Genomic DNA, 72,089 nt, shown 5'->3' on the forward strand with positions numbered 1-72,089 from the left:
TGAGTAAAGCCCAAATCCTGGGGAGAAGAGACTGGACTTTTGAGGTGGGTAGTGCCCTCAAAGGAATAAAAGCCCCCGTTTCCCGAGAAGTGACAAGTTCTGTTCAGAAGCTAAGGCTCTCCCTAGGAAAGCAGGAGGATCTTGAGTCTGAACCCAGGCTCAGTAGAAGTCTACCGAGTGGGATTAGATGCAGCAGGTGGCTGCTCCTTTTTCACAAGGAACAGACTTGGAGGGTCTGCCGCCCTCAGCACCAGGCCCTGGGGCTTGGCAGGATGCTTTCAGCCCCCCCGGGAGCAGCAGTCACTTTGGCCATCACTCATCCAAGGGCCTGTGTCCTTTGTTGGTCCTGGACAGTTTGGACAGGAAGCTTTGCTTTCCCAGAGGGAGCTGGCGGGCTCCCTCAGGATCATCTACAACACACAGGCTTGGGGGTGGGTGGCCCTGAAGTGTGACCACACTGCTGAGGGGGCTGAAGTTTTCATAATTTTAAAAGTAGGAGTTTCTTTAACTAAAGAGAGATATTCTTTATACTTTGTAATCAGTTAGGAAGGCAGGATCGGTCGAGGTCTTCCTGCGTCTGTTTATTCCCCATATTTATTTGAATTTTCACTTTTACATTGCAGGTAAACTAAAAGATCTTGGGAACTTGGTTCTTCGACCTTTTGGACTGTCCACCGAAAATTTCCAGATCAAACAGGATTCCTCTACCGGTTCCTACTCCATCAATTTTGTTCAAAATCCAAATAATAACAGATAACAAAGTTAACAGTAGCTTTTAAAGCTGGCTTGGAGATTGTGTGCTGCTCGCTCTTAGCAAGGGGGAAGGCCCTGCCAATATCTAACTTTTAAAAGCATCTTATCTCAAAGACAGGCTATCTGCTAGGGCCCAGTGCTCCCTTCTGCCTCTTGTTTTATGATCCGGGTGAAATGCACTTCTGATGTAATAAGCCTAATTTGATTTCCATTTCAAGATGGTGTCTATGCAGCTGTTACCTTTGATTCTGGCTGACCTTTGCTTTGTCCGGGCAGAAGCCTGCTCGTGAAAGCTCACCTCCCTGAGCTATACACACAAGTCCAGCCAGAGTCTCCTGGCCTGAGCCACGTTCGGAGACTACCCAGACGTGATTCATGAGGTTCCTGCCTGCTGTCCCCTCTCCCTGATTACTCACACTGCCCAGGCCACCGGGCATGGGCTCCGGCATCCCCTGGTTTCCTCTGTGGTAATAAACGCTTTCTGTGACGGTCTGAGCTGGCTTGTGAATTTTGTCCCCATAATGACAGCTAAAGCGAAAGGCTTCTCTGGCTTTGGGAGCAGCATTGCTGAGTGTTACCAGAGGCCACAGATCTGCCCAGAGCCTTATTAGTTGCCACCTTAAGATGATCATGAAGAACTGACCGTTCTGCCACATACTAGAATGCAGAATCCACCTCACACAGTGTCTTGGGCCCCTTCAGGTTTGTGCAGATAATTTTTGAAGTCAGTGTTTTTCTCCAAGCACCAGTCTTAACAGTTTCTACTTAAAACAGCTTCATTTGAAAAGGGTGAATCCCAGTCCAAACCGGGTTCTTTTAGGCTACACAAACCCAGAGGTTTCAAAGGTAGGTTTGGGGTTTGATTCCTGGTCATAGTGATTGTTGGTGAAAAGCTTTGAGTTCTGGTTTGAGTGTCCGAGGCAGTGTGTTGCAAGTTTCATCTCAGAACTGCAGTGCACATGTAATTCTGTGAGTGGCGGTGCAGAGGTCCTGCCCCGTGTCCAGGCGTGCTGCAGCTCTGATCTGGTCCTCAGAGCCCCTCAGAGTGCGCTGCTCGGTCACAGAATGAGGTGCAGTGTTAACTCTGTGATACGCTAAGCCTGTCTTCCAGATTTCGGAATGGAATTAACAAGGGGAAAGAGAGAGGGAGAGTGCATGGTTACTTTTGCTTTGCTGCCTTTATGGTAAATCTGGCATCTCACGTTCCCAAAAACGTGTGTGTGAGAAATCAGGGCGATTGTATAGGAACCTTGGCCGTACATGGCCACCTGTGGTCCAGCACTCGGGGTCATGGCGTCCTGTGCAGCGATTGTGCCAGAGCAGCGAATGTCACCTCAGGACCCCTTCACACCCCAGAACGTTTAGAGAGTGTTTTGGGTTATGTGGATTGTATCCATTGATGTTTACCAGATGAGAAATTAAAACTGAGCAGTCTGTTACTCAGTTAATTCCTTTAAAAATAACAAATAACATTTCTTGTTAATATATATTTTTTTTTAAAAAAACTTTTTAGAAAAACCGCTTCCAAAACAAAAACATTTCAGTAAGAAGAATGACATCATTTACATGTTTGTAAATCTCTTTCACGTGCAGCTTGATAGAGACTAGCAAGAGTCTCAGATCTCCTCCTGTTGTCACAGGATCTTGTCATATAGCCTGGAAAACCCCGCTCCACACACCCACGATGGCATGACAGTGAGAAAAGCAGATGACCTACCGGTTAACATTAACGAAAATAGCTTTGACTCCTTGGAAACCTGAAAGGATCTCAGGAACTCCTGGGAAGCCTCTGGGCACCTTTTTTTCCCCTTTAATGTAATCTCTGCACCCAACATGGTGCTCGAACTTCCAACCCCAAGATTAAGAGTCAACATGCTCTACCAACTGAGCCAGTCAGGCACCCCTCAGACCACATTTTGAGAGCTGCTTTGCCAGATTATGACTTTGGCTCAACAGCTGAGACTCAGCCAAGGTCAGGGCTGAGAGTCCTGAGCACCTGTCTGAATCTCCAGGGAGTGAGGAAATAGACATGTTTTCCTGGATATAACCTTCCTTAAGATGTCATTGCCGCAGGCTCTAGATGTTTTGCTTTTTTTTTTTCCCCCCAAAGAGAGCATGAGGAGGAGCGGGGGAGGGGGTGGGGGGAGGGAGAGAGAGAGGAAATCCCAAGCAGGCTCCACACTTTCAGCGCAGAGCCAAACGCAGGGCTTGAACTCACAAACCCTGAGATCATGACCTGAACCAAAATCAAGAGCCAGACACTCAACTGACTGAGCTACCCAGGAGCCCCTAAAGGTTTTGGTTCTTAGACCTTCCCCCACACTTCCTCTCCTTTCTCCACTACCTCCACCACACTGAAATCTCATTGTGGGCCAAGTAATCAATCTGGAAAGGAAAGACAGGGAATTTAACTAGGTGTGAATTTTTTAATGTTTATTTTTGAGAGAGTGTGAGCAGGGGATGGACAGAGAGGGGGATACCCAGAATCCGAAGCAGGCTCTAGGCTCCAAGCTGTCATCACAGAGCCCAGCATGAGGCTCAAACCCACAAAACATGAGATCATGACCTGAGTCAAAGTCAGAGGCTCAACCAACCAGCTGAGCCACCCACACACCCCTAAGTGAAATTTCTTAAACTAAGGAGTGTTTTTTTTTTTTTTTAATCAACCACAGTTATTTCTCTATTTACAAATCTGGAAGAAGAAATAGATTCAAACCTTTTGAAAATGTTTGACATTAGAATGAATGGAATAGAGTCGAAGCATTTGATATCGTATATGTTCTTATTCCAACAATATTGTGATGGATCAAATAATTTTGGATCTCCTTCAAGAATTTCCTTGAAGACTATTAAGATATATTTTATGTAAATAATATGATCTGCTATTCCCTATCTGCCTCCATGAGCTCCTGGAAGGTAAGGGCCATGTTTATTTTTTTAATAGCACCAACACCTACTGCTCTACGAAAAACCCAGTAAATTAGCATTCTGCAAGAAGTGCTCTCAGTGTGAATAACCCACACTATCCAGAAGTCTCCAGATTCTGTACCCTTTGATTAGTACCTGATTTTTTTAAATGTCTCCTTTGCTAACCATTATCCGGTATCTCAAGGTAAGTAGGAACTAGTCATTTTCCTCAAAATGTTAATTAAGACCCAGCAAGTGATTTAAATGTTAGCTTAGAAGGTTAGTGTGCTATTTTTCACATTCCAAAGAATGTGGTGGGAGGCAATGAAAGACAATAGCTTGGTTTCACCTAGTCAAGACCAGTGGATTGATCCAGGACTTCGCTGTGTATTGCCCAGAATGGCCTTACCCTACAGTTACCCGGCCCAGTTAACTTTCTATGGTAGTATTTTTATTTGGTAGGTGTGCGGTTCTGGCTGATTTAGATGGCTCAGCTCAGGTTTCCCAGCAGTGAATCCATGCCGTGGAGCCCATCTCATGTGGCCATGTAAAATGCCCTGAGATGAGCATTCAGTGTGGCTTGTAAGCATATGTCTCATCTGTAAATTTTTATTTTTGCATCTTAGATATTTGTAAGGATTCGTCTTAAGACTTTCAAAAATCACCTTGTTCTCTAGTTTCAGCCTCCCACCTTCTCCCAGATCACATTTCCACTGAGTCTTGTGTTCCATTTCCACACTGTGTCTTAACCACCCCTCCAGCTTTGATATGAGTGACTTTTCTGTTCACTGGAGCCTCCTAGAGGAGGCTCACCCAGGAAACTGGGACTATGCCTACAGCAAAGTCCTGCTCATCCGGAGCGTTTTCTGTGAGGTGTGCACTGTGGGTCAGTTCCTTTTCCTCATGCCATGGACCTCAGTTATGGATAAATTCTATTCCTTTATTTTTTGGTTTAATGTTTTATTTTTTGTGAGACAGAGCACGAGCAGGGGAGGGGCAGAGATCTGAGCTGTCAGGGCAGAGCCCAATGCAGGGCTCGAACCCACGGATGTGAGATCCCATGACCTGAACCAAAGTTGGACGCTCAACCAACTGAGCCACCTAAGTGCCCCAGTTAAATTCTATTCTTAAGATGCAGCCTCTTTTTCTAAGAACTCTGACTTTCCATATAGGATTCCCTTCCATCAGAAATACTGCCCCTAGGGTCTCTTCCCTGCATCCTTCTGCCCCTTGTCTCACCCCCCAGAAAGCCATATCTTATTACAGGTTACTGTGCTTGTAGGAATAGAGAACATTACACCATGCGGAGATGTGGAGGCTGGGAAGTGGCCGAGCCTACTAGCTCATGACCTGAACATCGTGGCACTGGGCCTACATTTGAACTTCAGTAAAATGACAAGACCTCACACATTGGACCTTCAGAATTAACTCAGGTATAGTCAAAGGCATGAATGTTTGTTCAGTCTTAAATGATGAAAGTCCTTTTTCTTGCAACATTTTGTCTTTAAAGTAGGGAACTGCTTTTGGAAATGTTGGGCCTGGTGATTATTTCTGGTGCTGTAGGTCACGGAGCTGGCCTCCACGCCTATTGGAAATGTAATTGAATTACATTTCACACAGCTCTCAAGCTGGAATCCAGACTGATTTAGGAAGACCAGACAGAGGGAGGTATTTTACTGACTGAATAGACTGTCGTGGGCTAGAGACCTGGCAGCAGGTGTTAAATGTAAACCTGATTGGAAGATGTATTTGCAAGGGTTGTCTGATCCGAAGCGCTAACCAGACCTGCAAAGCCTGTCTTTTACAACCTGTTTAGCAAAAGTTGGAATGTCAAAGGGGAAGATCAAGGAGGATGGAACAGCTGTGCAAGCGAATGGCTGCTTTAATATCCCTAAGAAAGATCTTTAAAAGGCAAGGTCCAGTAACCCTCTAAGACCAGAGTGCCAATCTGAGAAGCCTCTTAGGACAGGAAAAATCAGTGATTTAAGCCTCTGTCCCTTTTCCTGTTATCCAAGCTTTCCCTTAAGCTTGCTGTTGCCCTACATGGCAGCATAGAGCTATGGGAGCTCAGTCTTCGGGGTGCAGCCCGGGGGTCACTGCCAGCCTGGCTATTGCTTGTTCTGTGTGTTTGTGTTGCCGTGATCACTTCCTGCCGTGATCTAGCCTTTCCCTTCATCCTCACCTTATTTCTGAAGGCATTGAACTCTTCCTCTAATATTTCTGTTGGGGTGTACTGTGTGCTTGCTACACACCCCCAAACTCTAGTAAAATCTTGGAGCGCTTTGAGATGTGTATGCTCCTTTTCACCCTGCCCCCCTCTGTACTTCGATAGTAACAAGCTTAGTCCTTCTGTCACCTGCATTTCCTTGAAAAGAGGAAGTATGTGCACATTGTACCAGAAGTGGCTAGGAAATCTGTTTCTATAGGAAACTGTACGGTTAAAAGCTGTACAGAAAAAGGTGATCATTTCCACTTGCTTCCTGCTATCTGTGAAAAGCTGCCCTGAGTCCACACTAGACCGAGGCCATTAGTGCTCCTGAAAATAAGCAATGGACTACTTGCTACCAGGCAGCCCAAGAGGTGGGGCTAAAATAACCCTAGAGAATCGGAACAGTTCCTTCAAACTCTTCAAAGGGCGGGGAAGTCGAGAAAGTAGTAACGTTGGTTTATAAAAACTAGTGAGCATGGCCCTCATATTTCAGAGCATTAAACATTTCAGTCCTCCTGGCTACAAGCTGGTAATTGTTGAAGCTAGGGGTGGATACACGGGGTTTCTTAGTTATGCTAGTCTACTTTACAAATGTTTGGAATATTCTGTAACAAGAATAACAGTCCTCTGATTTTCCAGCTCTCTGAGGTCTGCAAACTAGGAATAAACTCCATCATATAGGAGTTAAGCTCTATCAGCCAGAACTAGAAATACGACTCCTTACTTTCGTTTTGCTTTCACTCAGGAGACAACTTTGGAAGCTCACCCTTCCCTCAGCTAAAGCACGGTATGGCCTTCTGTCCCACTGCTGAGAAAGCACCTAGCTAACCACTCGTAGCCATGATTCATTCCCAGCTCTTAGAGCTCTGGCTCACTGAAAAATGCAGCCCGACAGATGGGAATTCCTGTCTGGCCCTGGGGCTTCTAAGCCGTCAGGCATCATGGCAGATGTGAAGGGAAATGACTCAAAAGCCTCTTCAGGAAGTCCTTAGTTCCAGAGGTGAGGAGCTAGATCTGAAGATACTGGACCCTTGTCCCTCTGTGGGATGCTGTGTCGGGGGGCTGTCTACATCAGGCACCCCACCTGGACACCCATGAGGCAGCCACCTAATGCCACCTGAGCACCCAAGTGCCCTCCAATCCCCCAAACGTAACAAGTCAGAAATCCACAGATGGTGAAGTCTTGAGGCGGATGAAAGACACAAGTCCTCAGGGAGGCCAGGAATGGGAAGCAAGGGAATGGAGTGAAGTGGGGAGAACAGTGTTTACATTTCAAAGAATGTAGGCTTTGGTGGACGCCCTCTGGTACTTGGTCTGAAGTACACAACATTGTTTCATAGGATAGTTTGACTACCCCAAAATAGAATATGCTACTTGCAACTTTTCTTCATGAAGTTAACTGGAAGAAAAAGTCAGGTAATTTCCTGAGACTGTGATACTGATGAGATCCTGCCGTTGGCAGAGCTGGCATCGCAGGCCGAGAGTAACTGCCTTAGAGCAGCTTCGTTTAAACTTGTGAAGGACCCCCCCCCCGCCCCGCCCCGCCCCATCCCTGTCTTGCACAAGGTTGCTTTGTGTCTTACTGAAGCCCTGGATGTGCTTTTCTGTAACAGTGACACAGCAGGGACTCCTTTACCTTGAGGTACTTCAGTTCGCTGATATGGTTCACCTGCACAGGTCTGAGCTGTCCACTCAGGAATTAGGCACTGAACTTAGAAGCACAAGATTATAGACTAGGTCACTCAACAACAACAACAAAAAAATTCCAGAAGAAAGGGAAAAATAGTGGGTGAGAGGGAGGGCGGCAAACCATGAGAGACTCTTGAATGCCGAGAACAAACAGGGCAGATGCGGTGGGGGGAGGGGAAGGTGGGTGATGGGCATGGGGGTGATGGGAATGGAGGAGGGCACTTGTGGGGATGAGCACTGGGTGTTATATGGAAACCAACTTGACAATAAACTGTTAAAAAAATTCCATCTTCCATGGCTTTGGCCAGTGTGGCTAATTTTTTTTTTAATGTTTTATTTATTTTTGAGAGAGAGTGTGAGCAGGGGAGGGTCAGAGAAAGAGGCAGACACAGAATCCGAAGCAGGTTCCAGGCTCTGAGCTGGCTGTCAGCACAGAGCCCGACGCGGGGCTCAAACCCATGAACCGTGAGATCATGACCAGAGCTGAAGTCGGATGCTTAGCCCACTGAGCCACCCAGGTGCCCCCCAAAACTATTAAGTACAGTGACCTGGAGCTTGGGTTTGGCCAGCTCGCTCTTCTTCTGGCACAGTATTACTCACTTCTACTCTTTTGTTCCAGGTTCATTACCTTCTTGATAATAGAGCAAAGGAGTTTAGGCCATGAAATTTCATCGTGAATAAGCAAAGATGTGGCAGGATGTTCATCACTAGAGCAAGGTATGCCTAAAGAAACGCAGTGTGCTCTATTCAAAGCATTGAGGGAAGAAGCATTACTTGCAGGAGAAATGCGTTATTAGGTATAAAAGCAGGAAAATAGCTTAATTTTACCTGTAGTGCATATTTGCAGTGACATACCCAGCATGTCTGGGGAGGTACCGGTACATTCCATAAAGGATTCCAGGGCATGAATCCAAACTTACATTTCCTTATATGAAGAGAGCACCAGAAAGATCCTGAGTTGTATCCATGGGTTTCATCACTCATCCCCTCCTGTGTTAGGAGGTGGGTCTGTAAACATACTGACATATGTATATAACATGATCAGGAATGTGGTGGGGTGGGGTGGGTGTCATGTGGAGGCCCTCCAGATAATGTGTGCATGAGTTTACCTTGGTTCTCTCTAGTTCCATTTCCATTAGTAGGAAACTTCAGGGCGATAAAAGATATAAACAGAGCCATACTCCAGTGACCTCCTCTTTACACTTCTATAAACTGAAATGGGAGAATGTTTGAGATTAAAGATTTCACATATACTCTGGAATAACAGGCAGCCTTCTAAAGGATTGCTTATCTCAAATGGGGTGGGGGGGTGCTCAGGGGGCAAAACACACTAACCTAAGTTTTTGGGTCAGTCTGAAAAATGTCAGCTGTCTGGTAGGCTTTAAAAAGCTAATTTTTTCCTGATGAGTGTTTCTGGTCAAATACATCGGACATGCTGGGCTTTTATTTATTTTTTAAGTTTATTTATTTTGAGAGCCATCACAAGTGGGGGAGGGTCAGAAAGAAATAGAGACTGAATCCCATGTGGGGCCCAAACCCACAAACCGTGAGATCATGACCTGAGCCGAGATCAACAGTTAGATGCTTAACCAACTGCGCCACCCAGGTACCCCAGACATCCTGGGCTTTTAAAGAGGCAACCATTTATCCATAATGGCAGGACTTATTAAAATTGAACCTACGAACAGATATTTAATTACATCCAACTCTGAAGGGTTGTATATTTGTTTCCATCAGAAAAGAAAACCATATGTATACTCCTGAAAAACAGTATTACACTATATGTTAACTAACTAGGATTTAAATAAAAATTTGAAGAAAAACAGTTATGTCTATGTACAGGGTCCTGATTAAACTATTCACCCTCTATCCTTTAGTCGTAGAGGGCCCCATAAAATCTACCAATGATTAAAAACTTACAGGCTGCTTGCCTAAGGAGGCAGTGTTACTTAAAACAGCTCCCTAAAGAACAACAGTGGTACAGTGGTTGAATCTTAATAGTTAAGAAAATAATAAGCTTTCAAACCTAACTCCTAAAAAGTAAACAAAAGTTTTTAAATAACTAAATTTTAAAAAATCAAGACTTTATTGGATAAATGTTACACAACATTCTTTAACATTGAAGTTTTAGCATACTTTAGATGAGAAACGGTTTTTATCATTCAAGTCTACAAAATGAAATAGGCTTGTGAAGATTTGAAAAACAGACAAAGGTAGCATGAAGCAAAGCTTAAATATTAAGCAACTAAAGCAATGATAAGTGAAATAGCAACATGGTATGTCTAGATTTTAAATACCACCAAATTTCATGTATTTAAAAATGCCTTTGAGAATTTTATCATGAGAAAAAATACTTAAAAGAATTGGGAGAGATCAGGTTTTGCCTTTGTATTATTTCTTGGTTATTTCCATCACTCTGCACAAAGAATTCTAAAGCTTAATTACAAATCCTTATTATACAATCCACCGTGGCTTGGAGTTCTCTGATTCTTGAAGTGAGCCTGAAAGGTACTGCTGGTGTTCAATATCTGAACAAGATGGACCCAAGCCTAAGCCCTAGGGCCGTGAAGAGGGTGCCACAGAAGTAAACGTAATCTTTAGAACTCCCTGCTGCTAGTTCCTGAGCTTTTCAGATTGGATGTATAATGACTTCGTGAAGAATTTTCCAAAATGACTTTAGAATGTGCTCCAAACTTACTTGCAGTGTAATTAAAATTTGTATTAAGCCCCTTAAAAGACTGTCCACCTTTTCTTGAGTTGTAAAACAAGCCCTAGTCAGCTCTATTAAATGTTTTCCAACTTGTACCCAGAACCTTTTCTTAATCCTGAGTGTGGGGTTAAGTAATTCCAAACCTATACAAGTAAGATTATGGAAAGTTTTAACACTTGAGCCAAATGTTCAGTTATGTTGCTTCAAATGAATTTTGTATTTTATTTTTTGGCATTTTTTCCCCTTTTTTGTATTAAGTAATCAATATGGATTATCTTTCTGGTTTAAAAAATAAATCAGTATTGCCACTAAAAAACTTCAGTATTATTAAAAGTACGGCACCATCAAATATAAAATGCCTTAAAAATGTAGTACTAATAGGTCCATCTGATTTTTCTCATGAATGTTTCCCCCATTCATTAAAAAGAAAAACTTTTTCATAATATGTGTTTTCCAAAGACCAAAACAACAGTATGGTCTCCATTAGTAAGAATTCATGTTCCGTTCATGAAAGCTCATTATGGGTCTGTTCCTGCTGCTTGTTCCCAGGGTCAAGTCCCACCTGACACCTGGGAGAATGAATATCTCGCACTTAGAAGGAAGGGCTCTCCATGAGGTCCACATCACAAGTCAGGGGGAAAGCCTTTCCACCTCAGGAGAATTCAGAACTAGCTCTTAGAGTACACAGTTTCACTCTAAGAGCAACACTAGCCTATCCACTTTGAGTCAGAATTTAAAAGGTAAGAATGCCGGTATGAAAATGTGCACAAAATGTTAAATACTGGTGGCAAATAAATACATCTTAATATGTTCTAACAAGCAAACGTATATTCAAGATAATACAGCCCTGCTTTATTAAAGAAAGAAAAGGTCCAACATCTCTCTGCGGGGTGGAGTGGGGCACTTTGCCATCCATTTAGTAGGATGTTAGATCATCTTTTCTGCTGTTTCCACCGGCACCTGAAGGAAACCTTGGCCTCACCTCGGCGTATGTGACTATTGCTGTTTCACAGGAGATCCATTTTAGAAATGCCTTTGCTCATAGCTGAACTGATTAACAAAACCTGGAGAAAGCACAAAGTTTTAGCTTAAAAAATAATTCAGCTTCTCTGTCATCATCCCTTGCGTTTTTAGGCCCGTCCACACTGTACGAAGAAGAACTTCACATTCAAAAAAAAGTTACGGTCAGTGATTCTTCATACATAAAATTCAAGTGAGTTCCTTGTGTGTTTCATATCACTTTTCTCCTCCTCTCATGCATAACTTATTGCAATAGTTTATTTTTTATAAAACATTCCCCTAATGCCTTGTCTTCGGTTTAATATAGCACACTTTGCAAGTGCCCCTTTATAGACGGTTTTAACCACTGCCTTAACATTTACTTCTTAGTGCAGCTTTAAAAAATCTGAATCTCCAATTTCATTCAGTCCTGATGCTCTGATGTTCTGTGTGGTTGTGGTACAGGTCCATGAAACCAGCAGCCTGCTAATGTCTTTGTGCTGAAATACAGTAAAGAAAGAGAAGGTAGTTAAGCACACGTAAATATGAGAAAAATTATGTCCTTGTTGTTTAAATTCAGCCCTGCATAGATTATAGGATCACACTTTTTGTTTTAAATCAGCTAAACTTAACCAATATTTGAGAAAACAAGTTACATCCACTTTAAACCAGAAGTATTTGTTTTATTTCCGAGGTACAACTGGCCAAATTCCAACACAAAACTTGTCACACCTTCACACAATCTGCACTTGAATATATTTTTAAAAATAGTTGATGAATATTTGCCTAATAAAGGGGAAATTTTAGCTTTGTTCTTTATGCTGTCACTTCACCTGAAACAGTACTCAACTTTGAGTCCTCCGCTGCTGTGACCACCACTGTGAAGCACCAGAGGCCTTCCTCTAGCACAGGGTGCCTACAGATTTGAGCAGATTCCTATAAAAAACCAAGCTATGTGCAAGTCAGCTGCAGAGCATACTGTCCACACATGTACAAAGAGCAAAAAAGAAGGGTGGAGGGCACCTTCCCAGAGGTACACACAGCACATCAGAAGGCATCAAGAGTGCCATTTCTCTACTCAAAGATCGCTTATGTACACTCGTTAGACACGGTAGTGTCCCTTATCACACCAGGTCATGAGCAGAGGCTCTCTTGACCACACCTCCAACAAAAAGCAACCTAAGCAAAAACATTTATAAAGGGCAAGGCTTATAAAAATGACTGCCAGGAAGCAGACCAGAATTTCTGCCCAACATTATCAACTTCCCTTTGATACCAAGTGGTAAGAACCCCATTGAAACCCTATAATCCCTGCTTAATGCCCCTCAAGCCTGGTAGACTAAGTACCAATAAGAACTTCAATTCCAAAAGAGGTGATGGTGGAGAGAATGATGACTTTTTGGTCAAATGTACTCTTAAACCAAAAGCCTATGGTGTTTTCAGTGGAATAATAACGGACAAAACAAATACAGAATGCAAAAAAAGGAAAGAAAAACCACCCCCATCCTTCCCAGTGTTTAACTTCCGAATATTTCAAAGTAGGTGTCTTTCCCATTCTTTGATAGACCTCTTGATCTTACGTTAAGCTTCCCAGTGTTGCCTCACTGACTTACTAGATCAAGGCCTATAAAATAAACTTATAGGACATTCTATCATGCTTTTTTGGCAAGCAACGAAAATGGCTTCTACACTGCACACATCAGAATGGGAGGTGAATGTAGTCTTCGCTTCTAAAGAAACAGAATGATTAACACTTTCAGAATTGACATTGAGCTAAGAAAAGTTCATTTGTTAAAACTAATAATACTATTTAGACCCACACAGAACTCTGGAAGTAAACTGAAAGAGGAAAAAAAAAAGTAAACAGCCAATCCCACATAAAATTCCATTTCCTTCTATTTATGACTAATATTTGGCTTCAACTTTAGTGAGGCCCAATCAGGTTGAAAGGAAAGCCAAGGATTGAAGCAGGTCTCATTATTCCTATGAGAGGTACAGAAAACTAAAACACTTTTTCCTCAAGAAATCACCATAAGGGTAGCTAGCATCCCTACAATCCAGGTAAGAGTCCAAAATATCCCAACTTGCAAATGACAGGTTGTCTACAATGATACACCCCAGTCACAGCTCACCACCAGCTGCCAACATGAGAGGGTTAAATAGCCTTAATTCAAGGAAGCAAAAAGAGATCGTAATTCAGAAGCAGTACATCAGAAATCCTTAAACCTGTCCAGCTGAAGAAGAGTCCTAAATAAGCCTTTAAGGCATTAGTTATCCAAGAAAGTTTCAATAAATGTACATAAAAAGATTACAGCCACATTTCAGGATTATCTTTTGCCCCCCTCTGAGTTTTTACTTTCTTGTGTAAATGATAATGGTTTTGAGGTTAGTTCATTAAGAATATATATATGTTCATATGTGGACATATATATTCTTATATATAGACACATTAAGAATGACTAAGAAGTTAAATGAATATAAAAGTGACAAAGAAAGACTGAGATAGTGAAAAGATAGAGAAATCCACTATATGACTTTCCACGAAGACTCTGTTGCTAGTTGACATAATTCTACAATCCAATACCCAACTTTTACCACCCTAGGAGAAACTCCTTTTGTGGGAGCTCACAAGAGCTGGCTCTACTTCTTTAGCACAGCAAGTAATACCAATTTAAAGTTATTTTCATTCAGTAAAACGGTCACCTCTATGAGATACACCCAGCTACCAAGGTCAATGAAAACTAAGGAAAAAGAACTAATGAACTAATGTCTAGCCTAATCTACTTTAGAATGATCGAGTGATGACATGATGCCCTCTTCACTTTGTGGCAGGGCTTAACACAGACAGACCTGCCCGTTTCACTGTTAACTTCAATGCTCCCAGTCTGAATCCACAGTGGTCTGTCAGACACTGTAAGGGAGCAGCAGGACTCGTCACTGTCTGATGTAATAGCTGCCATTTGTTGAGACCTATGGTAGAAAAAACCAAGTTAACAAAAATAGAGCAGTCATTTGAGTTCTTTTAAATCCACTTTACAAAAAAAATTTAAAAATAAGACCAAAATTCAGTTGAATTTTCATAACAAATGTATTCTGGATAATTTGCTGACTTCACAGGAAGTGAAGCTTGGATACTAAAAGAAAACAAGACTTGAGGTGTGTACACACCAGCCTTGGCCAGGAGAGGGCACACTCCAGCTCAAGTCAATTCAGCAGCAAAACGCCTTGGGGCGCACACACTAAGATGCTGCCCTAGAATGCTAAATCACGTGTGCTGTTCCTGCGAAAAAATTTCTTCTAGCCTGCCACTAACCTCGGGTTGTAGTAGTCCTGATCGGCGAGGGCTGAAGCTGTCATCCTAGTCCATGTTAACTTCATTAATGTGCTCAAAGACCCTACTTTGCACAATGACCAAAAGTTACCTGAATCCTTTCTCCTTTTAATGCAAATAATCACTTATGCATACTACTCAGGACCTGACATTCCTGTGTGAGTTAATACCTGCTTAAGAGAAGTTTGACAAGATAAGCTTTCTCCCTTGGGCTTTCAGAACAGAGATTTCAAATACTAAGAATAATTCAAATGAAGGATTGGTATTTCTAAGCCTTATTTTTTAACATATTTGCTTGCCTACTTACTTCCCTATTTTAAGTATAAACAATTCATCACATCCAGAGAGTCAACTCTGAGATCACTGATTTAGATGATTTTCAGTCCTTATAATAAAACAGTGATTTTTAGAATGCTAAGGTACATCAGAAACGGTAACATATAATCAAAACTTTTTTAAAAAGCTTCCTTATATTGAAAAGGAGAAATCTCATACACCTAATCTTTAATTACTTCTGAATTTTAACTCAAAGAGAACACTTTTTTTTAAATGAGATTTAATAAGGTTATGCACCCTCTTGTTCATGGGAAAACAAATACACTATTTAAGTATGTTTTATATATTATTAATTGTAATCCAACAGCCATCACAGAAGAAAAAAGTAATCTGAGTGCACAAAAAAATTAACTTTGAAACTCTCCCTCCATAAGTAAAACTTGTGAGGTTTCAACAATCCTTCTAAATCTAAATTTCTCTTCCTAGTTAAGAGAGTCAAGAAGCTCCATCAAAAAATGATCTTTTGCTGTGCATTTGCCCCTCCAAGCCCCTGAAACACCACACAAAATATCAACACACCAGTCCACAGAACCTGGCTCACAAGTCTTTTGCGCTAATTTTTGAGTTTTCCCTCAGTGCTTTTAGGGCCTTGGGTTTTCTTTAGAAACGAACTGCACATACAGGATCCATCAGAAAGAGCCGCGAAGCCCTGGCAGTGATGCAACAAACGGAGGGATGCCCTCACGAAAGGCAGCAGTTTCACTGGAAATTACTTATTTTGTCCTCTAAGAGAAAGCTTATGGGCAACGATGGCAACTATTCCTGGAAGGCAGAACTATCAATGTGCAGATCAGAATGGGGGGATGTCATGGAAGAAGGAAGTACAGACCATGCTCTTAGGGCAAAGTTCAGCATTAAAAACTAAAGAAAGATTATATACATGTACCTGTTATCTTGCTGAACACTCAATATAAATTTTCCTTAATACAGTGTAATATCAGGGCGCCTGGGTGGCTTAGTTGGTTAAGTGTCTTGATCTCAGCTCAGGTCATGATCTCATGGTTCGTGAGAGAGATCAAGCCCCACTTGGGCTCTATGCTCACAGCACAGAGCCTGCTTAGGATTCTCTCTCTCCCTGTCTCTGTTCCTCCCCTGCTGATATATTCTCTCTCTCCCCCCCCCCAACCCCCCCCCCAAAAATACAGTGTAGTATCGTGCAACATGAACAAACAGGAAAGGCACAGTGCCTCATTTTACAGTAGACATTCTGGTTTTCTAGCCTTGGTGCTGTTTTTCTAACCAGTTATAACAGGATTTTAGACAAACTGCACATAGTTCTTCCTAGCATACCAGGACTCACACTAAGTTGCCACTCCCAGCCAGATTCCCTGCTAAAAACCAAACTGGGGCAGAAGGCGGGGAGGGGGAATCATAGGTTTGTAATCAACAGCATCTCAATATTGAGCCATGGGTAAAGATGACTACCTTCTGGAAAATATGGCCACAACACACGATCAAGGCCTTGGAATGCATGGTATTTCCCTCCTAAAAAGTGGAAACTATCTACTCAATCATACGAGTAGCAATAAAAAATAAAAAGGAATGTTCAAATTAATATCCACCTTTTTACCGTTTGGCAAAAAAATATTAAAATATCACAGTCCTAAGGGAATACGGCATTTGAGCAAATCAGCTAATTGACACATTTAAAAGCTGTCAGGCAAAGCTCTGTGGTTCTGATGCCTTTATAAAACTCTCTTAGGAGGACCTCTACTCACTCCACTGTGCCCCCACCAGCGCAGCTACTTCCTAGACGTCTTTGAAATGATTTGGGATGTGCCAGGCTTCTGAGATGGTGATTGGTTGTTAGTATATAACTGTCGGAAATAGACAGTTACTTTTCCTCATCCATTCACAAGCAGCATCGTTTCTCCTTTGTCAGGCCCTGTGCTTGGCATAAAGGAGAGCAGAAGTGGGAGAGGAACAGACTGGAATTTATACACTATGTAAATGAATGAAGGGAGAGCTGAAATGCAAGGTTAATACAGTTCTCCCTTCGCTATAAAGCACCTTTGCCCCCCACGTTGGGACTAGTTCAGCCTACTTCTAGTTATTTATGGATGACCATGCTTTGATTGTTGAAATCTCAGCTAAGAACACCATAGTTCTAACACTTTATTAATGAGCGTATGTTGCACAAAGCTAATTTCAAAAGCCACAAGAAATGAGATTTCTATGCCATACACAGAAAGCGGTGTTGTGGCAACGACATCAAGTTCTTTCTATAGGTCTTTTTTTTTTTTTTTTTTTTTAATTTATTTCTAGGAGAGAGAGAGACAGTGTGAGCAGGGGAGGGTCAGAGAGAGAGGGAGACACAGACTCCGAAACAGGCTCCAGGCTCTGAGCTGGCAGTCAGCACAGAGTCCGACGCGGGGCTCGAACCCACGAACCGCGAGATCATGACCTAAGCGAAAGTCGGACGCCCAACCGACTAAGCCACCCAGGCGCCCCTCTTTCTATAGGTCTTGTGCCAGGTACTTTATGGCTTTACATTTTCACAACTACCTTAGGAGGAGGTACTGTAATTCTCCCCATAACACAGAGGAGGATAATGAAGTAGCCTAAGATCACACAGCTAGCTTTTTTTTTTTTTTTTTAATGTTCTGTTTATTTCTGAGAGAGAGAGAGAAAGAGAGAGAGAGAGACAGCATGAGCTGGGGAGGGTCAGAGAGAGAGGGAGACACAGAATCCGAAGACAAGCTCCATGCTCTGAGCTGTCAGCACAGACCCTGACGCGGGGCTCGAACCCACGAACCGTGAGATCATGACCTAAGCTGCAGTCGGACGCTTAACCGACTGAGCCACTCAGGCGCCCCCACACGACTAGCTTTTAAAGGACAAATCCAAGGCTCCCGTTGAATCTAGGACAAAATCTGGCTCAAGAGCCTGTACCTGCAACCACATTCCTGAGAAGTGAGAAAGAATGCTCCTTGGCTCGGGTGTCTGCCTGCCTCAGTCGGGAGCGTGAAACTCTTGATCTCAGGGTTGTGAGTTCAAACCCCATGTTGGGTGTGGAGACTACTAAAAAATAAAATCTTAAAAAAAAAAAAAAAAAAAAAAGACTCTTTGCTCAATAAAAGCCCGGTATGGAGCACTGCTGGTCACAGTCAAGTTATATATTTGCAAGTATCCATTTCTATATTTTACATTCAACAGGATAACCCTCAGATTCTTATAAAACATTCTCCCCAGGCAAGCAAAAAAGTGTTTTACTAAGAAAAATTATATCCCTTCTAGACTTTTTCAGTAACTTTTAAGTGAATCTTTGTGCTATAATGAGTACATGTATATAATGATATACATTATAATTACAAGTGTTTTAGTTTATTTATTTTTGAGAGAAAGAGAGAATGAGCAGGGGAAGGGGAGAGAAAGGGGGACAGAGGATTTGAAACAGGTTCTGTGCTGACAGCACAAACCGTGAGATCATGACCTGAGCCGAAGTCAGACACTTAACAGACTAAGCCACCCAGGTGACCCAAATGTTTTTAGTTTAAATGAAAAGGGGGAAAGTGTGATAATTAACAGCATAATGCTTTAGCTATGGCATATGTGGTTTTCCTTCTAGATACAGGCACTAGGATAGAAAAAAATTATGAGTTTTAAATCATAACTTCTGGTTAAGACTTAAGATTTCTAAGGTAATAAAAAGCAGCTACCTGTCACATTCTTATGATTATAAGGAAAATTCCATATATAAATTATGGATAGGTCTTCAACTTATTTTTAACGAGGCCTTATACAAATGTCAGTAATTTAAAGAAAAAAACTTTAATTCATATTTAAACCAAGTTTTAAGACTAGGAATTTTTTAACTGGTCTGTTTTCAACACCAGAGTTTTAAGAAATTGCTTTATAAACAAAAGTGTCCAATAGTAGAAAGCCTATAAATTAGACAACATATACTACAAGCCATCTAACTTATTCAGCTGGAAATAAGACTGACTCAGAAATTCAGTATTTTGTTGAGTCCTTGTAATTTTTGAGTCTATGGTTTCTTTTCCTTTATACCTCCCTGTAACCAATCTTAACCTGTACAATAACACAGAAATCTGTAAGAAAAATTCAAGTTCAACAATTGCTTTTTTCAGAAATTAGATCCATTAAAATTTGACTCAGTCCATCCCAAAATGAACTTAAAGGCAGGATAAAAAACTGCTTTACTTCAGCATTTCCTACCAGAGTGTGGTACACAAAATGATCTTAGAATTTTAATAGTATGTACGTCAAGGAGTAGGTGTTTTTCATTAACTGTATTGACATCAAAAGCGTAAAAGTAACAGTACACAAATTTGAAAATATGGCAAAAGTATGATGGTATGTAAATAATTTAAGTTTTGGAAGCTAATTAATTCCATTAGTAAAACAATTTCAGTGGCTTCCATGTTCATAAAATTGTCCAAAACAACTGTTTTTGTCACTGGGAGGGAATGGTTTTAACTTAAAACTTACCTTAAGTGATTTTAATGGGCAAATTCAGTCACACTAACTCATCTAAAAATTTTACCACGAGGCAGGTACAGCTCTTAAACATGGGGCACCATTAGCACTAACCAGGACTCCAGGCTGATGAGGAAGGAATCTTGGAAGCCAGGCATAAGGTGCATGTTCCAATCACAGTGCTGGACCAAGAAAAACACTCCTGTGACTTAATTTCCAGCTTCTAGAACAGTATCAGTCCAGACGTAAAAGATTTCTATCAAAATCCAAATTCAAATGGAAAGGTGGTGATGGGTACACAATGCAAATGTACTTAATGACACAGAGCTGTACACTTTTTTTAAAAAATGGCTAAAATGATAAATTTTATGTGAGGTGTACTTAATTTTTAAAATACAAAAAAAAAAACCTAACAAATTACAGTGTTCTGTTAATCTGAGGGAAGAAAATAATTTCCACCTAGTCACAAGGGAAGGGAGAAAATCCTGGACTCTGCACGTGTCTTGAGTAAAGACTAAACAAGAGGTGAGCGGTTTCTCCTCTGGGTGCCACCACCCCACAGGAGACACACTCAGACATCCTGGGAAACTAACCCTACAGACAGCATCCTTATCACTAGGACTTTAAACCTTCTATCCCTTTATTCAGAACAGCACAACAGGGCATACTAATTGCTAAAGCTTTTTTTTTTTTTTTAATTCTATGCACTCTGTATGTGCATAGAACCCATACTGTAAGTATACAAAAATTGTGAATATGGAATATGAAAGGCCTCTTAGCTCAGTCAGAACCAGCTAAAAGTAACTAATTCAGCTTAGCTGTCTTATTTTCTCCTGGCAATTGGCATGGCACCAGCTGCTTTTTGTTCTACTTCTGAATTCCCTGTATCCGGCATTTCAGTTAGAGACCATCTTAACAGCCACCATACTAATACAATCCCAAAGCAAAGGCTAACTTTAGCCCCAACTTAGGGTCTTCATTCTGGCAAATCCCCTATTGGAGGCCTTCACTGGGCCCAAATCCAAACAATATCCTGAGGCAAAACATTATCAAGTTTTCTAGATATTTGCCAGTCCCTTCTCTGCTAGGAGCACTAAACAAAAATGAACCAATAGAGCACAAACCATAGGCAGATTCACAATTTAAAAGGAAAAATCTAATTTTAGATCCAAATTATAGATTTCTTAAGGTACAGGCATACCTCGTTTTATTGTGCTTCACTTTACTACGCTTCGCAGATACTGCTTTTTTTACAAATTGAAGGTTCAAGACTTCAGTGGAGGAAGTGACTGCAGATGTGGCAGAAATAGCAAGAGAACTAGGATTAGAAGTGGAGCCTGAAGATGGGACTGAGTTGCTGCAATCTCGTGATAAAACTTTAACAGATGAGGAGTTGCTTCTTATGGATGAGCAAAGATAAGTGTTTCTTGAGATGGAATCTACTCCTGGTGAAGACGCTGTGAAGAGTGTGGACACGACAATAAGATTTAGACTATGACATCAACGTAGCTGATAAACGGACTTTGAGAAGACTGACTGCAGTTTTGAAAGTTCTTCTGTGGGTAAAATGCCATCTAACAGCAACATCACATGCCACAAAGAAATAAATCGTTCATGAAAAGCAGAGTTGATCTATGCAGCAAACATCACTATTGTCTTATTTTAAGAAATTGCCACAGCCCCCCCACCTTCAGCAACCACCACCCTGATCGGTCAGCAGCCATCCACATCAAAGCCAGACCCTCCACACCAGGAACAAGATTACAACCCACTGAAAGCTCAGATGGTTAGCATTTTTTGGCAATATAGCTATTTTTAAATTTATACACATTATTTTTAAGACACAATGCTACTGCACACTTAACAGCCTACAATATATCAGAATTAACTTGTATATGCACTTAGAAACCAAAAAATTCATGACTTTATTGGGTGGTGTGAACCAAACCCACAGTATCTGAGGTAGGCCTGTTTTCTAATTCCCAACTCAGTTATTCTATATAAAGGACTTGTCTATGTATGTAAAGGAATGCAAATGTGTATCGTTCATTCACCATAACCAATATTAAGTATGACCTGTTCAAAATAGGGGTGCAACTCATTATTTTGTAAATCAGAAACTCAAACCCACTAATTAAGATGCACATCTAGTTGATTTGGGTAGCACTTTCATATTCCTTGCCTTCTGTCAGTCTTTGTATCTATACTCTTATCTATTCTACTTAGTACTATTACTTATAGATTTTCCCTTCTTCAAAAGCACATAGAATATACATGTCCATCAAGTCATGCAAGTGGGCTCCACACTAATGAATTCTACTTTCCTTATCTTGCTGATCTCTGGTTCCACATATAAATGAGTCCAAAAGATACCCTTTCAGATGAACACTCAGCTGTTTAGTTCTGGGAAACTGGAGAAAAATACTCTGATGCTTTAAATTTCTGAGTAATTCTAGAAATAGACATCTTTTGCTGTTATACATCTTATTTTTATTTGGTAATCCTTTATTCTAGCCACTTTTTTTAGACCACTGAAAGGTGATTTGGCCTAAGCCTAGTTTTCTCTCTGCCAGGAGAAAAAACCACATATGGTTATCTCCATACAGAAAGTAAATGCCTCCTTCTTGACCACTTTAAAGAAAAATGTAAAAGGAAAATGGCCACAAGTATCCAATTCAACTCCATCTCTATCTGCAGTAAATATTGGATAAATTAAGCTGTTTAAGAAATTTCTATTTGGCATAATGCATAGAGAAAATGAATCACTATGCTGTACACCTGAAACTAATGTAACATTGTGTGTCAACCATACTCAAAGCTTTTTTAAAATTTCCATTTGAATAAAACACTAATATGCAACTGTTGGGTTAGTGTTTAGAATAAACAGATTTTAAGATTAAGCAGTTCTTTAAAGTTTCTTCTCCTAAGGAAACTTCAGATGAAATGTGCCACAGTTTAAAACAGAGGGACTATATGGCAAGATAGAAATCATGCATATTAGTGATTATGTTTCAACCTTTCCCTCAGTGGTATGGACTACATAAAATTGAATGTTATTTTACTCAACAATTAGGACTTTGTTATTCTTTTTCTCCATGGCTTCTGAAATAAATCAAATTTGGTTTATGCAACCAGAGCACATTTGCCAAAGCATCTGACTATTAGCAATAATCACGGTCAAACCCACTGTGTTAAGATAAAACTCACCTGGATCATTACATGAAGCCTTGGAATTACATATTTTAGGTGACTTTTTGCTCTGCCTTGTTTAAATCTTTCTGAACCTTAGATTTCAAACTTTCAAAAATATCTGAGTGAACAAGTTCATTAATCTGAAACAAATACCCAAAAAATCTTTTAAGATAATTCCTTAAAACTCCTCAATCACACTGTGAACATCTTTCAACCTGTTATAATCAAAGAATTTTAAATAGTATAGTTGTTTCTGTTTGCAGGAAAGAATATGTTCTATTCAAGTGCAACATTGTTTTTATCAATTGTGTGTTTATTATAATCAAAAAGCATTGACTGAGTTCCCCAGAAGAAATTCTACTTGCTTTTGCAGAAATCAGTGCATAAATCATAGAAGTCCATAATCTTAAGGAAGCTGACAGAAGATTATGGATTTTAATCTCCATTAATTCCATAGGTAACTAAGATTTCAAATTGGATTACTTAGAATTACACAAAAAGCTGCTCTATTTATAATTTTCAATTTTCCATGTCAAATTGATACTGCATCAAATTTAAAGGTAAGTTCGACACTAAAAAATATGAAAGCAACTTGAAAAATCTTGGGATAAAGTTGCCTCCAACAGGCAATCGGATCTATTTTTCACTAACAATAAAAAGCTAAAAATAGAAAATAAGTTAAATCTGAGGGACAGATGGACCATGTAGAAAAATCGTGATCTAAATTACTAGCCCCAAAAGCAAGGATACCTGAGGCAGAAGACCAGGCAGAAGAGAGACTGGTTATAATTACAAGAACCATGTGATGAAATATTAAGGCTAAAAATGAGGAAAATTAAACCCACACATTTATGAGAAATTGGAGGGAAGAGTGTCTCAAATCTAGAAGCACATCAGACCTATATGCTGTAAAACTTCATTTAAGAATATGTGGATTAATCACTTACTTGAATTTCATCTATCCTCAGATATTTTCTCTGATAGGACAAATACAAAAATAAAAGTTTAATTTCTTTCATCTCCTCTACATACTATTACAAAGAATAATTTTCTACCATCTTGAAATTTTTCAAAGCTTTTTGAGAAACACACACAAATAATTTGGATTTAGTCGATTTTATTTACAGCTTTTTTTTTTTTTTTACATTTCAGAGCATTACACAATTACATTTTCTCATTTTCTGACCTGCAAACAGATACCTTAAATGGAAATATTTTTTAAAAATTATCAAATTAGGTACATCCAAAATGCAACAATTACACATATGACAATTAATTCACAAAGTGTAATTTACCAAGACGTATCCTAAGAATTTAGGAACAGCCAGTCAGGAGAAATCTGACCAAATATAGCGATCAACTATTTACACATCCAAAGACAAACCTACCTAAACTCCCAAACCAGAAATTTGAAAGTTTTTGTTAAATCCCCATTGAACAAAAGAGTGACGATTCAAAAACCTATTAGCCTTGAAAATCTTAACCCCAAATACTGGGCTTTCTCCCCAGTCTGCAACTGAATAGCAAGCATCTCAGTTTGTCAAACACCTAAGTATCAAACTCTTGTGCCACTGTGCACATAGAAAGGCTAAGTATTCATTAATTAAAAACAAGTAGTTATTAAATATCCACACTATTTACCCCCCCCAGCTCACCAGCCCTTCCTGCAATCCCAAATATGCAACCTGTGTCACACAGTGACAGGCTATATTTTATATATATATATATGTATACATATATATGTATGTATGTGTGCATGCATATACACACATATGTACATGTGTGTATATATATAAATATACACACATACACACAGTACTAGGTACAAATGGCAATTAACAGTCCCTGCAAAAATTCATTTTCAGTTGAGGCTATGGCTCCTATGCCTTGTGATGGTTTGACTTCAAAACTGAAAAATACTGCTGAAATCTTACTTCCTTAAGACAAATTCTGATTGCTTGTTCAATTTTAGCTTCTCAGTCTAAAAATGGCTATAAGTTAAGTATAAAAACATCAGCCAACCATACAATTTCTCCCTCCGATTTGGCCAAGCTATTTCGTAGAAGTGACTCCTAACTAGACTAGAAAATCTGTGGCGCCTTCCAACGGTTCTTGCCTACCTTACTGTCCATGTTCACGTTTCAAACTGTGTCAACAGAGCCCGCACTTCAGGGGTCAGCTGCTTGGCAGCCTTAGCCGCCTCTGTGATAGCCTTGCGATACAGGCCCTTTCTCTTCTTATTAAAGCGTGACTGGAAGTTTTCTAAAAAGGGGGAGAGTTGCGAAAGAGCAAGAAAAGAGGTTGTTGGAGACCCAAACCATGAAATACGGGCCTCCTGTCGAACTAAAAGCCCGTTATCTTTGCGGCTCACAGTTATAGTAAGAATACGGGCTGGCCACCAAGGGAAGCCATAGATCTTGGCCCAAACAATGTCCCCTACACATATGGTCCTGCCATCTGGTGTGACGCATTTAGAGACGTTTTTGGAAAAAACTTTCATTTTCAAGGAATTACTGAGCTTTTTCTCTTCCTTTGAAGAGTTGGAAGTGGAGGAGGTGGAAGGTGCATGCATACTGCCTGGAGGAAAATCAAAGCTTTCAGAAGAACTACACTCAGAGTTGGAGGATTTCAAATCATCTGTGCTATCAATGCTACACACTGAAGCACTGGAAGAGTCAGATTTCTTTTGATTTAGGGTCATGTAAACAGAGATATTGCTTTTGCTGCCCTTTTTGCCCAGTGTCTGTGGTTCATCCTGCTCACCAGGCACAAGCACTTCATTTGTGTCCTGAACCTCACTGCTGGCCTCTTCGGGGCCTTTTGAGGGACTCTGATTTTCTGAAGGGGCCTCACCTGCTGAGCGGGTAGAGGTGCAGCGAGACTGGGGCTTGGATGCCATCTTGCCACTCCGCATTTTCTCAAGTCCTGTCTTCAAAGAAGAGTCATTCTCCTCATTCCTGTACCTCTGTGGTTTTAAACGAACCCGGGGTGGAAGGGAACCTGAGCTGGGACTCTGATATCGACGTGTGAAATGGACTTTTGAATGTGCATTTTTGGATGTAGAGGTTTCACTTTGCTTCTTTTGTGCCTTTTCTTTGGCAATTTTCAACACTTCCCGAGCTTTTGCATGATCCATGTTCTTACTCTGGAGCACTTTTTTAGTACTTAACTGAGCTTTTGATGTGTTTGCCTGAGCAGAAACTTTGACTACTCTGCCTCTGCTGTGAGCAATATTGGAAACCTTAACCACAGCATTTCTTCTCTGGCTTTCATTTTGGTTTTTCCCATCCACTTTATGGTCAGTTTTCAGTTTTTTGTTCACAGTAGTTACACTTTCATTTTTCCGTTTCTTATCTTCGTATTTAGAAGAGTCACTTGCACTACTACCTTTTCTAATTTCCTTTTTTTCAGCAACAACACTGTTTTTACATTTGTCACACAGGACTTGCCTGGGTCGTAGTTTAATAGCATTCATTATTGAAGTAGGTTCTTCCCTGTACATTTTTCGTTTGGGTCGCTTAATTTTCCGAGGAGGTGGCTGAGGTATTGACTGGTTATAGGTGTCCCTGATAAACAAAGGGGGAGGGTAAGGTGCTCCTTCATGGAAGAGAGGTGGTGGTTTGCAAGTCCACAGGCTTTCCGCCAAGCTCGGTTCGGGAGGTGAGACAGGAGAAGGGTCATCGGGGACAGCACCATTCACTTCACGCTTGACTTCTGTCCCTCCCTGGAATGTATTACTTTGGAGCTGCATGGCTTCAGGTTTATCCTTATATTCTCTTTTGGGAAATACTGTCACAGGGATCCCATGGGGCCCAAACCTTGGAAAGAAATGAAAGAAAAGAAGAAGCCATTAACTCAATGTTGAAGATTCAGTTTCTTAAACTGAAACACCACCTAATGTTTGCTTAATGTTTGCTTGTATGACCTTTCCTGAAAACTATTTCATACTAAAGAATAAAAACAAATACCTGACCACCTGGCCCCCAAAATCCCAAAGCCCTTCAATTTTTTATTGGTCCCACATCTTAGGTTTAAACAGATTGTATATCTAGGTATAAACTCAAATGACTGTTCTAAGCAGTGCCAGAATAACTGAGATTATTTAAAATAGACCTTTCAGTCTTGGATCAGAAAGGCATTCTATCAGATAGCTAAATACGAAATGTCATTTGATATTACATTCGCTGCACTATGGGCAAGTCTAACAAATGCAACTATAAATTTGCAGCATACATAGTAACTCCCTCTGGTTATATGAGCTTTCAAAAGCTTCACAAAACAAATTCAGCCTTAATTACCCCAAAACACTGAATCAGTAAAATCCCATCTCAACTTTGTTTAATCACTAAAGACTCAAAGACAGCTGATCCTTTACTCTTGCACCCTAACTCTTAAGCCCTTCATCTACCTCCTGCCCCCCAAAACCACAAAAACATGAGAAATTCAGATGCTCAAGTTACCACACAAGCAGACAGGTATAGAGCTGTGGCTTTCTAACTTCTTAAAACACAGCACACACTGAAAAAATATCTTCACACTGCAATCTAATAAACATTTATGTAGGTATACATATATAAATGCACACTTAAGCCAAAGTTTCACTGAATACTTAACCTCATATTATGTGATACATAATGACACATTGCATGGATTTTAAAACTGGTCCTGACCCAGTTTGCAAAGCACTCGTATAGAACACCAATCTTTACAATTCCCAATCTCAAATAAAACAGGGGTCAATATAACCTTGTTTCTCATGTAGATTTAGAAATCAATGTGATTTAATCCTCCTTGGGCTAAACAGCAAGAACTCTTAAAGCTAAACTTGCTACACTCAGATTCCTGCACATAAAAATAAAATCACACTACCAAAAAATGTCATCATATACCTATTAGCAGGTTACTCTTAAGCACTATTTCATGGTGTTTGAATACCAGTGAACACAATTCTAATGTCAATCCTTTAAGGCAGAGGTGCTTAGAACCCATGGATCAGCCTCAGGCAGTCTAAACCAACTTAAGATGCAAATATTTTACATGTCTTTTTCACAAGAATGAGTCATGGTTCTTATACTCTCTACTCTCTAAAATGTCCTTATGTCTCCCAAAAGGTTCAGAAGATCTCTGTTGGGAAGAAGTCTTGAGATTAAGTTTTTAGGACTATACACACACCTGAACGTACACAGGGATGCATGAAGAGCCCACACTACCAGGTTCTAATAGTTCTAACACCCAAATCATTTTCTTCCTGAAGCCTTCTGTTTGGTGACCACAAACCAACAGCTTGAGAGAAATACTTACAAACTACAAAGGAAGAGGAAAGTTTTTACCTAGAGTGGGACAAATTTGAATCTGGGCTAGTCCACAATGGACACCTTCCTCTCTACATCAGACTCTGCAAAGTGGCTTTCTGTTCTAGTACCTGGTACTTAATGTTGGCTTCCTATTTCGTTGCAAGGTACCCTGGGCATTTAGCCTATTCACTTATATGTAGGTGCTCAATGACCGCTTTTTCAAGATGACAGAACAAGAGATGTGATTCTTGGATTTTAACATCGAACTACATAAAACAATATAACTTATCTGAGGTGAGATGGTGTTTTCAGTGGAAGAAAAAATGCGGTTCTTTTATTTGGCATAACTAAAACCATAATCATCCTAATGTCTGAGGTAAAGTTTCACACCTGTTCTTATGAACTCTATATCCACAGGTGTTACGAAACCTCACTAGATATAGGTTTTGTGTAAAAGGGGGTAACATTATTTCTTACCACTAAGGATTCAGGTTAGGAGTAACAGGAAAATGTCAGCCATGTTTCTTGACTAAAATTTACTTTGTTTAACTAATTTGATCCCATTTTCAACTAATTTACTAGACTAAAGGAACATTTCTCCAGCCTTAATTTATGAGGGTGATCTAGCCAACTATTTTAGAATTTCATATCAAATAAGCTGTGGAATCTGATATATTTTCCCTCAGTTTAATAAAAACATTAATTTCATACCTGGGGTTTTTTTCCTTGCCTTTCTCTCTTAAGCATATTAAATACAAGCATTAGATGTTTTTTACTAACACAGGAAGGCACTTCAGTATGTAATAACAAGGCACCGAAAGGGGGACAAAAAAAGAAGCCAAGCTGGTAATTGTGAGTGGTGGATGACTGGCAAAAGCAGAAAAATTTTTAAGAAAACTTTCTCAAAGGACCAGAAAGATTAAATCACTGTAAGAAGAAGAGGGGTATCAATGTACTACTCCATCACAGTTGTCTCCCTAACATGGGCAACTTAATAACTAATGGTGGAGATGTTGGTTGAGATATCAATTTCTAGGATCACAACTATGATTTAAATTTTAAAAAAATCAGACTGTAAACATATGTAACTGCAATGAATTCATTTCATGTGTGTATGTATGTATATACAGATGCACATGTAAAATACATTTGGAACTATGCTCAAAAGTTTGAAAATCACTAACTTATGATACTGTAACCTTAATAAGAATATAAAGTAGCAACAAAACTGTGCTCTCTTGGGGCACCTAGCTGGCTAGGTCAATAGAGCATGTGACTCTTGATCTCAGAGTCATGAGTTCAAGTGCCATGTTGGGCATGGATTTAAAAAAAATAAAAATCCTGTCTTAAAAATTACATAATCTAGTTTCTCAAAATCTGCAACATAACACCCTGTGGTGTTTGAAAATGGGGATTCCTAAGCCCTTGCCACAAGACTTAATCATAAGACCCTTTCCTAGGGAGGAATGCAGGATTTAAATTTTTAGCATCCACTTTTGCTTTAGTTTTTTCTAAGGTGAAGGTATTTAGGTCTCCTGTAAATGTTCACAAAATGACCACAGCAGAGAATGATTTCAATTACTGGAGAGGTAGAGGGCAGACTAATATTCCTTGCTTGAGCTTTTTCTAAAAGAACTTTTTCACAAATACTTGAGTAATAAATAAGACCAAAGCATCTTTCCTCTTTTCCCCACCCCTTCTTTGTGCAGCACGAAGGTATTAATATATCAGTGATTCATCCTAACCCTTACCTATTTTCAGTATTCTTTAACCACTACCCAAAAATTCTAAAGGAAAAATATTCAGGTATTATGGCTTAATTAAAAATAGCTACTGGAGGGACTCCTGGGTGGCTCAATCAGTTAAGGTCTGACTTCGGCTCAGGTCACGAGCTCATGGTTCATGAGTTCAAGCCCCACATTGGGCTCTCTACTGTCAGCACAGAGACTGGTTCAGATCTTCTGTTCCCCTTTCTCCCTGCCCCGCCCCTCAAGCACACTTACGCATTAACTCGCTCTCACGCTATCTCTCTCTCAAAAATAAACAAACATTTGGGGCGCCTGGGTGGCTTAGTCGGTTGAGCGTCCGACTTTTGCTTAGGTCATGATCTCGCGGTTCGTGGGTTCGGGCCCCGCGTCGGGCTCTGTGCTGACTGCCAGCTCAGAGCCTGGAGCCTATTTCAGAGTCTGGAGAAATAAATAAAACTATTAAAAAAAAATTTTTTTTTAAAGAAAAATAGCTCCTGGAGCACCTTGCTGGTTCAATCAGTAAAACGTCCGACTTTAGCTCAGGTCATGATCTCATGGCCCACAAGTTCGAGCCCTTATGTCAGGCTCTGTGCTGACAGCTCAGAGCCTGGAACCTGCTTCGGATTTTGTGTCTCTCTTTCTCTCTATCCCTCCCCTGCTCATGCTCTCTCTCAAAAATAAATAAACCTTTAAAAAAAATTAATTAAAAAAAAAAAAAAGCTCCTGGGATACCTGGCTGGCTCAGTTGGTAGAGCATGTGACTCTGGATCTCAGAATTAGGAGTTTTTTAAAGGGATGTCTGAGTGGCTCAGTCCAATTAAGCATCTGATTTCGGCTCAGGTCATGACCTCGTGGTTTGTGAGTTCGAGCCCCACGTCAGGCTCTGCACTGATAGTACAGAGCCTGCTTGAGATTCTCTCTCTCCCTCTGCCACTTCCCCACTTACACTCTCTCTCAAAATAAATGAACTTTAAAATTATTTTAACCTTTAAAAATTTTTTTTAAAAATAAAAATAGCTTCTGAGAAAAACCAGGTGAAGAATGCCAGAGACCTCTCTGAACTATCTTTGCAAATTCCTGTGAATCTCTAAAATTAAGTTTTAAAACTAGTTTTCTTCTTAATAATTTAGGAATAATGAATGCCAAAATTCTGAGAAGGAAAATACTAGTACTTAATTGTTATTTTGTGTCAAGGCAAGAAAAGGATACTTTTTCTTAAGTATCCTCAGCCAATGTAAAGGTCAAAAAATGTAATATAAAGTATTTAATAAGGCAAAATTCAAAATGTGACTATTACTAGGAAAGATAAGAATATTTTCTAATATTTGGGTTCCACTTTAGAGGTCTGAATTCCATGAAGGATTCTAGCATTGACTAAATGAAGCTCTTAATCACCCACTGATAAAATTATGGTATTTGCTTAAGATTTCTAGCATTAATGATCAATCCTATTGAGTAAAAATTACCATTCAAATTTCCTTTCCACAGGAACACTTCAAAAACAAAAGATGTTTACCAACAACTCTTACCTCTTATTCTGAAAGTGTTTTTTAAATGCCAATATTTTGTTTACCTGCATTAACTTCACAGCAACCTCAACCACCCCATCTCTGACCTAGGATTACACTCTTTTCCTTCCTGTTTACAATAGTTTAATAGTGCACAACTGATTCTCATTTTCTTCCTTCAAATTCTGGTTGCAAGCTCCAACTGTAGGAGGAAATTGTTTTAAAAATATTGCACAGTAAAAATAAAAACAAAAAAGTAAGGTATTACTATTTTAGGCAAGCAAACAGGGGTCCTGAGGAATTCAACACTCAGAAAAAAATTCAGGAGGGTTAGCTAAGTGGTCTAGCCAGACCTCCCTCCAATAAACAGAAAACAAAAAGAAACTTTTTCTTCCTAGAATTATGTTCTCTTAAAGAATCTACAGTACGAAAAAATTATATGCAGTTAACCACTTGAAAAATAATAATCCAGATTTATTTCATCTCAAGCAGATGTTTTCAGAAATTACTTCTTCCTTAAATGAGCAACAGGTTAAATCATACAGGAGGAAACTGTAAAGCACTTATTTTGGTTTACATTGCACCTCTGGAGATTGGTTATTATGTCAAAATTTAATCTCAGAACAAATGAAATTAATAAGCTGTACATACAGAAAGTTTTACAAAATAAAAATGTATATCTAAGCCCCCCAAAATTAAAAATTCAAGCCTGTACACACAGTTCTGGGTGTATATCCCAAATAATTGAAAACAGGGTCTCAAAGAGGTCATTGCACATCCATGTTCATAGCAGCATTATTCACAATACCCAAAAGTGGAAATAAAAGACAAATGGACAAATAAAATGTGGTATGTACATTATTCAGCCTTAAAAATGAAAAATTCTGTCACGTTACAACATGGATGAACCATGCTAAGTGCAGTAAGCCAGAACAGATACCGTATGACTCCATTATAAGACAGCTCAACTAGTCAAATTCAGAGAAGCAAAGTAGAATGGTGGTTGTCAGGGGCTGGGGAGAGAGGGAAATGGGAAGTTATTTAATGGGTCTAGAATTTTAGTTTTATGAGATTAAAAAGTTCTGGAGATGTGTTTCACAACAATGTGAACGTATTTAACACTAGTTACTAAACTGTACACTTAAAAATGGTTAAGATGGCACATTATATGTGTTTTTTACCACAATTTTTAAAAATATTTAATTATATATTTACCTAATATAGAAAGGGAAAAGGTTGATGAAAAGCAGTATATTTTCATGGCAGTAATGGAATGATTAGTGCAAGAGAAAGAGTCACTACACTGATGAGTAACAGATCAACACCCTGACCTGAGGAGAGTCCAAGTGAACAGCACCACTGAGGGCAAATAATAATTATGTGCCTCAGATGTGGTACCAAGAACACCGCTTGCCTAGATAGCTCAAACCTCGCATGAGCAGCTATCAGACAAACCAATACTAAGGAACAGTCCCGATTACATATAGCCTATGTTATATGGCAGCTAAATGCAATACATGGAGGAGGAAAAAACCTTTAAAGGACATTATTGGGAAAACTGACAAAATACCGAAATATGGGCTGCAAATTAGATAAAAGTACTCTGAATGTTTCCTATATTTGAAAACTATATTGATCTTAAGAAACAAATGCTCAAGTATTAAGAGATAAAGGGAAATGATGTATGCAACGTACTCTCAAAATAGTTCAAGAAATAAATACATTTAAAGAACAATAAAGCAAACATGGCAAAATGCTTAAAAATTAGTGAATCTAGATAAAGGGCTTATAAGAGTTGTCTGCTATGTTTGAAATTATTTCAAGATAAAAATGTAAAGTACAATCTTTAATTCAACTCCACCAAAACATTTAAGCAAAGAAAGTACATAAAAAAGAAAATTTGGAGGCACCTAGCTGGCTCAGTCAGTAGAGCATGCAACTCTTAATCTCAGGGTCATAAGTTCAAACCCCACACTGATGGGGAGCCTGCTTAAAAAAAGAAAACTTAGCCTACTTAAGCAGAAACGCCAGCAAATGCACTTCAAGTACCACTAAGCACAAAATCTATATTCAGATACAGCTATGTTAATTATTCAGAGTATAAAACGAAGTCCCAGCCACAGAACCCAACTTCAGTAGGTAAGACCCAAATGATGACTATTCGTTGCCAAAAGAGAATGTTAGACTTGAGAGGGAAGAAATCACTATGGATTAGTGATCAGGCAATGAGCTTTGTAGGAAATGGACTATACCTAGAAGGGCCCAGGCAGACTTACTGAAGAGGGAAATAAGAAGTATAAAGAGGTTACACATTTGGGAATGCTGGTAACCAATTTAAATTGGTTTAAAAAAGTAAACAGTGGGAGCAACTGGGTGGCTCAGTTGGTTAAGTGTCCAACTTTGGCTCAGATCATGATCTCACAGCGGGTGGGTTTGAGCCCCAGGTCGGGCGCTGTGTTGACAGAGTCTGGCGCTTGCTTCAGATTCTGTGTCTTCCTCTCTCTCTCTGCCCCTCCCCTACTTGTTCTCTCTCTCAAAAATAAACATTTAAGAAAGAAAAAAAAAATCTAAGTGAAACAGTGAGCAGATGTTCCAAAAAATCAGCAGATGACCAAATGCAGCATTACGAGTCACCACACAGAAACCCGATTCCCTCTTCCATAGGACAACGGTAAGAATTCTGAAGCTTAAACAAGCTATAACAAAGACAATCCATCTGGCAGAAAGAGAAAGGCATGTTGGAGAGAGTGTGTATGGGGAGAGCACTGCTATGAAAGTTTGGTGAGAGGGTACTGAACGGAGAGCATCAGTCTCTTAAGGCAAGACCAGTAAAGGGGTGCCTGGATGGCACAAACTGTTAAGTGGCTCAGGTCATGATCTTTAGGTTCCTGACTTCCAGCCCTGGCTTTCTGCTGTCATTGCAAAGCCTGCTTTGGATTATTTTTTCTCTCCCCCCTCTCCCCCTGTCACTCCTCCACTTGTGCTCTCTCTCAAAAATCAACATTTTTTAAAAAATCATCCCCCCCTCCCCAAAGACAAGACCAATGAAGGCTTCTGATTGTACAGTGACGGGATCAGAAGTGTCTCCATTATTTTGATAAAACTTAAGCTCCGGGACGCCTGGGTGGCTCAGTCAGTTGAGTGACCAACTGTTGGCTTCAGCTCTGGTCATGATCTCAGTCACAGGACCCAGGTCCAGCTCTCTCTCTCTCTCTCCACCCCCACCCCCCGCCCTTCCCCTACTTGTGCTCTCTCTCAAAATAAACAAATTTAAAAAAATTAAAAACTTGGGCTCAGTTCTGCTAGTCTGGTCCTATCATTTAATAACTGTAAAGAAAAGCACAAAATTATTTTCCTTTCCCTAACTGAAAGGTGTCATTCTCAAAGCTAAGCCCTCTTCAATGTTTTAAAAGCATACAGGAAGTAGAAACACTATAAGGACTAAATTTCTCTGCAACTATAACTTAGTCTTCATGACAAAGCTCAAAATTTCCTCACAAGCCATCTACCCCAAGGGGGCAGTGTGTAAAAAAGATGGAAAAACATACCACACCATAGATTATGCAAGCATCTACATATTCCATTCCCTAGTAAAATATGTCAAAGTTATACATCACAGATGTTACCTGAAGCTTCTACTATCCTTTTAAGGTGTTTTAAAGATAAAGATTACACTGCAATATAACGGGATTTAGTGTCTAGTCAAGCAAACCCATCTTACTTAATTCTGCCACTTAGTTAATACATACAGCACTTACTATGGGATAAGAACTATTCTAATGTATACTTATTCATATTAATTGATTTAATCCCCACAACCCTTCAGTAAAGTGTTAGACCTATCCTCATTTTATAGAGACGGTGAAGTGATGATCTTCCCAAGATGACATGGCTGGTACGTAGTACACAGTAGAGCCAGGATACGAATCAATGCAGTTAACCAAAGTCAGGTTCTTCACTGCTGCTGCTGCTACTACAACCACTGCCTCCATTTCATCAAGTTTCGTATCCTCTCTCTTCCACCTCCACTTCCCGGCTAAGGGAGTGGAGGGGCTGACAGGTCCACACACTCTTCTCAGAACCCGTGGAGATAGACAGGCTTCACAATTCAGAATTTTCCTGGTTTTTGGAGTAAGCCACCTATCATCAGGCATATGAATACTTCAGCAATGAAATGAAAGAACATTCACACTAAATGGGATAAACAGATGCAAAGGTTTGATAAAGAGATGAAACAGTCACCAAGAAAGTAACAAAGTTCAGTTTTCTGAGCGTTTTGGATACTGGATTTGCAGTTAAGTAACCAAAGAACTGTCATCTAGATTAAGAATATGCATAACTGCTCACCTTAGGGCCTAGAACATAATAAGTAGGGACAATATATGGTAACTATTAAAGTTAAAATGTATTCAATTTTATTAACTATAAGTGAATATGGAAACTTTTTAATTAAAAACGACAAGTATTACAAGAGCAATCTGCAGGGACTACGGGTACCCACATGGGCAAGGACGCAGGGGGGATGACTTTAACAACATAAAAACAAACCATGCACCAATTATGACTAGAATACCAGGAAATATATTTTAAAATTAAGTGCTAGGGAGGGAGGCTGCATAAAAATTTTAAAATAACATCTAACTAAAAAAATGTATTCAATCTTTGAAAAGTCTATTCAGTCCTCTTATAAAATCATGGATAGCTTTTGGAGGAGTCAGGGGGTTAAACACTAATAATTTCAATTTTAAGCTCCCAATCATGTACTCAACCAATCCTCTAAAAGCCTGTCTGGGTCACTAGGTTTAGAAATAAAAATGGAGACGACTTATAGATAAACACTTATGCTTCAGTCTTTTTTTTTTTTTTTTTAATTTTTTAATGTTTCTTTTTGAGAGAGACAGAGAGAGAGAGTGCAAGCAGGGAGGGCCAGAGAGAGGGAGACAAAGAACCCCAAGCAGGCTCCAGGCTCTGAGCTGTCAGGACAGAGCCCAACTTTGGGCTCAAACCCCCAAACTGCGAGATCATGACCTGAGCTGAAGTTGGATGCTTAACTGACTGAGCCACTCAGGTGCACCTATGCTTCAGTCTTTTTAAAAGTAAAAATAGTAACAACATCTATATGGTAGTCAAATTATTTAACTCCTTAATAGTAAACTTTATTTTTTTAAATGCTTATTTTTGAGAGAGCGTTCGCAAGCTTGGGAAAGAGGCAGGAGCACAGGATTCAACGCAGGCTGTGCTGAAGGGCAGGGAGCCCAATGAAGGGCTGGGAACTCAGGAACCGTGAATGGAAGCTACGTGCTCAACACCAGTCAAGAGCAGACAAATCTTGGCTTCACTTTTATACATCTCTTAGAGCAACATAGTTGACATTTTCCCAAGAAAAGGAACACCGGTATAAAAGGTACTATTTCATTAATGTAAACACTCATCAGTGTGCAAACTCCTGAACAGAGTTCCCTTGGTCCTGGTTCTAAAATATCAAGGAGTTTTATGTTTCCTATGTTTCCATTATGAATTCTAAGTACTTTTAATATTTCTTTTGTATTATGTCTAATGGGGTCTACCACACAGAGGCTGAAATTATTTCTCAACAGATTTTTTTTTTTTAGCAAAAACAGGCCATTCAACAACTTACAGTATTTTAGTCTTTAAATTATTTCCCAATTAAGTTATTCAGCAGCTGGTAAAACATCCCAGGACCACCATATTATGAAGAAGAAACCCTATTTCCAAAAATGCCCAAAAGTATTCGCTAAATTGAAATGAAGAGCAATTCACCTTTTTTTCTTTCTTTTATTTTTTTGGAGATAGAATGAGCAGAAGAGAGGGGCAGAAGGAATAAGAGGTATCATTTCAAGCAGACTCTATGCTCAGCGCACAGCCTGATGTGAAGCACTTGACCCACAACCCTAGGATCACAACCCCAGGCAAAAGCAAGAGTCAGAGGCTCAATCAACTAAGCCACCCAAGCACCCGAAGCAATTCATCTTTTTTTTGCTTAAGCTTACTCATTTGTGAGAGAGAAAGAGTGCACACACATACACAAGCAGAAGAAGGGCAGAGCAAGAGGGAAAGAGAATCCCAAGCAGGCTCTGCACTGTCAGCACAGAGCCTGACACAGAGCTCGAACTCACAAACCCTGAAATCTATGACCTGAGCCTAAATCAAGAGTTGGACGCTTAACTGACTTGAGCCACCTAGGCACCACCTACCCCCCAGCAATTCATATTTTAAAAGCAAGCAACTATTGCCAGGTTGAGAGAGGAACAAAGAATCGTATCATTTCTACCCACCCCATCAAAATCATAAGCTAAATGGTAATGGTAAAAACACTGAAGTAGATTTAGAACAGGATTGCTTTCAGATCTTTTTTTTTTTTAATTTTTTTTTAATGTTTTAATTTATTTCTAGGAGAGAGAGAGAGAGAGAGAGAGAGAGACAGTGTGAGCAGGGGAGGGTCAGAGAGAGAGAGAGAGTCACAGACTGAAACAGGCTCCAGGCTCTGAGCCGGCAGTCAGCACAGAGTCCGACGCGGGGCTCAAACCCACGAACCGTGAGATCATGACCTAAGTGAAAGTCGGACGCTTAACCGACTAAGCCACCCAGGCGCCCCAGGATTGCTTTCAGATCTTAAGAGAATTGCATATTGTTCAAAAAAGGCATGTGTAAAGTACCTACTAATATCTGTCGCTTAGAATTTCAGGCAATTTACTTAATCTCTCTGAGCCTTAGTGTCTTTATCTGTGAAATGGGGATTAGTGGAAAATACTTCATTGGATTTTCCAGAGAGTAAACTGAAAACAATGTATACAAAGTGCTTGGCCTAGGGCCTAGTTTAAGAGAGGGAAAACACATAGTGGCTACTGTTAATTACAGAAAGTAAAGACTGGCAATCTTCCTAGAAGATGGGAATATGCAGAAAGTGAAATTAAGTATTTTGGAGGTATGAGTTTTAATAGGCTAAAAACCACTATTCTATTGTAAGGTGACTATATAAAACTAGTCCAAGGAAAAAAGATGAAAGTTATAGACTATTAAATTTCTAGTGGGTAACCAGATTTAGGAAACCTATTTGCAAGTCTAATTACCTATCCTATAATAAGGATCTGGATCTGCCACCCAAGTGGCCCATCCCCACATGCACTGCTTACTTTATAATTACATTCAATCAAAATTAACTAGTAACTTTTAAAACAGGTTTAACAAATTTATGGTCCTACTATTTTGGCAAAACCACTCCCTAAATATTAGTTATCTCCAAATATGGTCTAAGAATCACCTTCATCAGAATCATCTTGGTTAAAACTGCAAATTGGAGCTTAAGCACACTTGTTTGGAAGCCCAATGCCCAAAGTGTTTAGCAAAAACATTCTGTTAAATCCACCCAAAGTGGAACTTAACCTCCACTTACTCTCTTGTAAGATCAGACACTAGAGCAAACTCTGTTCTGCTGCTGCTGTGTGCCTGAATTAATAGGAATTTAGGGAGAACAGGGTCAATAAATTTCAAGAAATAAGAATGTATTTCATAGGTACAAATAACTACTAAGAACATATTTCCTTTTTTTTTTTTTTTAATCAATGTGACATTAACTCAGCCAGAACAGAGATGAGCACATACTACAGAAAACTCTTTAATAGCTGCCGACTGAAAAGCAGATATTAGGAAGATTAAGCCTGTTTTCTTCAAGAACTTTGCTTTAAAACAGTACATAGTGAGGTATGGTCTGTCTTACATAAAAAAGGCTGAAAATTAACCTCATTAGAAACCCCAAGTAAAATAAAACATGCCTGGCACAGTTTGTGTTTACATCTAGTTTATCTAGTTTATAAAATTAAGCTTTAAAATCTTTTAATGGCATGATGTTACAGGATTTTTACACTCAAACTAGGTTTTTAATGTCCAACCATTCACTACCTCTTAAACAGAAAATCCTTGCAGTCCAGCATGCTACGGAAGAGCACACTCTCAATACAACATATATATTGATTTAGCAGTGGGTGTCCTAAAACTGTCTGGGTCAGAAAGTGGTCAGAAAGTAGCCTCTGTGCTAGCTTTCTATGGGAACCTCTTATCTACACCTTGGGATATAAGCAGTATAATCACAAAAAAAAATTTTTTTTCAGTGTTTCAAATATGTACAACTCAACACAAGCATTCAAGCATACTACTTGAGGACCTAAATTCTCAACCTGGACGCTTAGTATAAGCTACTAATACCACTACTCACTGCTTCACCAGAATGGCTGTATATTTTTCCCACCAAAAGTAGAGCTATTGCACCATACGTTTCATGGTCTCTGTAAAGAAAGAAAATCATTGTCTTGGTTTATATTTCCTTAAAAAAACAAATAAATTTCTACAAATTGTTTTAAGAACTTAGTGAAATCTGAAGTTTTTTAAAGAAATCACCTCAATTCTTTTTAATGCAACAGCAGCCCCATACACACACACAATATTTGTAAAAGGTCAAGGCTAAAATGTTAACTAGCTGCAACTTTTAATAAGCACATACCACAAAATTAAAATCCACAGGGTTTTTAACGCATAAACATTTACTTCATGACTCCTTAATCCATATCAGATCAAATAAAATGGAATTCAGAGAGGTTTTTCAGGATTTCAAAGTGGCTTCAGAACTACTTTCTAAGATGTGGAGAACAGTGGTGAACAATTTAAATGATCCCTCTGTGTAGTTAGAAGCCACAGGTCCCGGCAAACACTGTTGCTGCAGGGAGGGATTGAGAAGGCTGAAACTACCTTTTCAGAAGCGGAGGCTGCAGGCTTTTGCCCTCTGCAGATAATCCTGACCGGTTAAAGTTTTCTCTATTTGGAATTATTAAAGTTGGAAGTGTATTTAAGGGATAGGGCTACAGAGTGCAGGCAGGCAGGTGATATCTGTATCATTTCTACTGACCCAAACACACCAGGGAAGAGAGGCTTTCAAAAGAGGCCCTCAGGGGACTGGTTGTTGCACCTTCGGTGCACTATTGAAGGAAAAGAACTATTTTTAAAAATTATGGAAATTCATCCAATTGGATGCAACTGGAAAAAAAATTCAGAATGTGTAAAGTTCTGTGCTCGCTTCGGCAGCACTTACACCAGAATGTGGAAAGTTCTGCCAAAGTCTATGGTTTAATAAACACTGCAAGGGAATAAATGTTACCAGCAAGAGAACTACCAAAGAAAAACTTATGAAACTGAGCAACCAATTGCAAAGTATAAACTTTATTTGAATCCTGATTTGAACAAAACTTAGATGTCGATTGAGATGTTAATTTTGAGATGTACTATGAAATTTTTACACTGACCACAGGATAACAGAAAGGAACTGCTATTATTTGAGCTGCAATAACAGTAGTACAACTATGGTTTTAAAATCCTTATCTTTTCAGAGGTCTATACCGAAATTCTTATGGTGAAGAAACAGGTTTAGAATTTGCTTCGAATAATCCAGTGGAGGTGGGCATATGATGAAACAAGTGTGACTAATAATTGATAAATGTCAAAGCAAGAATGATACATACGTGGAGGTTCATTTCCCATAATACAAAATTATGACACAATCACTGATTCATTATTGTCTAAAATATTCATTAAGACACTTTAGCAACCTGAAGGAATGCTTATTATATAATGCTAAATGAAACAAATGTATTTATGTCAAAATTTCAAAAGCTTAAGGTTAAAGAAGAAAAGGGAGTAAGAAAACCAAACTGAATTTGTGGGTTAGTTGATTATTTTTATCTGCTAATATTAGAGTATTGTCATTATATATTACTAATGAATTCAGAACTAGGCATGTAATTTACACTACCTAAGAGAGCTGGGTATAAAACAGTGCAGGAGCCTAGCATAAACTAAAGAATGCCTTAAAGGGTATTCAGTTTCAAATAAATCCTAAGCTACATTAAAAGCAGTTTTTAACCAGATATTCAAGTATTTTCATTCTTAGTATGACAGTGTCATTTAAATAGTAGCCAAAGCAAGCTACTTTGAAGATATGAGGAGGAAGTAACAATCAAACTAGGGTGGTACAAGAAAACTAGACCCCTTGGGCACCCTATTCATTTTACAAATACATAAACTGAGGCATGAAGTTTGCTTGTTTGGATTTGTGAACTGCCTAAAGTCAAAATGAATTAGCCTCATAAACTACAGACTGGAGCCCAAAGAGGCATAGGGATTTGCCCAAAGTTACAGTGTTAACTGGAGCCTGGCACCAGAAGTCAGACCCCAACTACTCTTGACACCCTGTGCAGATCAATCTACTAAGTGGTACTACCACTTTTTCATTTTTCTTTTTTTTTAAATTACATGCATCCTGTTTCTTTTTGCCACTAAAAGATTCTCAAAAATGTGTTCTTCAATCAAATAACTAAAAATACGGCAAAAAAATAGTAAAATGACAGGAGGGTGAAGAACGTCTAATGCTTACAAAAGCAGACTCCAGATCAATCCGTATATATGAAAAGCTATACACTAGGATTGAACACTTTTTTTCTACACCGTGAACAACTCTTCCAGCTTTAAGACATTTCTGTACCACTGATAATGTCAGAATAAAATAACCAGAAAAAGCATTAACTGGCCCTCTTAAAGACGGAAGAAAACCATACATGTACACTGAGGCACTTAGGAGTCTCCCAAATGTAATTCTTTCCTATCTCCTTGAACCAAGCAAGAACCAAGACTTCAGAGACTGCTTTGTGTTCCACATATACAGCTAAGGAAGTGGGGAATCTGAAGAGCAGAAGGTCTCATGGCTGTTACCTGACTCAAGAATCTGCTTGGCTCCAAAACGCATCCTCTCTGTTCTACCTAACTACTGATACTATGTAGTTCCTACTGATACTATCTAACTACTATGATACTCTGTATCATAAAACTGCTGAAATCAAGATAGGCACTAAATTTCAGAAATCTGCAATTCTTTACTTACTGTTTAAAATTTTCCAGCCCAACTTTCTAATATGAAAAGAGAAAAAGTATAGGCTTTAGAATCAGATCAACCTACACTTGCCATTTAAAAGCTTTACCATTTAAAAGCTCAGTGACTGGCCAAATTAAATGAACTTCAGTTTCCTCCTATATAAATGAAAAATACCACCAGAGTTATAAAGACTAAAGCAAGTGGTACAATGCCTGGTACATAATAAGCACTCAATAGGACACTCTTGTTATTTTTACCTAAAGGTTTAATTAAACGGCCAATTCAAATAAGATTCAAACTTGTTTTTAAAGCAGCTGATTACTGTAGTTATGGCAGAATCTATGAAGAGTATCTCCTGGATCATCAGTTAACTCCAAAACTGTACATGCAAATATGCAATCAAGGTAAGGCACAGATTACAAAATATATGGGCAGATCCATTTTTCCAATTATGAAAAAGATACCCAACTAGACAATCATTAGTCCAATAACGATTCCTTCAAGTGCTAAATTTTTCAAACACTGTGTTATTTCCTCACCAATTCCACAATGGCTACTTCCCATATATAAGCTTCCAGAAGGCAGGGACTGTATCTCATAACATTCAGAACACTAAGAGGTGCCTTACACACAGATGTGCTCAATAAATATTTGTTGAATGAAAAGTTGATATGGTTTCCTTAATGACCTTTAAAAAAAACTTTAATGACAGAATCCTTTCACTTTAAAACATTAAAATGCAAAAGGTTTATAATAAAAATACCTCTCTCAAGCAAAGAAATTGCTGTCTATAAGAAGCATGGTTAGCGAGGCAGAACTCAAACAACAAACTGCAATTTCCTATCAAAGAAAAGTTTTAAAAATAAAACTCCAACACAATGAGCACCTCAACAGAGGAAAGCACTATCTAGTCCATTGCCAGGAACAACTTACCTTTTCGCACCTTCCTTTTGCAGATTTGAAATCCAGATTCTCACACAATCACTGGCCTTCACTTCTGTTTGATTCAATAGCATACACACTACTGAGTCTCTCTCCTTCACTATTCAATACATGAGTAGAAAGCACACTGGTCTTATTCTGCTTTCTAACTATGAAAGCAAAAGTGCACTAGTCCTAATCCAAAATTCTCAAAAAGAAAAGGGAAAAGAAAAAAAAATTTTGAGATTAAACAATGAACAGAAGTAATTGTAAAGGCTCCCATCTTCCTCCCTGCCCACACATCCTACTTCAATGTGTGTGTGTTTTTCACAAGTGCCTTCAGTATGTATTTTAAATGGTTTTTTCCCCCCCAAATGGGAAAAAGACTCTGGTGTTTTGATGGGAGGACAAGAAATTAAAAACAAAACATATTAAAGTAAGCCATTTCCAAACAGGTGAGATACCCATCAGAGTGTGTGCTGTTGCAGGAAACAGAATGGAGAGCCGTGAATGGGAGTCTCTGCACTTCATATCTGCAAAAGAAGAGAATAAAAAGATTAACTTAACTCTAGACTTGGAATACCTTCTTTACCTGTTTAAAGCAATGCCCTTAAACATTTTAAATGTACTAAGACAAAGGCTTGTGGGTGAACTCAACCTTCTTGCCCTTAACACATAAATTTAAACTATATCTACAGTATTAGAAATCAATATTTGAACACTTTGATACCACACCATCTTGATATTACAGGGTAAAAAAAAAAATCTCTCTCTTCTTTAGGCTTTTCTTAAAACCATCATTTTAATTAGCCAAATGGGTTCCCTATTGCAGTTATCTAGGGAGAATTAGTTCTAACAGTAAGAAAAACAGTCTGGAGGTTCATTTCTAACAAATACTCTACCCCCTATAAGGAGTGGCAGTTAACCTTCTGGGAACCCCAATGCACACACCCCATTCTCCAACCTCATTAAAGGTTAAGAATAAAAGTGCCCCACGAGCAAAGTCATCCCCCCCGCCCCCGCTCCCCACCCAGCACCACATTCTCCGCAAAACTCCTTCCTTACTTCGCGCTAACCCACCAGCCGCTAGAGTGGGTACGCCAGGGCCAGGTCACAGACGGAGCCCAGGTGTGAGAGGTGAGCTCCGCGAGCCCGTCAGGCACCCGCGACCCCACCTGGTGACACACCTGCCCTCGCAGGAGCCCACCTGCGGCAGGGACCGCCCTCTCCCAGCCTTGCGCCGATGCCCAACTCGGAGCGCGCGTCCCGCGCCGCACGGGACCCGAGGGTGCGCAAGCGGCGGGAGCCGGGATGCAGGGGTGGTCCCGGCTCGCTCCCTCCCTAGGGACCAAGCGGGCCCCGGGGCGTGCTGGGGCGGGCGCGGTACCTTTTGGACAGATCCATGAGGACCCCGGAGAAGAGCTTCTCTCCTAGACGGAACGACACGACGAGCGCGTCCTCAATGATGTGGTCCAGCGTGACCCGCACCTCCGAGCCGGGAATCAGCTGCGACACCGCGGAGTCCCCGCCCGCCGGCGGCACGAGCGCCGGGGCTGCGGGCTGGGGCAGCGGCGGTTCCTGGCGCTCCTCGGGAGCGGGGGGCTGCTCGGGCTGCGGTGCAGGGGAAGGTGGAAGCTCGGGCCCTCCCTGAGGCACAGCTGCCGCCGGCTCCGCCACCCGAGCGGGCAGCTTCTCCTCAGCCTCCAGCTCCGGCCCCGCCGCCTCCGGGCTGCGGGCGAGCTCCCCCGGCGGCGGCGGTGGCGGCGGGAGCGGCGGCTCGTCGGCCTGAGGAGAAGACTGCTGCCCGTCGGCCTCTCCGTCCGGCACGGATGCTTCAGTCGCCGTGACCGGGAGGGGGTCAGTGCCGGCCTCGCTGCCGGGGATGGGCTCCATCTCCGGCTCGGCCTCGCCGGCGCCCCCCTCCCCGGGGGACGCTGCAGTCGCTGCCGCCTCTGCAGCCACGGCCGCCATTTTCTTCCTGGCTTCTCCCTCCTCCTGCTCGGGCTGCAGCGGCGGCAGCAGCGCTGCTTGGTTCCCTGGGCCTTCCCCTCCCTCCCTTGAACAGTTTCGTCCCGCCCTTTCCCTGATGCTCGGCATTGGCACCGGGCCATTGGTTGCGCCCTACACCTCTCCCTCACTCCGGATACTCCATTGGCCAGATGCGGACGTCTATCACCCAGTCAGTCCCTCCCCTCCCGCACAGAGTAGGAACTTCTCATTGGCCGGATGAGTTGTCAAATGTTGAATCTTAGAGGAGGAGTGAGGAGACGAGGGAAGTCACAAAAGCAGAGCCACATACTTGTCGCCTCTTTCTATTGGCTGGAAGAGGAAATAAAGTTTTGTGGTTGGCCCGCGCTCTTGCCCATTATCAGTCAGGCTTTCAGAGGTGGGATAAAGGAGAGAATCACGTGGCGTGCCAGTTCTTTCAAAGGCGGCCGAGGGGAGGAGTCAGGAGAGAATGCGGGAGGAGAACAGCTTCCCAAGAATCCCTGCGCGGAGCTCCTTAGAATAAATGTTATTTCTAGGCGCGGACCTGCTTGCGGCCGCGTGCGGGCACGACAGGCTTCTTTGGAAGGCCATCTAAAGTTTGAAAATAATTCTTCAAACGTGTTTTGAGCTCTTACTCGGCTAGGTACCGTGCTAGGTGCTGGAGGTGGAATGATGTGCAAGACATTCTCCATAACCTCGTGACAGACACTCCAGCCCACACATAGTGTTTTCCTTGACTTCTCTCCACTTTCTAGGAACAATGCACCTACTTATTTCAAAGTAGGAAAATGCTAATGAAAAGAGGAGGGACACCATGCATACTGTATTTAGCTGATGAATGTTCCAAAGAGCAGTCCTGAGGCATTTAGGGGCTTACCTTGCTTGCTGTCTCCAAATTGACCGGAAAGTGAAGGCACCTAGTGTCTTGCTTAAACCTTTTTTCTTTCCTGGCCTCTTCCTGTGCCACAGGCTCAAAACCTCTCTTCAGTGTCTAATGCTCCCACTTTAACTCTTCCCATTTTAAGTCTCTTGATTTGTTATGTCTAGAAGAATCTACACAACACATTTATTTCAGATTTCACCTCAGAATCAGCCTATTCTCCAGAAGAGGTTGTAGGCACTGAGAATGCTGACAGGGAGGAGAGAAAAGGTGACAGTATTAAGGGGAGTTAGAAAATGAAATTCCAAATAATAATAGCTAACAATTAAGGAGCACCTGTGTACCAGGCCCTAGTACAAACCCTTAGTATAGCATCTCATTTAATCCTTACACTACTCCTATGAAGCAGGTGCTATTATACCCATTTTAGAGATAAAGAAATTGAAGCCCAAAGAGTGTGCGCAAGGTCACTCAGCTAGTAAATTTCAGAGACAAAACTGCAGTTTTACGTTGAAAAGGACCAAAAATGACAAAAACTAAATATCACCATGTGTTCTCAGTATTGCAAGCCACGGGGCTCTTAGGGAAAGCCAATAGGAAATCCTAGTCAGGGCAGGCTTAGCATCTCCAAAGTAGCAGAAGGAAATGAAATTACTGACTGTCACTCTGTGTCAGAGTAATTTTCCCATAAGCTCACATTTAAAATCCTGTGAATTAAGTCTTCTCCCTCTTTTCCAGATGAGAAAACTGACCCTTAGCCAGGTTAAAGATCTCATAGGTCACATGCCTAGCAACAGGTCCAATCTAACCCAACTCTGCCAAGATCCATGACTATTCCACTCACTCATTCTTTGAACAAATTATTTATCTCCTGCAGGCCAGATAGTAAACAGACATGGATCTCACCTTACAGGGCTTTCACCATGATCACTTGGTCTATAATTCACCATAGTCAATTAATTAAACATTACATATAATTCTATAAAACTAGATCCATGCTGTGTTCCCACACTGTATAACCTCTCAGAAGGAAAAAAATACAGCTCAGTTCCGAGGAGGTGATTAATTCTTACAGTAATTCATTGCAAGATGCTGCAGTGAATCACTTAAATTAAGCATTTATGGCAGATCGCAGAATACCAAGTCCTCCTTCTCAATCACCATTTTCATCCTGCAACTGAAGAGCCTCTACTGGGTCACTATGTTCACATCAAGTATAACCCCTGCTGCTTGTCTGTCAAGTTCCTCTCTGTTCCTCCTCTATCTTTCAGGTTTGTTTTCTACTATTCTTCAAGCTTGCTAATACTGGAAAGATCTAATCATGCATCTTTCATCCATTTATTCAACAGATAAATTCATTCATATGCTAGGCTTGCAGCTAATATTAAAGACCTACTATGTGCCAGTTACTGGGCTTACCAGGCCAAAGGCATGTAGAAAGAACATAAGAAACTTCATGGTTCATAAGCCTGGGGCTTAATTTTCTAATTAGGGAGTCAGAAAATAAGCAATGAATAAACAAGATGATTACAGATTGTGAGAAATGCCATAAAAGAAATTAATAGGATGAGTGATAAGCAATCATTTCTGGCAAAGGGGCAGAGAGTGTCTTCTTTAGATAAGGTGGTCAGAAAAAGTCTCTCTGAGGATAAGGCATTTTAGTTAAAATGCAAAGGATAGGAAGGAGTCAGTTATTGACTGTTGTATGACTTCAGAAATTGCTGAAGTACTGAGGCAAAAGGGGACTTAGCTCATTCCAGAAACAGAAAGAGACCAGCGTGGTTGAAGAGGAATGGGCAAGAATATAGGTTGGTGAAATAAAATTGGAAAGGAAGACCGGAGCCAAATCATATTTTAAGTACTGCAGATATAAAAACAAGAGATTCTACCCTCAGGGAGTTTTAAGTCTATTGGGAACCTAAGCTGTTGTACCCTAGTCACCCATTCTATGCCTCTTTCTGGCATAGAATCAGCATAGAAAAAGCCCTTGGTATTTATGGAATGGATAGCCATATGGTATTTGAGACTAGATGGATGGTAGATGAATGGATGGAAGGTTGGATGGTGTCTTAATCCATTCAGTCTTCTAGAACAAAAATGTCACAGACTGGGTGGCTTATAAACAACAGAAACCTATTTCTTACAGTTCTGGAGACAAGAAGTACAAGATCAGGGCACCACCATGGTTTGGATGATGGCCCTTTGCCAGGTTGCAGACTTCTGAAGTATTCACAGGGCAGGAGGGGAAAAGGGAGCTCTCTTGGGCCTCTTTTATAAGGGCATGAATCTCATTCATGAGGGCCCCACCCTCATGACCTAATGACTTTCCAAAGACCTCCCCCCAATCAACATGAGGGTTTAGGATTTCAACATATGAATTTTGGAGGGACACAAACATTCAGACCATAACAGATAGATAATTGGTTGATTAAACAGATCACTGAATGGATGGACTGATAAATGGCAGGGATAAGGAATATAGCTGACTACTCAAGTGGATCCTCACTGTCTGTCACAAGCAGACTTTGATCTTGAGCTCTGTGGAGTAGTACAGTTTGGTAGCTAAAAACTCAGAGTGGAAGTGAATGAACCTCTATGTGACTCCCCAGTTGGCCTCTGACTAGCTATATGATCTGGGCATGATCTTAGGCTAGTTGATTAATCTCTGCTTCCTCATTCATAAAATATCTTAATAATAACTACAAAAGGGTGTGCTTGCTTTTAAGTGATATAACATATAAAGTGTTTAACATAGAACCTAAATCATAGTAAGCACATCTCCATCATTGTTAGCAACTAGATCTAGAAATTCATTCTTTCTTTTTTTAAGTATTATTTATTCTCTTTAGTAATCTCTATACCCAATGTGGGGCTCGAACTCACAACTCCAAGACCAAGAGTCAGATGCTCTTTCAACTGAGCCAGCCAGGTCCTCCTAGAAATTCAGTCTTATAACATCTGGTGTTAATCATATTCCAGGGGCTCTCCAACCTTATGAAAGACTAAGTAAAACCCCAAACACTGGGGTGTTGATTCACAGAGAGTTTTAAATATGGCTAATTGTGGTTTGTTTGTTTTTTCTGGGCTTGGTTTCTCAGGAAATCAAATTATAAACAAAAAATAGCATGGGGAGCAGAGACCCTCCACAAAACTCACTGCATGGCTGCAAAGCCATGATCACTGAACGAATTGCTCCTCTTGTTCTAGAACAATTTCTGACCAGTAACCAATATTTCTCTTCTAAAATCAAATCACCTACTCTCAGATCAAGACAGTGATTGATAACTACTGACGAACATGTCAATTATTGGCTCTCCCTCCATGCATCTCAGTGGTTCTCAATGTATCAAGGGATCTTTCTGAGAATCTGCTAAAAAGATATTTTACATATTGTATAATTCCATTCACATAAGGTACCAAAACAAGCAAAACAAATGTATGCTCTTAGAAATCAAGATAGAGGTTATTTTTGACCAGAGAAGGGGAATAGAACAGTTCAGCTAATGACTACAAGGGAATATGAGTAGGGTTTCCTAAGATTCTGGTAATTTTCTGCTTCTTCATCTACCTACTGGTTACACAGGAAAGTTCAGTTTATAAAAGTTCATCAAGCCATGCACTTTTATGTGCTTTTCTGTATATAGATTTATATTAGTTATCTATTACTGCTAGTGTCTTAAACATCATACATTTATTTTATCACAGCGCCTGTAGTCAGAAATTCAGGCATAGCTTAGTTGGGTCCTTTGTTTAGAGTCTCTCTTAAAACATAACCATGATGCCTGCAGGGGTTGCAGTCTCACCTGAAAGCTAGATTAGGGAAGGGCCCACTTCCAAGCTCACTAATATGATTCTTGGCAGGATTCAATTCCTCGATTGCTATTGGCAATAGCAATCTATTGGCTAGAAGCTGCCCTCACCACTTTGTCACATGGGCCTGTCCATAGGACAGTTCATGATTTACAGCTTGCCTCATCAGAGCAAATGTACAAAAAAAATCAAAGAGAAATGGAGCATGCAATAGAGAAGCCACAGTCATTTATAGCCTAATATCAGAATAGTCTTTCATCACTCGTGCTATGTTCTATTCAGAAGCAAGTCAGTAGATCAAGGAATGCCTGGGTGGCTCAGTCAGATAAGCGTCCAACTTCGGCTCAGGTCATGATCTCTGGATTCATGGGTTTGATCTCCGTGTCGGGCTCTGTGCTGACAACCTAGAGTCTGGAGCCTGCTTCAGATTCTGTGTCTCCCTCTCTCTCTCTGCCCCACCCCCATTCACTCCCTGTCTCTCCTTGTCTCTCCAAAAATGAATAAATGTTAAAAATAAAAAGGAAGTGAGTCAGTAGGTCCAGCCCAAACACTAAGAGAGATTGATTATGCAAGAGCATGACTATCAAGAGACAAGAATCATGACGAGCTGATTACCACACAATTTAAAGATTTTAAAAAATGACAGGCGCCTGGGTGGCTCAGTCAGTTAAGTGTCAGATTTCAGCTCAGGTCATGATCTCACAGTTTGAGTTCAAGCCCCACCCTGGGCTCTGTGCTGACAACTCTGAGCCTGGAGCCTGTATCAAATTCTGTGTCTCCCTCTCTCTCTGTCCCTCTGCTGCTCACACTCTGTGTCTCTCTTAAAAAATAAACAAACATTAAAAATTTTTTTAAGATTTGAAAAAATGAAAATAAAAAATATTTGAGATGTTTCTCTAAATCTTGCCCCACCCCCACATACTCATCCACAGACTCTGTTAAAGCCTCTATGTAGATGCTTTACATCCCATACCATCTACCCTTTAGTAACAGATCCACACCTCAGACAGGCAGGTGGAAGAGGCCATCATATTACAAAGGCCAATCCTAATACTGAGAACAGTCCCTATAAGGAGAGCCATCATTGATCTATTTAATGAGTACCTCTTATGTGCCAGGCAGAGATGGCAGCCAGGTGAAACTGGGGACGATCAAGCACATCAAAGGTGGGCACTGTCCTGAGATATCTTCCTCCACAGTCTTGGGTGTTTTTTCATATGCCCCCCTCCTTCTTTGTATATTTTCAACAGCTGCCATGTTAACATAGTTCCTTAAAAATGCACTTCAAGGACACTACTTTGGAGCAGTTCTAGACCATCTTGGTTTGCTTGGACCAAAGGGCTTTCTGGAATATAGAACATTCAGCCTAAAAGTGGGACAGTCCTAGGCAAATGGTGATAGTTGGCCAGGATTTATACTGAGTGTCTTGCAGAAATGAACGCTGATCCTTGCAACAACCCAGAAGGAAAGGGAGCCTCAGAGAGGTCAAAAAAAGCTTCCAAAGCTGGAAAATGGGATTAGGATGGGTCTGTCATTCTCCAAAGAATGTGCTCTTGGCAACTTTGATCTCTTGGCTATTTCTTCTATTTCCTTCACCACCCTCCAGGACAGGATTTTTGGATAGAAGGAATATCAGTGTGCTTTTTTTTTTTTTTTTTTTTGATCCAGGCTTCTAGTTCCAAGCCCACAGTTAAACCCAACCTTAGATTCTACCCTGATAGTACCCACCCTCTCAAAAAAATTCTAAGAACATATATGTATTTAATATTTTTCTCAGTTTCTCCTATCATTTTAAAGGTAGCAGGTCTTAGATTTTAAGATTCTTTTAATGGTTATTGATTTTTGAGACAGAGACAGAGTGCAAGCAGGAGAGGGGCAAAGAGAGAGGGAGACACAGAATCTGAAGCAGGTGCCAGGCTCTGAGCTGTTAGCACAGAGCCTGGTGTGGGGCTCGAACTCATGAGCCACAAGATCATGACCACACCTGAAGTCAGACATTTAACAGACTGAGCCATCCAGGTGCCCCTTAGAGTATGAGACTCTTAAAAAGACTTCATTTTATAGCTTCCTTAGAAGAGTGCTTATCCAAGTAATGGTACCTTATCATGTGCTTATTTCTTATCAGGCATGAAATCAATTAAACCATATTATATCCTTATGAGATACATTCATTCCATAATTATCACCACTACAGATTAGGAAACTGAGGCACAGAGAAGTTAAGTAAAGTGCCCAAGGTCACACAGCTAGTAAGAATAGGTAGGTATCAGATGGGGTGCCTGGCTGTCTCAGTCGGAAGAGCACGCAACTCTTGATCTTGGAGTTGTAAGTTTGAGCCCCACATTGGGTGCAGAGATTACTAAAACAATAAAAATAATAGGTATCAGAGAGCAATACCTATTTGCTCATTCATTACAAAGAGCTCCTGATCTTATGTGAAGCTTTCCGAAAAATAGGTGGAAACCTCAGCTAAAGAGGTATAGTAATACGAGGACCAACCCTGAAAAACCACAACCCCAAGATCATTTTGACAGAATTGCTCCTCTGTCCTCATTATTTATCTTTGTCTCAGTTTCCTCACCTCTAATACAGGAATGATCATCATCTCTACTTCAAATAGTTGCTGGGAAGGTTACACCGAATTGAATCAATCTGTGGGTGGTAACAGTTCCTATTATCCCTCCCAGAGGTCTGGAGGCCTGGGGGGGAGCATGGAAACGGTTTGGTTCATCCGATGTAAATTTTAAGCTGGGGACCAGGCACTAGTGTTAGCATTTCTCTTAGGATGATTCCTTTCCAAGCAGCTATTTCACTGTCTACCCCCAGCCAGTCCTCTGACTACATATGCAAATATAGGTCTAATTGCTTTGGTACATTCTTATGCCAAATTCCTACTCTGTTTTATTTGTGTTTATTTTAAAAATGGCCCAGATTGTTAAGGAATGTGTGTCTAGCTATATCTCGATTTAAAGAAAAGACCCTTGTGACGTCTGTCTTGTTCATCTCTGCACCTCTCTCACGTGTAGCACAGTGGCTGGCACAGGGTAGGCTTTCAGAAAACCTTTGTAAAATTCATAGACAAATGACTAGACAAGTGAATAGTTATTTCCAGGGGGTATAATCAATGTAGGGTTTCTTTCCTTTTTGACCATCTGCATAGCTGTCCTAATTTTCTCATTTTTCTATAATGCACATGTATTTCAGAAATGTTTAGATCCTTCAGCAAATAAATATATAACTAAGTGAATTTTTAAAAAAAAAAGTCCAGCATAGTCTTTTAATAAGAGGATTTCTTTCTTTCTTTTTTTTTTTTTAATGTTTATTCATTTCCTGGAGAGAGAGAGAGACAGAGTGTGAGTGGGGGAGGGGCAGAGAGAGAGGGAGACACAGAATCTGAAGCAGGCTCCAGGCTCCCAGCTCTCAGCACAGAGCCCTAGACGGGGTTCTAACTCATCAACGGGAAATCAGGACCTGAGCCAAAGCCCCACGCTTAACCGACTGAGACACCCAGGCGCCCCAATAGGAGGATTCCAAACACGGAATCTCTGGACGGGGTGTGCAGACCGGCAGGCCTGAGTGGGTTGCCCAGGGTCTAACCGCAGGAGGGATAAGACAGTCCTCATCCTAGATCCCAGAAGCTTCAGCAGTCTATCCTTCGCCTTTGGGTCACAACACACAACATATTTTACTTTGGTGTGCGTGCTGGGTGAAGACGAGAAGCAAGTCCCAGAAGAGTTTTTAAATGATTCATAAGGAGTTCTCCTCAGGAAGCGGAGACCTGGGTGCTAGGTGCACTGAATTAGAGATGGCATCGCTCCCGACCCCTCTCCACCCCACCAGGCAGTGAACCTTCATGGGTGACCCCCTTCTGTAGTTGTTTTTGGCCCCTGTATCCAAATCCGAATTCCTTCCAGGCTTGGCCCACTCCACCCTGGTCCGTGGTTGCTGACGAAGAAGGGAATAGACAAGCCCATTTAGTTGTCGTCCTCTCTTTGTTCCCTTGACCTTGAGACATTTACCGCAGCAGAGCCCGCGGTGCCGGGAGCCAGGCAGAGTTCTGGAATGAAAGGAAAGAGACCTTGGAGGGCTCTCGGAGCCCACACTCGTTTTCTCTGCTTTGGTCACCATAGTGACTTCTCTTTGAAGCCTCAATCCTGTGGGTTTTGCTCGATATTCATTCATAATAAGGCCACCCCTGTGTTTTCCGCCCACTGGGGAACAGAGAGCCGCGTGCATTTGTAGTCACGTGGCTCTTGCGCTGGGCCTTTAAGTGTGTGTGTGTGTGTGTGTGTGTGTGTGTGTGTGTGTGTGTATTCACGCGCGCGCACTGGAAGGTCCTCTGCTCTGCGGAGGGAGGGATCAGAGCTAGAAAGGAATTCAGATCCCCTCTGGTCTTGTTCTCATCGTTTACAGAGGAGAAGGGACCTGCCCAAGGTTTCCTAGCCTTCCAAGAGAAGCCCGCCGCTAGAACATGAATGCCCGGACTCCTGGCCCAGTGCTCACTGCACTCCTCACACAGGAACGTGCAGGCCCACAGGCTCATCCCAGATTTTCTAACTTCTTGGCCTTTTGTCCCAAACACTGGAGTCGCACTTCCTGAGACCGTCACTAAAGGATTAAAAAATCCATGATAACCAGATTGTGAACCTCTAGTGAAAGGCCAAAACTATAGTCCTATAGTGAGCCGAAGCAGTTCAATTTCCAGTACAGATTTGCAAGTAAATTAGCTCATTTGATCCTCCAAATTACCTGCAAAGTAAAGGTAATTTTACTATTTAAAATTAAATAGTAAATAAAATTTAAAAGGGATGACTATTACTCCCTTTTAAATTGAGAAACTGTGGCTTCAGAGTGGTAGTACGAATCAACTAGGGAGTCAGAGGTAAATTTGAATCCTAATTCTGCAATTTGCTAATGATAAAGAATGTCATAAAAGCTCATCAGTATAGTCACTGACTTCAAATTCAGTGAGACCCAGTGTCCTTCCCATTACCCTGCGGTGTGACTTTAGGCAAATTACTTAACTTCTCTGAGCTTCTATTTTCCATCAAAGAGCATAATAGAACCTATTTCACAGGGTCTTTGTGAGGATTAAATAAAGCAATGCACGGAAATCACCTAGCACTGTACTGGATACTTAATAAGTGGTTTCTATTATTCCAAAATTAGAAAGTTCTCTCCTGCTAGAACACCTGGTCACAGACAAAAAGAAAAAAAAAATTTACATCCCACATTCAGGCTCACTCAGAGTCCAATACCTTCCTTTGTGTCAGCCAAGGAACTGAGTACTTGAAAAAAAGACATCCCAAAGAGAGGAAAGTGCATTTGAAAGATGCTTTTCACAGCTTGATTTTGCATTTCTAAAAGATTCAGACTTGGGAAGGGAAGGGAAGAGTCGAGCTCTGTCTCTTGATAACTTTACTTCCAAAATTCTCCAGAACTATGCTGCCCAACAGGGTGGGCTCCCAACCTCTTGTGGTTATTGAACACATGAAATACATCTGCTCCAGACTGAGATGTGCTGTAAGTATAAAACCGATTCCGGGTCTTAAAGACTCAGTGGGAAAAATTTTTAAACATTTCTAGAATTCATTTCACCCATGTCTTTTGATGTTTCTAATATGGCAATCAGAAAATTTTCAGTTCTGCATTCGGCTCACATTATGTTTCTATAAGACAGAGCTGCTACAGGTAGAACACGGAATCCCAGCTTAGCCCACCTGTGTAGGGCACCTCCCGTGTGTCTCTCTCCTTTAATTCTTACAACAATATCGTCTGGAAGATATTGTTATTTACATTCCACTCCTGAAGGGCAAACTTACGGATGCCAGGCCTTTGGTTTGCCAGGTAAGATCACCAACCCCGCTATTATTATATACTAACATCATTCCATAAAAGAAGGACTTTGTAATACCAACAACACCGAACATTTCAACTGCATTAAACAGTACATTGCCCCTCGGTAATAAAAGTAGCTGGCATTTCTTAAGAGCTTACTATTTTAAAGGCACTGAGCTAATAATGCTTTAGCTTTTTCAGTTCTGTAAAACCCAGGAGGTTGGTTCCATTATTATCCCCATTTAGAAGAAAAGGCGAGTGATGGGGCACCTGGGTGGCCCAGTCAGGTAAGGGACCGACCCTTGATTTCCACTCAGGTCATGTTATCATGGTTAGTGAGATGGAGCCCCATGGTCGGTGAGATTGAGACCCACGACGGGCTCCGTGCTGACAGCACTGAACCTGCTTGGGATTCTCTCTCTCCTTCCCTCTCTCTGCACTTTGCCCCTCAAAACAAATAAGTAAACAATAAAAGAAAAAGATAAAGGACTCCAAGGCTCTGAGAGCTTGGCCCCCACTGGCTAATAAGTGGGGGCTGTAGAATTTGAACTCACATATGACAAATTCTAAAGCCTGTTCTCCATCAGTTGTGCCTGCCCATAATAGTACCAGGAAGTGACTGAAGTTTGCATTTGGCTATAAATTTGATGAGGTAGGGGTTTTTTTTGTTTTTCTTTTTTTAGAATTCTATTATAGATTCATACCCTTTCCCTCTCAACCCCACCCCGGTCTGTACTTGAATTTGGGAAAAGATAATTACAGTTGAAGTGACATGGGTATTTAAAAGGAAATCAACACATCTGCCTTCATCCTACATGAATATGGAAGAGGATTTCTATCTAGCCAGCCTTTCCCTCTCCCTCTCTTTCAATGTGAAATGTCAGGAAGCTCCAGAGACCAAACTGAGCCCACTGGGAAGGCCCTGGTGCCCCACATCCAGTGAGGACCAGGCTGTAGTTGGACTGCTTGACTCCTCACCCACAGCTTGATCTACACCTTCCACACAGTGGGAACTCAGATGTTGCGAGGGAGTCATCACTCTACTCCGCCCCTTTTCCACCTGACGGGGGATTTAGAACCGAGTTTCCCATGCCTGAGTTACAATTCATTTCTGACTTGGCCGCCTCCCAGCTTTCAGCTTTCAGAGCACAGCCCTCCCGGAGATCACGCCTGACTTCTAAAGCTGAGGGAAAACCTGCTCAGCATTAACCTTCTCCAAGTCCAAATTCAAATCCCTCAGTTTTAGATTGGCAGGGTGGGGGATTAGGGAAGCTGGCATTCTGAAGCTACAGAATAAGGGGAGGCCATAATAATCATGTATTTCAGTCATGTTGGGCTTTGTGACTATAATGACTATTACTTGCGAGGAGCTTTGCAGACACAGTATCGCTCAGTCCTCATAGCAATGTATGAGGTCCATCTTCATCATACAAAGGGGAAAACTGAGGCTAAAAGAAGTGAAGTGACTTGCTCAAGGTCACATAGCTGCTAATGACTGAGTTCCAAGACCTCAAACCTCATCTATCAGACTCCACAGCTTAAAACTATGGATTAGCTTGGGGCACCTGGGTGGCTCAGGCGGTTAAGCATTGACTGTAGCTCAGGTCATGATCTCGGGGTTGTGGGTTCAAGCCCCACATCGGGCTTTGCACTGATAGTGCAGAGCCTGCTTAGGATTCTCTCTCTCTGCCTCTCTCTCCCTGCCTCAAAATTAATAAACTTAAAAAAAAAAATAACAACAACTGTGGACTAGTTTGTTCAAGGTCACATCATAGCTGGTAAATAATAGAGCCAAAATTCCAGTTAAGATAAAAATGAGAGAGTGGGGCACCTGGATTGCTCAGTCAGTTAAGCGACTGACTTTGGCTCGGGTCATGATCTCGCAGTTCGTGGGTTCGAGCCCCCTGTCGGGCTCTGTGCTGACAGCTCAGAGCCTGGAGCCTGCTTCGGATTCTGTGTCTCCCTCTCTCTCTGCCCCTCCTCTGCTCATGCTCTCTCTCTCTCTTTCTCTCTCTCTCTCAAAAATAAAAACAAATTAAAAAAAAAGATAAAAATGAGAGAACATGCCCTTCCCAGCAATCTTGTAGAGATTTAAAAAAAAGATAATACCAAAAATGAGTCAAAGTGAGGTGAGATGAACATTCTTTCAAACACTCAAACCTCTGCAACTGAGATTTCTGTTTTGAAAAACAATTTGATAATTATACAAGGACCCTTAATTTTTCTTTTTTCTTTATTGCCTTCACCTCTGCACTTCCAATAGTCTCTGACAGTCAGTAGTCCTCAACAAAGATTTGTAGAAGGAATAAATTCACTCTTGCCCTGACATTCCCCTAAGGCCAAAGTGCTGTTAGGTTAGCTTAAAATCAGTAATTCAAAGAAGATAAATTGAGAAGGAAGGACAAGAACCTAATTTGAGATTATGTCTGATCCACCTGGAAGCCAATATTAAGAACCATTGCCAGCCAACGAAGGGTCAGGGTACCCATAAAAATCATTCTCATTGCCAATCTTACCCAAAGAATATTCCGTTGTTAACCAAAACTGCTAATAAAAATAATTAACATATTTGGAATATTTATATGCCAAGGATGCATGTATTAATATCATTTCATCTTCATAATAGCCTTATAGATAGATAGTATTATTTTCACTGAAGAAACTGGGTCTCAGAGAGGTTAAATAAATTGCCCAGAGTCACCCAGAGGCTGGGTGGTAGAGCCAAGATTCAGAGTCAGCACTAGAGTTTTCTTTTCTGGCTAAGCATGAGAAAATGGAGAGTTTTAGACCTCCTCTAAGATCACCAACTTAGGACTCCCTGGAGTATGGCCCTGGGATGTATTGAAAAGTCTCCACAGGTGACCTGAAACCCACCAAAAGTTGAAGACCTAGACTTATTCAGTCTTAACTCAAAACCCACCCTTTAACTTCTCACTTGCCTTGGACCCAGTACTAATCAGTACTACCCCAGAAGAATCTTTACTTGGGAGAACCACGGATGGTCTTTGTGAAGACTTTGGTCCAACGATCAGCCTTCAGGATGTGACTTTGTCCACAGAGCAATTGACAAAAGCACACAGGCTCAGAGGAGTCTAACAAAAGGGTTTCAAAAAGCCAGGCAATCTAATATCTTTTGAGCCCAGGTACATACCTCTCACTGAGCCTGGAGCCCTATGCTCTCCTCCTTGCCTCTTTGTATCCACTCATTCATCTTTCAGATGGCAACTTCCTGCCATACACACCTCTTTCTGTTTACTTGTTTAGTTATTTACTTGTTTCCCCTTGCATGAGACCAAAAAAAGCAAAGACCAGGCCTTGTTTTGCTCATCTTCAAACCCTATCCCCAAGCCTGGCATGTAATCGGCACTCAATAAATAAGAGCTGACCTTTACAGGTCTCCTACCATGTACCAAGCTCTGTAGTGAGCACTTCATATATATGAACTCACTTAATCCTTACAACAGCTGATGCCCACTTCACAGAAGAACAAATGAAGGTATAGAAAGATCAAGTGGTCACTTAAATGTCTAAAAGGCTTAAATATACCAAACTATTTTATGGCAAAGCCCAGATTCAAACCTAAGCAGTAAAAACTCCAAAGCTGAAACTCTTGATTAATTCATGTTCTGGTGGTTGACTGATTGATGGTTCATTGACGGCCTCTGGAGCTTCCACACCCACAATTCATCTGCTGGAGACCAGAGCTAATGCCTGACCTTCCAGGGCTGATCTGAGTATCCCAGCAACGTGGCCAGAATACCAGCCCTCAGAGGTGCAAGGTACTCTGGGAAAGAACAGGCTTTGGAAGCAGCTTTGAGATTGCATTCTAGTTCCGTCACTTTCATCTCTGGGCCCCAGTACCTCTGTCTACTGGATGGGTTAATAATTGCTACCTTAAAGAATCTTATAAAGATGAGATGACCTACTATACATGAAACAGCCTACCATGATGCATCATACCCAGCAGAGGGTCCACCACACATTTGTTTCCTTAATCTCTCTTTCTGTCATCTCAATCTAAAGCCTATTCTAATAAGGCTCTAGCTTTTTCCAACAAACATTCTCCAGCTGAGATTCAGAGGCAGCTGTGTCCTCTGCTCCTGTCTGCCCGCTCCCTCAGAGAACACTCTCCTGCTATTTCTAGCTCCTCTCTCATCAAGGTCCTTTCCCGTTTTCCAAGGTAGCTAGGATACAGACTTGCTAGGCCTGGCCCTGAATTCCCTGCGGAGGCCGATGTAGGGACTTTGGGCGGGTGGCCACACGGGGAAGCTGAAAAGGACAGAATTAATAGAAACAAATTTGTCCTGAGAATAAGGGCAAGGCCCACCATGCCCTTTGCTTTGACAGCAGCTCAGAATCAGAACGGGGAGAGAAAGGGAGGGTCTTCTTTCTCTCGTTCTTCCTCCCTTCCTCCTTTCCTTGTTACCTCCTTTCCTCCCTCCTTCCCTTCCTTCTTCCCTTCTTCCTCTCTTTCTCCATTCCTTGCTTCCTTCCTTTCTTCCATCCTTCCTTCTCTTCTTCCTCCTTCCCTTCCTCCCTTCCTTTCTTTCTAGATAAAGGTCAGTGTTTGTAAAAGGACTGAAGATTTGGGAAGCCAGATGACCTGATATTGACTAGGACCCATGACAAACTAGGAAAAGCAGTGTCTTGGGAGGAGCAGACTATTATGACATGTGTGAGCATAAGGAAAAATCAGAATCAAAAGTACCTCCCCAGGCACTTGAGTGGTTGAGTCAGTTAAGCATCTGACTCTAGATTTCAGCTCAGTTCATGATCTCGAGGTTTGTGGGATCAAACCCTGCGTCTGGCTCCGTAGAGCCTGCTTGGGATTTTCTCTCCCTCTCTCTCTGCCCCTTCCCACTTGTGTTCTCTCTCTCAAAATAAATAAATAAACTTAAAACACCAAGTAACTCCCCATGTGTCTTTGCTTGAGTAAACTCCCTGCTTCTCAATGAAGGCAACTTGCAGAACCTCATCTGCTAGGGCAATGGACCACTTATTTCTGGAGTGCCTCTCGAGCACAGTGAGAATGGAGGAATGGGTACGGACAGAGCTCGGGCAAGGATCTAGATTCAGATAACCTCTCCTTACAGGCAGGCCTCCTGATTTCCTCTTCTTTTTCTTTTCTAATGGACACATAATGAATAATGAATAATTCAGACCACTCAGAAGAAGAGAGGGAAAAGTATGTCTTCTTTCTATCCCAGTTCTTAGGTTCTCAGGTACAACTATTGTTTTCTCCTCCTCCTCCTCCTCCTTCTTCTAAGTAACTGCTACACTCAACGCAGGGATCAAACTCATGACCCTGAGATCAAGAGTCAAATGTTCCACCAACTGAGCCAGCCAGGTGCCCCCCAATTATTGTCTTCTTTTCCCCAATGTATTACATACCTTCGGATCTCCTAGTCCAAGCGTTTCACTTCTCAAGAATTATGTTAATCACCAAATATGTATGGAGTCTCTTCCATGTGGCAGATGCTGGACTAGACACTGAGGATACCATGATAAGTAGTAGGCTCTGGGAGCCTACAGCCTAGTGAGGAAAAGCATCAATTAGACAAATAATGGCATACGCATAATTATTGAACTCTAATTGTGAAAAGTGTCATAAAGGACAATTACAAGCATACAATAGGACTGGCCAAGGAAATGGCGTTTAAGCTGGTGTTGGAAGGATGTATGAGAGTTAAAACAAGAGGGAAAAGGTGTTCCTGCTCCTGGGAACAACATATGCAAAGGCTCTGCAGAGGGAAGGTGTTTGGCAGGAGGGACTGGGAGAAGGCAGGTGTGTCCTCACAGAGTGAGAGTGTTTGTGAGGTGAAGTTCAAGGATGGGCAGGGCTGGGTCAGTCAGCAATCTGAAAGCTCTGGCAACCAGCCAAAAGCTTTCCAGAGCTGTCATCATAACAAGTCCCTGTGCCAAGCACTTTGGAGAAATCAAACACCTTCCAGAAATTATCTGAAAAAATAAGATACAGACAAATGAAACAAGGGCTAACAGCCCTTGGAATTGGAGCCAGGTGGGCAGAATAGTCCTCAGGTGGGCTAGGAGCTAGGATGGCAGGTTTCATGAAGCTGAAAGTGGAGGGAATGTGGCTTTGGAATCAAGCAACGACGTTGTGAGGTTGTGGAATAGGGGCTGACATGATGAGAACAATTTGCTTGATTTAAAAAAAAATTTTTTTTTAATGTTTATTTATTTTTTGAGAGAGATAGACAGAGTGTGAGCAGGGGAGAAGCAGAGACAGGGAGAGCCACAAAATCATAACAGGCTCCAGGCTCTGAACTGTTAGCACAGAGCCCAGCATGGGGCTTGAACTCACAAACGGTGAGATCATGACCTGAGCCAAAGTTGGACATTCAACTGACTGAGCCACCCAGGCAGCCCTGCTTGATCTTTTTAAATTCAAATTTCTATTGCGATAACTGTAGATTCACATGCAGATAAGAAATAATACAGAAAAATCCTTTGTACACTTCAGTGGTAACATGTCACAAAACTATAGTATAGGTATATATGCCAAAGAATTGAAAAACTCACAAAAAAATTTTTCCCTCGTTTTTTTTTTCTTTTTTGTTATTTTTCCCCCTCTTCCTTTAACTCCGATTTATTCTTCAGACAAAAGCTTCAATGCTATTTCCTTGGCCAACCATGTTACATGCCTGTAATTTTCCTTTATGGCACTTTTCACAATCATAGTTGAATAATTATGCCTGTGCAATTACTTACCTATTGATGCTTTCTATTGATGTCTACTGAAAAGGGTCTTAAAGAGATATTTGTACACCCATGTTCATAACATTAGTCACAATAGCCCAAAAGTAGAAGCAATCCAAATGTCCACTGATGAATGGATAGATGGATAAACAAAATGTGTTATCCACACACAATGGAGTATTATTCAGCCTTAAAAATAGTGGGGCATTGGGGCACCTGAGTGGCTCAGTCAGTTGAGCGTCTGACTTCGGCTCAGGTCATGATCTCATGGTTCAATGGTTTGAGCTCCGTGTCAGGCTCTGTGCTGACAGCTCAGAGCCTGGAGCCTGCTTCAGATTCTGTGTCTCCCTCGCTCCTTGCCCCTCCCCCATTCATGCTCTCTCTATCAAAAATAAATAAGATGTTAACAAAAAAGTTTTTTTAAAATAAGGGGGCCTTATACTAAGTGAAATAAGATAGTCACAAAAAGACAAATACTATATGATTCCACGTATATGAGGTTCCTAGAGTAGTCAAATTCAGAGAGACAGAAAGTAGAATGGTGGTTGCCAGGGGCAGAGTGGGGGGAAGGAGGAATAGGGTGTTATTATTTAATAGGTACAGAATTTTGGTTCAACAAGATGCAAAGAGCTCTGGGGATGGGTTGTGTAACAGTATTAATGAATGTACTTAGTGCTACTGAAGTGTATGCTTAAACATGGTTAAGACAGTAAGTTTTTTAAAGCTTTTTTTTAAGTTTATTTTTGAGAAATTTATTTTTTTTAAGTTTTTAAAATGTATTTATTTTGAGAAAGAGAGAGAGAGCAGGGGAGGGGCAGAGAGAGAAGGGGAGAGAGAGAATCCTAAGCAGGCTCCATGCTGCCAGCGCAGAGCCTGATGCAAGTCTCAAACTCAGGAACCATGAGATCATGACCTGAGCCAAAATCAAGAGGTGGACACTCAACCGACTGAGCCACCCAGGTGCCCCTATTTATTTTGAAAGATAGAGCAGGGGAGGGGCACAGAGACAGGAAGAGTGAGAGAATCCCAAGCTGACTCCACACTGTCAGTGCAGAGCCCAATGAGTGTTCAAACTCAGGAACCATAAGAACATGACCTGAGCTGAAATCGAGAGTCAGATGCTTAACTGACTGGGCCACCCAGGCACCCCTATATGGTAAATTTTCTATGTGTTTTACCACAATTAAAAAAAAAAAACAATAACTATAGTATAATATCACTACCAGGATACTGACAGTGACACAATCTGCTCATTTCATTTAGATTTCCCCAGTTTTACTTTACTTATTTGTGTATGTGTATTAATTCTATACAATGTATCTCCTGTATAAACTCCTGAGTCCCCAACACAGTCAAGACGCAAAACATTCTATCGCCACAAGGATCCCTTGTGTTGCCCTGTTGTAATCACATCCATCTCCTTTTCACCTCGCCTCTTCATCCCTCACTCCTGCAACCATTTATCCGTCTTCCAATTCTAAAATGTTATATAAATAGAATTATGTAGTATGCGATCTTTTGGAATTGATTTTTTTTTCTCCTAAACTCCCTGGAATACATCCAGGCTGTTGCATAGATTAATAGTTTATTCCTTTCTGTCATTACATAGTATTCCATGAATGGGTATGTACTTCAGTTTGTTTGACTGTTCATCCCATTGAAGGACATCTAGGTTGATTCCAGTTTTTGTCTATTACAGATAATGTTGCCACAAGCATTTGTATATTGGCTTTTTGTATAAATGAAAGGTTTTATTTCTTAGGGATAAATGCTTGGGAGTGCTATTGCTAGGTTATATGGTAGATGAATATTTTTATTATGTTTCTAAGAATCTACTAAACTGTTTTCCACAGTCAGTATACCATTTACATTCCCACCACTAATACAAGAGTCACCCAGATTCCCTGCATTCTTAGCAGCATCTGCCATCATCACTAGTTTTCATTGTAGCCATTCTGATGTGTGTGTAGTGATATTTCATAGTAGTTTCAATTTGCATTTCTTAAGAGTTAATGATGTTAGGGGCACCTGGGTGGCTCAGTTGGTTAAGCATCCAACTTCGGCTCAGATCATGATCTCGCAGTCTGTGAGTTCCAGCCCCTCGTCAGGCTCTGTGCTGACAGCTCAGAGCCTGCAGCCTGCTTCAGATTCTGTGTCTCCCTCTCTCTCTGCACCTCCCCCGCTCTCTCGCTCTCTCTCTCTCTCTCTTTTTCAAAATAAACATTTAAAAAAAGGGTTAATGATGTTTAGTATGAAATATACTTGTCACCTTCTATATCCTTTTTTATGAGATTTTTCTCTATGGCTTTTACCTATATTCTCATTGGCAGATTGCTTTTTTCTGTTTGTTTGAGAGCTCTTTCTATATTTTAGGTACTAGTGCTTTGTCAAATATGTGGTTTGCAAATATTTTCTTCTACTGAGTATTTTGTCTTTTCATTGTCTTCACTTGGGCTTTTATATTAGCAAAAGTTTTATATTCTAACAAGGTCTAATGTGCCAGTTTTTCTTTTTGTGAATCATGCTATTTTTTTAAAGGCTTTATTTGTAAATAATCTCTACATCCAATGTGGGACTAGAACTCACAACCCCGAAATCAAGAATCACATCCTCTACTGACTGAGCCAGCCAGGCACCCCATGAATCACACTTTTTTATGTCAAGTCTAAGAACTCCTTGTCTGGCCCTAGACACTGAATTCTCACCTATTTTTGTTCTAAAAGTTTTATGGTTTTACATTTTACATTTAGGTCTATGACCCATTTTGATTTAACTTTTGTGTAAGCTGTGAGGTTTGCATTGAAGTTCATTTTTTAACCTATAGATCTCTGATTAGATTTGCTTGATTTTTTAGTTTAAAAAAATTTTTTTAAATGTTTTTATTTTATTTTTGAGACAGAGAGAGACAGAGCATGAGAGGGGGAAGGGCAGAGAGAGAGGGAGACACAGAATCTGAAGCAGGCTCCAGGCTCTGAGCTGGCTGTCAGCACAGAGTCCGATGTGGAGCTTGAACCCATGAACGTGAGATCATTACCTGAGCCGAAGGTGGAGGCTTAACCGACTGAGCCACCCAGGCGCCCCCTTGCATGATTTTTTTAAAAGACACATTTATTCAGAGTCATGATCAGACTATTTACATTTAGCAATCAATAGATTGGATGGATCAGTATGCCAAAAAAAAATCTACATTAAAACCTTTCATTAATCTACATTAAAACAACTTTCCACAGAGCAGAGACTAAAATAACCTGTTTTATAATTAGTCACAAATAATGCTTGAGTTTTTGCCCATAAACATGAGTATTGTCTAAAACATGTCTTCTTTGTAGCAGCCCTGTCACCACTGTGCTTGGCTGAGTTCACAAATCTGTTGTAACCTGTAGCTTCCCTGTCACTTCTCTGGCTTCGCTGCTGAACTTTACTTCTTGGCAGAAATTAGAACCTTCTGCCACTGTCACAGCGACTGATGCTGCTGCAACTACCATAGTCACCTTGGTTTTGTGGTTTGGCAAATTATTGGCCTCCACCATGGTAGGGGCCAAAGCTTTTACTTCCAAAGTTTCCTTCTTTTGCGAGACCAAAATTTGACGATTATTTGTAATGGTCAAAATCATTTTAGCTTCTTCCACCTCCCTAAATGCTTCCATTATTACCAAATATATTTGCCACCATCTCCACCACCACCACCACAACTGCTACCAAAGTCACCTCAGCCAGTGAAATTTCCTTCATGACTGAAGCTCTGATGCCTATCAAAGCCACCACCATGTCAGGGCGCTTGGGTGGCTCAGGTGGTTAAGCATCCAACTTTTGGTTTTGGCTCAGGTCATGATCTCATGGTTTTGTGGGTTCCAGCCCCACATTGTGAATGCAAAGCCTGCTTGGGATTCTCTGTCTCCCTCTCTCCCTGCCCCACCCGCACTCATTCTGTCTCTGTCTCTCTCAAAATAAATAAACTTAAAAAAACAACCCAGAAAAACAAACACTACCACTACAACCACCACCAAAGTTCCCACATTTACTTCAAGCTCTTTGGCTGAATGAAACACTAGCCATCTCTTGATTATATAGGGTTGCCTTACTTTATAGTTGTGGCCATTCATAGCATAGTATTTTTCTTTTTTCCCCAGCTTTATGGAGATATAATTGACAAATAACATGTGTGAGTTTATATATTGACAAATAACACCTTAAACTCACACATGTTATTTGTGATGATTTGATATACATATATACTGTGAAATACATATATTATGAAATATATACTTACCACATTAAGATTGGTTAACACATCTATCACCCCATTGTGTGTGTGTATGGCAAGAACATTTAATTTCATTTTCAAATATATAACACAGTTTTGTAAACTGCAGTCACCATGCTGCACATTAGATCCCCAGAGCTTATTCATCTTATAACAGAAAGTTTGCACCCTTTCACAATTTGGTGTTCCTGAATGACAACCTTATACTTAGTCATGGTCCTCAAGAGTTCAAAAGCAAAGCCTCTCTTCTTGCCACTGCCTTGGTCAGTCATGATTTTAATCACTTCAATTTTTCCATTCTTTTTTTTTCTTTTAAAGTTTATTTATTTGGGTGAGCATGAGCCCTGCTTCAGGTAAAACATGAGCCCCACTTCTAGCTCTTTCTCTGCTCCTTGTGGGATTCTCTCTCTCTGCTTCTGCTCTCTTGCACCCTCTCTCTCTCTCAAAAAAAAAGTTTATTTTGAGAGAGACACCCAGAGACAGAGAGTGCGGGGGAGGGGCAGAGACAGAGGGAGAGAGAAGAATCCCAAGCAGGCTCCAAACTGTCACGAAAGCGCTCAATGCAGGGCTCGATCCCAGGAACTATGCAATCATGACCTGAGTCAAGATGAAGAGTCTGACAAATAACTGACTGAGCCACCCAGACCCCGTGATTTTCCCATTCTGGTAAAAAAAAAAAAAAAAAAAAAAAAAATCTCTTGGGTGATGGTCTTCAGTGTCTTTTTGAATGCAGCCAATGAAAATCTTTTTCCCAGTTACGTGGGCACCTTGTCTTTGAGCATCTTCTCTTGAGACAGTCCTTTTTGATTCTACAACACTTCCATCCACCTTGTGCACCTCACATTCACGCCCGCATTCACCTCCTCACAGTGGCAATGCAGGTGTGAAACCCAAGCTCCTGGAGCACTGGCTGAATGGGCCTCTCCTTATCACACAGTCTGTGCGTGGTCCCCACAGCTCAAAATGGCTCCTCACACGCTCCTGGTTTGTTTCAAAGCCCCGCCTCCCGTGAAGAGCTGCAGCTGCCGCGGTCTGCTCTCCTAGAGCCTCTGACTAAACAGCAGTGGGAGGGGAGCCTTTAAGGATGCTCACTGGCCAGTGACCACGGACAGAAAGTGGATTTTCTTGATTTATAATTATCACCTCTCTCTTCCCCATTACTCATTACCAACACACTACTGTTCCTTTCCTCTGACTCCTTTAAAGCATGCACGGGTAGGTGTTTTCTTTTAAATCTAAAATAAATGTATATTAACTCTGTTAAGAGATATTTACATAATTCCCCTAGAGGACTAGAGACTCTCTAAGAGTCCCCTGAAAAAGTTTGGAAACCATTGCACCCGAAGCCTTTGGGAGTTTGGTGTATTGTTGCTTTTCTGATTTATTTGTTAATTCTACTTTATAATTAATCATGCTAGAAGTTGCCATGTATGGTGTCCAGGCATATGCCAATTACTTTGCACTATTCATCTCTTTTTATCTTCACAGTATGCCTGCAAATGAAGTACTTCTATGCCTATTTTGCAAATAAGGAAATTGAAGATGAGAGAACTTATTAAGTAACTTGCCTAAGAGGAGAACCAAAATTTGAACCCAATCTTTCTGATTTTGAAGCCAGTATTGAAAGTGAAAAACAACCCACAGAAGGGAAGAAAATTTTTGCAAATCTTATCTCTGATAAGGGAGTTGTATATCTAGAATATATAATGGACTCTTAGAACTTAACAGTAAAAGGACAATCCAATTTAAAAATGGGCAAAGATATTGGGTAAGCATTTCTTCAAAAGAGTTATGCACATGGTCATTAAGCAAAGGAAAGATGCTCAATGTTATCAGCCGTCAGGTAAGTGTAAAGTAAAACTACATGATAACACTGATACCCACTAAAATGGCTATAATATTTGAAAGACACAGAATATGGGGCACCTGGTTGGGATGTGACTCTTGATCTCAGGGTTGTGAGTTCAAGCCCCTACTTTATTTATTTTTTAAAATTTTTTTATTAATGTTCTATTTATTTCTGAGAGAGAGATAAAGACAGCATGAGCGGGGGAGGGTCAGAGAGAGAGGGAGACATAGAATCCAAAACAGGCTCCAGTCTCTGAGCTAGCTGTCAGCACAGAGCCCAATGTGGGGCTCGAACCCACGAACCGTGAGATCATGACCTGAGCCAAAGTCGGAGGCTTAACCAACTGAGCCACTCAGGTGCCTCTCAAGCCCCTACTTTAAAACACACACACACAGACACACACACAGAATAACAGGTTTTGTCAGGATGTGGAAACACCGAAACCCTCATATACTCTTGATGGGAATGTAACAAAGTGCAGCTACTTGGGAAAACAATCTGGCCATACCTCAAAAGTGTAAAAACTGTAAAAACAGAGTTTTTACAGTAATTCCAATCCTAGGTAAATACCAAAGAGAAATTGAAACATGTCTACACAAATACTTGCATGTGAAAGTTCATAGCGGCACTATTCCTAATCTCCAAAAAGTGGAAACAACTTAAATGTGTATCAATTGAAGAATGAATAAATAATATGTGGTATATCCATACAGTAGAATACAATTTGGCAATAAAAATAAATGAAGCACTCCTTTTGCAGCGACATGGATAGAGCTAGAGAGTATAATGCTAGGCAAAATAAGTCAATCTAAGAAAGATAAATACCATGTGATTTCACTCATATGTGGAACTTAAGAAACAAACAAAAAATAGAAAAGAAAGAAGAAAATAAAAAGAGACAAATCAAGATGTCAACACTTAACCATAGAGAATCCCTCTGATGGTTACCAGAGGGGAGGGGGGGTTGGGGGAGAGGTGAAGTAGGTGCCGGGGATTAAGGAAGGCATTTGTGATGAGCACTGAATGATATATGGAATTGTTGAATCACTGTATTGTACATCTGAAATTAATATAGCACCGTATGTTAACTATACTGGAATTTAACATACATACATTCATACATTCATAAGTAAAGTACTGATACATGCTATAACCTGGATGGACCTTGAACACATTATGCTAACAGAAAGAAGTCAATCACGAAGGACGACATATGGAAAGACTTCATTTATATGAAATGTCCAGAATAGGCAAATACGTAGAGACAAAGTAGATCAATGGTTGCCTAGGTCTGAAGGGTGGTGGGGGGAAGGGGCTAGTGACTGCTAATGGGTTGAGGTTTCTTCCTAAGATGAAAATATTATAAATTTATTTTGATGATAGTCACATAGCTCTATGAATATACTAAAAAGCACTAACTTGTATACTTTAAATAGATAAGTGGTATTTGAATTATATCTCAATAGAGCTGTTATAAAAAAATAACAAGGTGTGTGTTACCAAATGGCTCCTCAGGGACTTAGTTCCTTATTTAGTCAGCTGTTCAACAAATATTTATTCAATACTTACCATGCACCAGGCACACATTCTGGTCACTGAGGATACAGTGGTTTATAAGGCAGACAAGGGCCCTGGCCTTATAAGGCTTATATTCTAATGAAGAAAGGCAGAATATAACCAAATAAATTTTTGAGATACTGATACATGCTATAAAGAAATAAATGGTAGTTTTAAGACAGAAAGTGGGATAAAGAGGAAGTGAGCTATTTTATTTATTTATTTATTTATTTATTTATTTATTTATTTATTTTTAAATGCTAATTTATTTATTTATTTTTGAGAAAGTGCATATAAGTGGGGAAGAGACAGAGAGAGGGAGATCAAGAATCTCAAGCAGCCTCTGCACCGATGTGGGGCTCAAACTCACAAACTGTGAGAGACCATGACCTGAGCTGAAACCAAGAGTCAGATACTTAACCGACTGAGCCACCCAGGTGCCCCAGTGAGGTTCTTTAAACAGGATTGCCAAGCAAGGCTTCTTTGAGGAGCTGACCTTTGATTGACTGATTCATTATTCATTCATTCAGCAGACTGCTCTGAGCTCCCACAGACACTATGATAGGAATTTGTTGCATTCCCAACTCAGCTTCAACCAGTGCTTTTTCTGATTGAATGATCTATTTTCTTGCTCTAGTCAGTGGGCATTGAGTTGTGAAATGCCTTTATGGCATCTTTCTCTGTCTGATGGGAGGCAGGGAGGCAGTGAAATTGATTCTCCCTGGGACAACAATGAAGTAAAAATTATTCAGCAGGTAGAGAGAAAACCAGAATATAAAGCCAACCATTTTCTCAAAATCAGCGCCATGGACTAAACACATTGGTTTTGTTCAAATGCCTTGGAATTCCCCTCATTCTCCAATAAGCTGGTTGACAAATGAGAAATAGAGAGCCCTAGGGGGTAAAGCTTGGAGTTGGTCAGGCTGTGACGTCTGCCCAGTCCCAGTGGGCCCTTTTGAATAGCTCTGTGTGAGTTCATGGCTTTCCCTATTAGGACTCTAATCTGAGTCCAAAAGTGCATGTAGAACTGGGTACCCTGAGATCCCTGACTTCTGAAGGCTCACTACCAAGTTGAATGCCACCAGAAGTGGGTTTTTCTGAGCTTAAGTACAGCAAGCAGCTCCTTTGCCAGGATCTGAGGCAGAGGGCACAAAAAAACAGCCTGACCTCAGAAGACAATGGGGAGAATTGGTTGCCCAAATTCTGGCCTTGGTTCTGCCATTGACTAACCCTGTATCTTACTTAAGTCCTACCACTTTGGGAGGTCTTAGTTTCTCCATTTGTGCAGTGAGGGGACTGGACCAGTTCTGGGATAACCAAGACCAGATCTACATTCTGTCATACATACCCCTGCTGTGGTGGATGTCACTCATCAGTGACAGTCTCAGTCTCAGAATCCTTTTCAACACAATATTCACCACCAATATCTACCACCAATGGATCAGAGTTGGCACATAGTTTGGCACCTACTAGCCATGGCCTGAACTGGGTAATTTCTAAGGGCCTATCCACCTCTGATATTCTGATGAGTTTGAACCCTCAGGTTTGCAATCACATCAGAAGCGAGGCATGGGAGTGGTAGGAAAGGGAGGGACATGGGCATTAGAATCAGAAAGTCCTAGGTTTGAATCCTAGCCATGCCACTTACTAGTGATGCAATCTTAGTTTTACTTGAGTTTACTTTATAAAATCGGATCAAAGTCTCTAACAATAAGGGGTTGTACAAATTAAATTAGATAATGCTTAAATTGCACCTTTTGCTTGCACATGGAACATAGACACATGCAGCATATGTGTACACAGAGACTTTATCCTTCCCATCCTGGGCAGCTGCATGACAAGTGGCTTCTGACTTGTGTCACCTAGAGTGCCCTCCTCCCAGGCCTGTCTTTTTCCATCATTGTCTGATTGTTCTCTGCCCTCCCAAGGCTTCCTGAGGCCTGCTGGCATGTCAGGGAACTCAGAGCGGCCTCCCAGTCTTCTGGGCGAGGTAGAACTATCAGAGTGAGTGAACCGTGGGCTTTCCTCCTGGTTTTCATTCTCAGCCTCTGCCTAATGACAACGGGCATCAGATGTTGGAATCAGATGGGAATATAGTTTCTTAGAAGCAGGGCTGTATGTAGCTGGACTGTTTTTTGTCATTTGGTATAGATACGAGAGGCCACTGTGAGAAAACTTGGTTTGTAACTTCCCTAGACCCTAGATGGCAAAT

General features: G+C 40.8%; 2 protein-coding genes across 8 annotated transcripts in view; one reads left to right on the forward strand and one right to left on the reverse strand.

Annotated features, from left to right (window-relative positions):
- Positions 1-1,245, forward strand: part of TTC1 (tetratricopeptide repeat domain 1) — a 49,722-nt gene extending 48,477 nt beyond the window's left edge. Inside the window, exon 8 of the mRNA XM_039245357.1 lies at positions 624-1,245. Coding sequence (XP_039101288.1) covers positions 624-757 — 134 coding nt within the window. The 3' untranslated portion in view covers positions 758-1,245. The remainder of the gene's footprint in view (positions 1-623) is intronic.
- Positions 1,246-9,621: 8,376 nt separating this feature from the next.
- PWWP2A (PWWP domain containing 2A) lies at positions 9,622-45,005 on the reverse strand. 7 transcript variants are annotated; one of them, XM_039245337.1, is made up of 5 exons: positions 44,361-45,005; positions 25,420-26,384; positions 20,576-20,831; positions 14,118-14,237; positions 9,622-11,767 (listed from the first exon to the last, which is right to left on the reverse strand). In XM_039245337.1, exons 1-5 carry the CDS (start codon positions 44,942-44,944, stop codon positions 11,692-11,694), a joined length of 2,001 nt encoding a protein of 666 aa, XP_039101268.1. In that variant the 5' UTR covers positions 44,945-45,005; the 3' UTR covers positions 9,622-11,691. The 7 variants fall into 7 exon arrangements, with proteins under 7 accessions (XP_039101268.1, XP_039101270.1, XP_039101269.1 ...); XM_039245339.1 differs by lacking the exon at positions 20,576-20,831; XM_039245338.1 differs by lacking the exon at positions 14,118-14,237.
- Positions 45,006-72,089: the final 27,084 nt, after the last annotated feature.

Source organism: Hyaena hyaena, unplaced genomic scaffold (assembly GCF_003009895.1).
Source record: "Hyaena hyaena isolate Hyena2069 unplaced genomic scaffold, ASM300989v1 scaffold_253, whole genome shotgun sequence".
Taxonomy (NCBI): domain Eukaryota; kingdom Metazoa; phylum Chordata; class Mammalia; order Carnivora; family Hyaenidae; genus Hyaena; species Hyaena hyaena.

Excerpts from the sequence above, each read along its gene's own strand:
- PWWP2A (XM_039245336.1), bottom strand. The coding sequence starts at position 44,944 with ATGGCGGCCGTGGCTGCAGAGGCGGCAGCGACTGCAGCGTCCCCCGGG. Across the intron at positions 26,385-44,360 it reads CTCATGGATCTGTCCAAAAG|GTTTGGGCCCCATGGGATCC; the intron begins GTACCGCGCCCG and ends TTTCTTTCCAAG.